The sequence below is a fragment of the Schistocerca gregaria genome, chromosome 2, assembly GCF_023897955.1.
Source record: "Schistocerca gregaria isolate iqSchGreg1 chromosome 2, iqSchGreg1.2, whole genome shotgun sequence".
Taxonomy (NCBI): domain Eukaryota; kingdom Metazoa; phylum Arthropoda; class Insecta; order Orthoptera; family Acrididae; genus Schistocerca; species Schistocerca gregaria.
The window spans coordinates 384,065,363-384,126,310 of NC_064921.1; the positions used below are offsets into that span (position 1 = coordinate 384,065,363).

Here is a 60,948-nt window from a genome sequence, read left to right on the forward strand (position 1 = left end):
CGTGTTTGTGATAAACCTTCACTGCATCTTTGCCTTGAAACAGCATAATGCAAGCTATAATATCAAACATATGCCAAAATAAGTCTCATCTGACGCATCTAAGTTAATCATGGTACCTGTATGGTGTAGTAGGCTCTGGCCCTAACTGGAAATGATACAGTTCTGCTGTTAATTTGTGCTAGGCTACTGCCTGTAAGTGCATCGTCCACTTTAGCCAGGGACGGTGTGCCCTTTCTTGCGTCGTTGATTCTCATTGAACTGCAACGCTGCTATAGTTGAGCCATCCTAAATTGATCCCTGACAGTTGCAGGGGCTGGGCCAGTAAATTATAACATATTGTCCTTCCCACCAGTACGAGTAGGTTATGTGACATCGCTTCCATTAGTCATCTTCCGGGCAAACGGAATTTGCTACAACTAGCGCTACTGGTGGCCAGAGCTAGATTTAATGGCCATACGAACAACGCGACTCAAGCCACCGAGTGAACACGTTGTTCATTTCCTTTAATACTGTGTATGAAGCACTGCAAGGAAAAGAAGCGACGTTTTCAAAACCATATGCGGTGAAGAGTCTGCCTTGTATAAAAATGTGGTTACTTTCTGTAGGTTTATCTTTATAAGCAATTCGGAATAATGTGTTTATGTTGGCTAGCCTGCCCAGTAAACAAAACTTTCGCTACCGTTTAGTTGATTTAAAAATATAGTGTCTTATCGTGAGACTTGATTTAAAGATGTACATCTGTTTTTAAATCTGAGGTTTCGATGTGATCATTCGACGCAGAGAAAAGTATTAGTGTGCCACGAGAAGCCGTGTTTCCTCTTCATCAAACCACATAACTCCAGCAGAAATAGCTAGCTACAATACGCCGCGATAATTTCCAGGTTACGCAGAATTCGAAGGTAAGTTCAACATCTTTACGATTCAGTTAGACTGTCTCGCGGTATGTGTGCTTTAATGTAGAGAGCATGAGCAACTTACGTGTTTAAGTTAGCATGCTGTCGTGTTGTTAAGTAAAAACGTGTTTCCGGTTGAACTGCTGCCTTTCTGTAGTGGAGCAAATTCACTATATACAGTACTGAATCACTGGCAGGCAGGGAGCAGGGAAGAAATATTCTCTGAGTCTTCCGAAACCTCGCCTTAAATCAGCAACCATACCATCGATTCTGCCTAGCTGTCTGAAGTGCATTTCGTCAGCTTCTTGTTCAAGGGAAAGTAGAGAAGAGAGACGGGGGCGTCTGGAAAACAGAAACTTAAGAGTAGCCATTGCAGCCCGTGTAGCAACTCATGCACAGTATTTTATCTTCAGTGTCACCACATGCTTAAATCTGCTACCCCAACCTAATACACTGTTTGTTTCAAACAAACCCAGAAGCTGAGCAGGCAGGTGGCAATTCTCTTTTGTATGGAAAACAGAAGTTCAGCTTCTTTGTGAATCACTAATAATTGATGAAATTCACCTGAAGCCTTGCTTGGACTTCACAGGAGGTAATATTGTGGGTGCCACATTCAATTCTAAAACTTTGGCAGCTAGTGCTCAGGCTTTTATGATACCAAGTTTGCTTTCCTTCCAGTGAGAGATATAAATGGTGAAGACCCCGTCACTCTTTTTAACGAAGTAGTTTCTGGACAACATGCAATAGATTTTAAGGTATCATGTTTTGTTAGTGACAATTCAATTAAAAGGTGATTAATGACATTCTTTGCTTCCCCTCCTCAACTGTCAATTATTTAAAAGCACTCTTACGATGACACTCAGACCACTTTTTATGTTTTAGATTTTGACCACAGTTTAAGATGTGTCAAAAACAACTAGATGAGTGAGAATGATTCTAATTGGACAATAAAGTATCACCAGTTTGAGACTGTTTCAGGAAGCACACAACTGCTTATGGTCAAGTTCTGTGCATTTTAAAAGCTACATGACATAGAGAGTATACAGATAATAACAATCCCCAACAAACTTAAAGTCTCTTTATCGAAGCAAACGGTAGCGAAAATTGTCACATTTGTGCTTAATACTTTTAGTGAGATGACTGTCCAAGGTTTGTTAGCTTTGGGGATCATCATCTTATTGAATTTTAAATATCTTTTGTCAGGAAAGGTTCAGGCAGATGCTCTAGAAGCTAGATTTGGAAAATACCGAACAACGGCAGGATCTCAACGTTTGGTATCTTTGGGACAAGTGTTCGAAATCCAAGCCAAGAATTCAGATCCTGCTAGCTTGAAAATTTCTTGTTATCAGAGAAGGTGGCATAGATTTAGATTCTTTTGAAACTAACTATGTAGATGATGTCGTGTTACAACCACCACCACCAAACTTCCATAGTGTAATGGATTTCAATGCGGAATAAATTCAGTACGTACAGGAATACTTGCCTGTTATCACATACTTGTTAGGATACTATGCCAGAGTTATTCTTAAGAAGCTGAGATGTGAGAATGCTCTATTTAGCGTTAAATAAAATATTATCAATAATAGAAAATGATGAAGGCCATGAACTTATACGAATGGTGGACAGAGGAGGATTGTATTTATCCTAAATGTGAGAATTTCTAAGGGACCAAACTGTTAATTTCTCCTAATAATGAGGTTATTAGTGCAGTTACTTTTACGTATTTAGTTGTTAAAAACTCGTTCCATCAAGACGGCAGCATTGCCCTTCGTCATCTGGTAGGACGACGGTGAGACGATCATTCCCGAGGCCACGGAGGCCACTGCGTTCAGCTCTAGTCATGTTTGAAGCTGGTGGTTTGGATTTTAAAAGAATACGGATCGTTTCTCTACGAATTTCCTCAGCCACATTACTTGGAAACGTACGAGCCGCTTGTTCAACACCACTCAATATGTCAGCGAAGGGGATGCTTCGTGGCGAAGGAGCGAAGTTAAGTACCTTCTTAAGCGCTGAGATGGCACCTGCGTCGATGTTTCTTGCTGCCATGTCGATCACAGCATGTTCCGTAACTTCATGTTCTGCTCCATGTTGTTGCAGAGAAAGCCTACTGACTTTCCCTTTCTGCTTCTCCGTTGCTCTCTGTCTCGATGATCTTTGCTGTGCAACTGTTACTGCGTCGTCGATCCAGTCCCAAGCCAAAGCTGAAAGTGACCTTGTCAGTTACAGGTGAACGGCCAAAAGCTCACGACCGTTTGTATCCAGCTGTTTTCTGGTGAAATGTAGCATCTCCCGCAGCAGGGCGAAGCTAGCAAGGCGAAAAATTCTTCTGGCTGCCGTGGTGTCGATGTGATATTTAACGATGGCAAAACGTGGAACCGTCTTCTCATCACAGCAACGTAGTAGGAAGGCGAGCGAGCTTACTTGTTAGTAAATTAGCCTTCTAAACGCGCAGCTATCCCAGGCCATTGATGTTGCACCTCGTTTCCTCCCCGTAGAGGTACGTTAAGTATGAATGCAGGCTTTCGCGACGATATCCGTCAGTAAAACATTCTCGCGTTTTAAGCCGCGTCAAGTGTCTTTTTTTGTTTTGTTTCTTCTTTTGTCAAGAGCAATGCACAGTTCAGTAACTGGTAAGCCATTACCCACTGTGATTATATCTTCTGCCTCCACAATGTTTTCAGAACTTAAGAAGGGTAGACGATTCATCGTGAGGCTATAGTTCAATTCTTTTATCTTGGCGGTTCGCGCATGCCCGCCCAGATGCGGGATATTGCTGCGTTGCCAGTTGCACGCGCCAAGAGAAGCAGCGTCATAGTATAGTTCGCAAACTTACATTTAGGGGGGAGCGCGTAGTTTATGAAGTGAAGCCGCTACGGCCGCATTAACCCTTTCGCTGCTACAGAGACGTGCTCCCCGCATTCCGTGCTGTGCGCGATTTTGTCATCACTGCACTGCTCGCCTGAGCAGACACATGGTGTTTCGACTGCTTTGACACACTTTATCATTCGATTTCACAAAAACTATTTGCCCCAAAAATTTGATTTTTACACATCTTCTTGACTGATACTTTCCAACCATAAATGACTTAATTTTGTTTCGATGTTCAACGCAGTTATTGTGCAGCATTAGATGTAGTAAACCATTGCACGAAATTTTGAAGAGTTTGCAGAGGTAAAAGTCTATAGCGTATACTTTCCGTATGGTCGATTTTAGTTGCCACTAGAAATTTCAAAAAATTACATTCAAACGAATAAAATTAATGAAGTAAGACACTTCGACATTGTTTTTAAATACAGAAAATGTTAAGCACTGAAGACGGTTTGAACTTAGAACCTTTCGCTTTTTTTTATGATTTTACAGCTATAATATGACGAAGAGGCAACCGGGACAACGTAACTCTCCCCGCGTGGTTTCTGTCCCGTGCCTCGCTGTAAACAAGCGTCGCGCGGTGGTGTATCTGTGATCCCTCGTGAGGAATTCGCAGCACTCTTACTCGGAGTTGTTTTCAGGTGACAAGGCTTAAAAGTTTAATACTCTACTAACTCGAGGAGTTTGGGAAATTAGTTTGCCTACCTTATTATTATCATCCCTTATTGATTTACTTATCCTATTAAGCCTCCTACCCCTATCAATTGAGATTTAGAAAAACACAAACGAAAATAAGATCATCTTCTAGGTTTCTGCGATTTCCGATTCCCAGCCAGTTACCTTAGCCGTTGCGCTATTTTTTTTTTATTATTAGACGCTACCCTTTTTTTTACCTATCTAGCCTAAAAACAAAAACAAAGATAGTGCCACCGCCAATTTCATCCTACAGTTAACTAGGACGGCTGTTCGCCACCACTTTAGATTTTGCCAACGAAACAAAAATTAAATATGCCTCTGAACTTTTAATATAAAAAAGTAATAAAAGGAGAAAAGAAAGGGTATAATACGTTATTCTATTTGATTTGTTGTTCATTTTGTTCTTAGTTTGTTCTTGTGTATTTATTTGGATTCTAAACGCAGGTCTCCTGCCCACTTTTTTTAATCTTTTTTTTATTTATATAGGTATCAATGTGAACAGTCATAGTTAATCAAGCCTGGAAAACTAAAACAGAATGAAGACACCATCGAAGATATTAAACGTAAATAACATGAAAAGAAAGCTACCACGTCGTAGTTAGGCTTCCCATTGACTGCGCCCACTGATAAAGATTGTTCAATATATGCTCGTTTGCAGTTTGTTCTGACCTCATCTGCCACTGCCTGGAACATTCCAGCTGCACGGGGGGCTGTGAAAGTCGCTCCATAGGTAGTTTGCGAAGCATTGTCGATATCTGGTATGCTCGGAAATAGCAAGATGTCTTTCTTGCAAATAGAGCCAGAAGTCAAGGAAATTCTTGTGTCCGTCACGACAGAGGTAATGGACCTCATGTCCACGTATCCAGGTGACGGAGTTGGTTCGAGTCTTGGGGTAAAATGTCTCATCCGGAAACAATAACGTGCGTACAGATATATGCTCCGGCCTAACTCGCAAGAGATAAGCCAGCATCTGCCGCACTAGGTGCCAAACCGGTTCCGCCTCTCCGCAGCTGAGGCGGTGCTCGTCAGAATCTACAGTGTTACAACCCACACAATTAGGAGATTCTGCCATGTGGATATTGTAGAGACGTTCTTGCGTCACCAGCTTCCCATTAACGACTACGTACCATTGGGAAACAACGTCGGAATCAAGCATGGCATCGTGTACAGTCTTCCACACCACGCGTCACCGTACGTCAGGATATTTTAGTTCGACCACATTTAGGGACCGGCGTTGCAGCATGTCGTGATATAGGCGTCGAGTCGTAGCCATTTGTGGTGTCGTGAACGCTACACTGCAATAACTTTGTTCTAAATAGAAACGTCCTATATAAAAGAGGGGTGCTGAGATGTCCTGTAGTGCTCTAAGTGAAGCAGGTCGTAGCGCCGTCAGAAGCAGACTCGTGAGGCTCGTAGGACAACGGCGCAGCAGACATAAATGTGAGCTAACATAGAGGGCAATGGCCCTATCATGGACGTTGACTAGGCCGAGACCACCTTTTTCCTTGGGGAGAGTAAGAGATACGTATCTGATCTTCAGTAACATACCAGCGGTGACGAAGTATCCCAGCGCTGCCATAATGCTACGAGCCAAGGGTTTCGGAATGGGTAGCGTTTGGGCGACATGCGGTATGCGGGACGAAAGGTATACATTGGCATAATACGCCCGCTGAACGATGTTGAGGGATCGCAGGCGCTGATTTGCAATTTCGGCCCTAATTTGGTGAAGAAGGCGTCGATAATTGAGCGTCGTCGCGCGTCGCATGTCGTTCATGAAATCTAATTCCAAGCAGCGGACAGTATCACTGAAGTGTAAGGGGGCAATGTGTTTCTGCGGTAGCCCAATCCCGATGCTCAAGGCGACAGATTTGTCAACGTTGATTTGGCTACCACAAGCTGTACCGTAGGTTGCAATCCAGTCCAACGTCGCGGCCATATCGTCAGCTCCTCGTATGACGATCATCAAATCATCCGCATATGCGGTGCAGCGATAGATGGAGCCGACGAACTGTATCCCAGTGAGCCTGTCTCGGAGACCACACAACAAGGGTTCTAAGGCCAACGCAAATAACAATGTTGATAATGGTCATCCCTGTCGTACTGATCGGCGGATCGGCATGGGTGCCGTCAGTCTTCCATTAACAAGAACTCGAGAAGTAGTCCGATGCAGAAGGCGTGTCAACACTGTGATAAAGGGGTCGGGATATTCCATGCGCCGTAGAACGGCAGTGAGGAAAGTGTGGCCCACACGGCCAAAAGCCTGGCTAAAGTCGATAGACGCCAGGGCTTCCGGCACACGTCTCACCCGTGCAAGGGAGATGAGATCTCTGTAACGACATAACGCAGTTCTGATGTTGTTGGGTCCCCCCAAGGACATCTGATCGCTTGACAGGACGTGCAATAGTGTGCCCCGAAGACGTTCTGATAGCAGCCTCCAAAAGATCTTGAAGTCGCTGTTCAATAACGTTAAGGGGCGATAATCGCGGACATGATTCCGTCCCTTCGGCTTTTGGATGGGGACAATCAGTCCTTCCAAGAACGGTGCAGACAGCGGTATACCCGGGGACATCAATTCCTGACAAATTTCAACCCAACACGGTACCAAAAGTTGTTTAAATGCTCGATAGAAGCATCCATCGATTCCTGGTGGTTTATGGGGAGCACCTTTACCAATGGCGTCGAGCACTTCCTCTTCTGTCACTTCTCCCAGTAAAGTCGGTACCATGTCTGGTGGAACTGTACCGTGGACAAGTGCTGAAACGGAGTCTACCGTCGCCATATCAGAGAGCACTGCTGAATAAAGTTGAGCGTAATGCCCATAGAAGGCTTCTGCTATATCTGCTTGTTCTGCCACGTGTCGTCCGTCGTCCGTTATCATGTCGGTTACCAGTGCCCTACGGCGCCTCCTGCGTTCTAGGAGCACGTGGTGCATAGATGGCCTTTCTGATTGTATCATGTCTGGAGCACGCGACCGTATAACAGCGCCTTCTAAATGATGGCGTGCTAAGGAGATGAGTTGCGCTTTCGCGCGATTGACTATGATCTGCCGGTCAGGTGAGGGCTCCATAGCAAGACATTCCCGTAGGACGGTGTAATAAAAGTTTTCCGTGCTCCTCCTCCATGCCGCCGCTTCTCGGCCGTAAGCCATGAAGGTGCGCCTAAGAGCAGGCTTCGCACATTCAATCCACCAACTGAGGGTCGATCGGTAACGACCACGACGCTGTAAGGACGCGTTCCACGACTCTTCGATAGCACGTTTACATGCCGGCTCGTCCAGATGGGCGACGTTCAGTTTCCAGGGGGGCCTACTGCGCCACATACGTGCAGCTGGGAGGGCAATGGTGCAAATATAGGCTGTGTGGTCGGTGAATGCAGTGGGCCAGAGCTCTGCTCCTCTCGTCGCCGTCGAAAGGGTGCTTGTGACGTAAATCCTGTCTAACCGACTTGATGAATAACTTGTATAGTGGGTGTATCCAGGAGCTGGGCCATGGATATGGCGCCACGTGTCAATCAGGTGGAGGTCACGCACTAGCATTTCCAATTCCGCACACGGGACGTGATGTGGCTGCTGATCAGACGGAGATAATGTACAGTGAAAATCTCCTCCGATCACCATATCGTCTATGCGGCCCATAAATAGACGCGTGATATCTTCTGAAAAGAAGCGGGCCCAATCTCTCCGTCTCCCTGATCCTGAAGGGGCATAGACATTGATGATTCGTACACCGTTGACAGTTACTGCCATGGCTCTTGCACTCGGTAAGTACAGTACGTCCGTAGCCTCCAAACCGTCCCGTAGCAGAACAGCCACACCACAATCGGTAGAAGAGACGTGGGAGATGTGGGCGGTATATCCGTAGAAGTCAGGGAAACTAGCGACACATACTTCCTGTAAGAGGGCCACGTCGACGTCCGCCGCATCAAGTATGCGTTGTAGCATTATCAGTTTGTGTGGTGCCCTTATCGCGTTGATATTGATTGTGGCTAGGCGAAAGGTGTGCTGCCTAGCCTCTTCACCTAGGGTAGATCCCATGGCAATCAAAGCTAACCGCAAGAGATGCCGGACCTACCAAATCCGTTACAAATTATGCGTCTTTTACGATAGGAGTGGCATCTCCAACGCCACCCCCTCCCCTGTCACCCGTGCCCTCTTTAGGAAGTTCCTCAACATCGTCCGACCACAGTGGCTGCAACACGATGCTGTGTAGCTGATCGGCACCTAAATCTCCCGCACGTACGTCGTCTTTGTTAGAGGTAGACTGAGCGCCATCCATCGACGCGACCTGCTGAATCCGTGGTGCAAGAAGTAACTTGGCACTCGTGGTATGGGCAAGTGAACCGTCTACACCACTTAGATTCTCAGCAGGCGCAGCATCCATGCCGTCTGAGGAGATGTCACCTTCTTGACCGGCCGTGTGTAGGAGGCAATCGTCAGAAGAGGTCCGTCGACGTCGCTTCCGTCGTTGAGGCGAACGTTGCTTTCGAACGTGGACATCCGTATCCGAATGTGGGAGGCAATCCTGCGGCGTATCACCTTCCGCTAGGAAAGCCGCGGTCGGGACAATGTTCGCGTCCACGTCCATCGCGTTCTGGATGTTACGTTGCGTCTGGAGTCCGTGGAACTGTTGCTGCTTTTGTTGCTGTGGAGGGGGCGACATATGGGTTGGCATCAGGGGTCCTTCCTCTTCCTCCCTTGGTACTCCTGGCGTCGATGGGTGAGTCTGATCGCCCGTTTCGTCCTCAACTATGGTGCGCATCGTCGTCTGAGCGTACGTGAGGGGCAGGATTGTCGTCCCCGTCGGGGAAACGGAGTCTCCCACTGGTATCTGCATAATTCGACGTTGTAAGCAGCTCGATCGAACATGGCCTTCCTGCCCACATCCAGAACAGGTACGCGGCTGACCGTCGTGCATGATGATTGCACGACAGCTACCGATGTTTAAATAGGACGGCACATGTTTCTTGAGCTCAATTTTAATTTGGCGCACACCATTGTAGACCTTATACGTCGAGAAAGTTTGCCACTTTTCTGCAACGTGGTTGATAACATTGCCGTACGGTCGGAAGGCGGCCTTGACAACTTCCTCTGGGACCTCGAAGGGGAGCTCAAAAACCCTTACAGTCCTTAGGCCCATGCCTGCATGATCCACCGTCACTGCACCGATATGCCCGTCAGAATGTTAGAATCTGAGAGAGTTCGAGTATTTAGACACCACTGTCGCGCAGACCTCTGCACTGGTCATTTTAACATAAACCACGCTCGCCGTTATAGAAAAATGTATTCCGACGACAGTCGCCGGATCTAAACGTAGATCGTCGCGTATGAACTGTTCTATTTCATAGGCTCGAGGACGCGCGTGATCTGGTTGGAAGGTAATTTTGATCGCATCATGGCGCCATGTGTGTGCCATAGTCGCACCGAACTTGAAACTAATACAACTCGCGCCGCGAGAAGGTAAACACAAGCAAGCGCTCACGGTCGCGCACGGCGGGGCGCAGCGGACGTCCTCGCCCCACCGCAGCTGAAAGCAGACTGCCGCTTAGCAGCTGAGCACTTTATCAATTACGCTAACGCAGTTCGTCCTTCATTACGACTCCCGGAGGACTTTAAAATATCATGCAGAACACCGACAAACACTGTTGGTATGACTATGAGTTACTCACGTTTCGTCTAAGTACAATAGGAAATAATCAATTACCAGTGTTCTATATTGCGAAAAAGCGGTTAGTGAGAATGATACAAACACATTTCCTTGGTATTGCCTGAATTAGGAGGCTTATTGCTTGTTTGGTTTCATTAATTAATAGAATATGAAGCAGTTGGTATAAAGGAAGCTTTTTCCAAACTTTCTATAAAAGAAAATTTGCTATCAAGACATTGCTTTTGTTCAATTACTTTATTTATGACTGAACGTTTCTAAAACTGAAGACACTCGTCCGTGCTCTGCACAGCAGTCGAGCTCTGGCAACGTCGTTCTCTGTTCATTGGCTCACTGTGTTTTGTGACGTCAGATGCGCAGAACAAACCTAAACTCGGCCGCCATCGTAAATGACGCGCACTTTAGTGAATAACGAAGTAAGGAATATTATAAAATGACGTGGTTTAGAAGTAAGGCAGGAAAGTAAAACAAGGTTATCTTTTTTCTGCCTGTTATGCTGACGTATCTCTACGGCAGGTTGCAAAAAGTCGAAAAGGCGTAACTACCACTGATATGACGTCTTTGTACTTCTGGTAAAAAGCGTCCGAGCTATGAAGTACGTTTCACTCTCGTTGATTGGATATGAATGTTATAAGAGACATTATACTATGTGCAAGTGGACGTCACATTTCCACTGCAAGCTAGAAACAGTCGAAAAGCAGTCACAAATAACAATGTTTTCCAGAATGAGATTTTCACTCTGCAGCAGAGTGTGCGCTGATAGGAAACTTCATGATCTTTGACTTTCTCAGGCAAGTGCTCTACCAACTGAGCTACCCAAGCATGACTCAGTTGGTAGAGCACTTGCCAGAGGAAGGTAAAGGACCCGATTTCGAGTCTCGGACCGGCACACTGTTTCAATCCGCCACGAAGTTTCCATAATGTTTTCATTGGCTCTTCGCAATGAGAAAAAAGCATTTCAGTTGTTGCATGCACAGTATCAGCATTAATAAACTAATTGCACAAATGAAAAAAATGGTCGGTATTATTACGAAAGTAGGATTAACCTAAATCAGTGTAGTGATTAGATATGTTAAATTTGTAGAAATATACTGCCGACAAAGGCAAATCTACTTTCATGAAAATGTTTTTCCAACTCCAGCTCACAAGACACGCATGGTTAGCTTCTGCATTCCTATCGCGCGCATTATCCTCCGCTGCTCACAATAAACTGACCATTGTGTTGTGCGATAGATAATTGTTTATTTTTCTCAGTAACAAATATTTTATTCGTGAACGCACATTGTCAGTTTGGCAAGCCATAGGTGAGAAATTAGCATCCAGCATGTACCTATCATTCCGCATGAAGGAACTGTCGTCATTATTTTTATACTGCTCAGATCAAGACAAGGAATAAAATCCTTTTGTAAGTTTCCATTCCAGTCGCTCAGTGTTAAAAATACGATGGGTTACGGGGTTTCAACAAAAATTCCAACAGAATTGGCAATTAATTTTTGTGTGATTTATTAACCTTTTCTCATTCAAAGAAGCATCACCATTTGTGAGTAACGGCCACATTTCCCTTGTTGACACGTTTAATTGTACTTTCTTTGCCAAAGCACAGTGTAATTTGCACAAACTCATCTCACAGCAGCTACTGCCACAGAATTCTGAAACAGAGTGCATCGGTAAACAAGTAATTGGCAATCACAAAGCTCTTCCTCATAATGTCGGTTTGCAGTGACAAAAGAGACGAAATTTCATGTTTATTTTCATACTAGGAAACTCTTGTTTCGCTAGCTGTCGATAACTCTTAAAAATTAGTCAGTGGAGCGAATAAAAAAGGGAAGTATTGATATATCGCCATAGAAAAGGATGTTCCCTGTGTTTACGAATCGACAAAACAACCTCCTCCTTGTGTCCTGTCATTCGCCAAACTTTCGTTTCGATGTCTCGAGCGGTTTAGGAGATATGAGAGATGTTGCATTTCATTCTCGCGGGCGTGAGATCGGAAGTGAGCGAGCTGCATAGAATCCATTTTCTCGTGATCGGAGGCAGGTAGAGACCTCCTCCCAAGTCTAAACAATAATTCAACATGTTAGCTAAATTTCAAATTTCTTGACAGTGTTTTACATATGTTCCTTTTCACGCCAATTCTGCGCCTCCTCATTCCTTATCACTCCAACTAATTTTCAATATGCTTCTGTGACATCACAACTCACATGCTTCGACTTTCTTCTGTTCCGGTTATGTTTGACTACCATACAATGCTGTGCCCCGAACGTACGTTATCAGAAGTTTATTCCTCAAATAAAGGTCCACGCTGCATTTACAGCCACGAACGATGGCGGTTGAATTTAGACTTGTTCTGCGCATCTACATCACGCGTTCTCCGACAACCAATGAGCGTTCATTAATGTTCTCAGTGATCTGCTGTGAATGTCAAAGGCAATTCGAGTATTAAGAGTGCTGGTGAGTTTTTCCTACATCTGTTGCGAGCTATCACGGCAGATGGTGGTGGTAAGCAACAGATTCTGCATAAGCAAGCGAGAGACACAATTTGCATTATACCCGCTTTCTTGAAGCACAGAGCACGTGTCCGTCCGTGTCTAGATCTGCGCGAATCGTTACTATTCTTGGATCTGACTAAAGTAGATATCTCTTGGTCAGGAATTCCCTTTATACCAGTGATAGTCTCCTTATTATGTCCTCTTTGCACCGTGGGTTATTTTGCTGTTTAGGTAACAGAAGTCCATAACTTCATCTACTTCGTCAACCCCAAAGCTGATGTTAAAATTCTCGCTCTTGTTACTTCTGCTACTTCTCATTACTTTTGTCTTTCTTCGGTTTACTTTCAATCCATATTCTGTATTATTAGACTCTCAATTCCATTCAACAGGTCCTGTAACACTTCTTCACTTTCACTGAGGATGGCAGTGTCACCGGAAAATCTTATCATTGATATCCTTTCATCTTGAATTTTAATCCCAGTTTTACAACTTTCTTTTATTTCCGTCATTGCTTCTTAGACGTGTACATCGAACAGTAGGGGCTGTAGGCTGCATCCCTGTCTTGCACTCATCTTAATCCGAGCACTTCGTTCTTCGTCTTCCAGTATTGTTCCGCCTAGGTACTTCTACACATTGTACATTACCTGTCTCTGCGTTTAACCCATATTTTTCTGAATTTCGGACGTGTTGCACCATTTTACATTGCCGAAAACTTGTCCATGTCCACACATCCTATGAACTTGCCTTGGTTCTTCTTCACTCATGTTTCCATCATCAAACGCAACGTCAGACATGCCTCTCTCGAGCCTTCGCCTTTCCTGAATCGAAACTGATCGTCATGTAACAGGTCTTCAATTTTCTTTTCCATTCTTCTGTACGTTACTCTTGTCAGCAAACTGAATGCACGACCTGTTACGCTGATTACGCCGTGATTCTTCCACTTGTCGGCTCATGCTGTCTTCTGAATTGTTTGGTTAATGTTTTCCCATATGTATTATGGTATATCGCCAGTCTCAGACATTCTACATACTAATGTGAATAGTCGTTTTGCTGCCGTTTTTCACAATGGTGCTGGGAAATATGATGGAATATTATCGGGCTCTTCCCAGTTATTTGATCATAAACTGTCCAAAGCTGTTTTAAATTCTGAGTGTAATAGTGGATCTCCTTTTGACTCCTGTTTCCTCTTCTGTCACGTCATCAGACAAGTCCTCCCCCATATAGAGAAATCCAAAACAAGTCTTTCCCCCTATCCGCTCTCTCCTTCGCATTTAACAATGGAATTATTAGTGCATCCTTAACGTTAAACTCGTTCTTTTAATTTCACTGTTAGGTTTTCTGACTATTCTGCATGCTGAGTCAGTCCTTCCGATCATCATTTCTTTTTTAATTTTTTCGCATTTTCTATACAGCCATTTCGCCATTCCTGAGTGACTTCTACTGTATTTATATATTCCTAGATTTCCTTAGATATTTTTCTACTTCTTCCTTTCATCGATCAACTGATGGTGCCTTCGCGGTTCCCTTCCTTTTCTCTATCCAATATCTCTGATTGCTCTTTTTATAGATGTCCACCACTCTTCAAGCGAACTGCCTGCTATTGTATTCCTTATCTCAGTATCCAAAACCTTAGCGAACATCCAAGTCATCTCACCATTCCTCGATACTTCAGTATCTCACGTCCTTCCACAATCAGTTTTCGGGGTGATACTCTTAAGCTTCAGTCTACACCTTATCATTATAAATTGTTATCTGAGTCTATATCTGCTTCCGGGTACGCTTTACGATCCAATATTTGATTTTGGAATCTATGCCTGACCATGACGTAATCTAAATGGAATATTCTTGTATCTCGTGGGCTTTTCGAAGTATATTTTCTCCTCTTGCCATACTTTAACATAGTATTCTCTAGTAACAGCTGAAACTTATTCCAGAAATCAGTTAGTCTTTCTCCTCTGCTATTCCTAGTGTCAAGCCCTTCTTCTGCTCCTTCCCCTACAAAAAGTTTCCAATTTCCCAAGACCATTAGATTTGGATCTCCCTTTACTTGCCGAATTACCCGATGAATGTCCTCATATACTTTCTCTGTCTCTTCATCTTCTACTTGCGACGTTGGCATGTATACCTGAACTTTTGCTGCTGGTATTGGTTTTGCTGTTGATTCTGATGAAAACAACGCTATCACTGGACTGTTCACAGTAATTCGCTCCCTGCTTTACCTTCCTGTTCTCCAGCTACACCATTTTCTGTTGCTGTTAATAATACCCTGTACTCGTCTGACCAGAAATCCTTGTTTTATTTCCATTTCATTTCACTGTTCGCCTCTGTATCTAGACTGGGCCTCAGCATTTCCCTTTTCGGATTTTCTAGGTTTCCTTAAAGTTCAAACTTCTGACGTTCCATGTACCGACACGTAGCAAGTTGCCGGTCTTTGGTTATTCTGTCTTTTGCTGATGCTCACCTCCCCTTGCCAGTCCCCTCCCAGATATCCGAATACGAAACTAATCAGGAACCCGTTGCCAGTGGAAAGATCATCATGACTCTTTTTCAGATACAAACCAAATGTCCTGTGGAACACATTATGTGTCTTTAATGTAGTACCTTCCAATGCCTTCCCCATCCTCATGCTGTTGACCATTACTCATTATTCCTCTTTTTGGGGACGATTTCCCACCTCAAGGACAAGAGCGTGCCCTGAATCTCTGTCTGCTACTACACCCCCTTTGACAATACAATTGGCAGAACAGTGGTGACTTATTATGCCGGGAGTCTTCGGCCGCCATTGCTAAAAATGTAAGCAGTAGCAAAGTTCGAACCCCTGACCCAGGGGTGCAGATCATAAATTCATGGAAGGTGGTGTGATTACATCTCACTACATCTCTTGACGCCTCTGCGACGGAGATAAGAATAGTGACGCCCTGCCTTGAAATCACGTTGATTTCTTAATTGGTTGCCGGCGAAAACCTTTCGGACACACCGCTGCTCAGAGTCGCTACGAAATTACTCCTTAGCAAAGTGTCAAGAAAAGGGGTCAGTCGTGGATAGGGGGAGGTGTGACGACTGTCCCATGGTAGCGTTGAGCAGCATTGTGATGAAATGTGATGCCACTGTGACATCATCAACCCACACTGTACCTTCCACGAACTGCTGTGCTATGGCCTCTTTTTCATTTTCGCACGGCAACACCTTCCTGCCAAATTTAGAGCCTTTGTGTCATAATTGGTGAAAATGACAGGGTTTAATAAAAATGAGTCCAATTCTGTTGCGCATGTTCTGTGATTTCATAGAATTGATGCTGAAACTTAAATGACCGTCATTTTCACACATACTTTTCTGTCATTTAATTTTCGCTTTCAGGTGAACATTAAGATAAAGGCTTAACACTTTCAGTGTTTCTACAGGAAATCAGTATAAGCATTTTATCGTCACCTTACCATAACAGGTCAGAAAATAGAAGATCGGTACCAACAGAAGTTAGTGAAAATGTTGTTTTAAGAGGAATTACAATAATTACTAATTCATTAAAATCCTCTTAAGAAATGTGTTAAAATATACACCTTCCTATTCCAAAACAAGAGGTTTTTCTACGTAGCGCATGTAAAGGAAAAAGGGAGTCTGGTTTCGCTTACAGCTTTCACCTACAGGCAAGGAGAAGTGCAGTTTCTCCTTTTAACCCATAACTGTTAATAGTCTCCATTACAATGTAGAATTTCCGGTGCATACACGCAACGTAATAACTATATTGTCTTCAGACATGCTATGGGCACCGAGTCAAAAGTTTTGCAGTTTTGAGAAGAGTCTTGTTAAAGAAACCGTGCTGAGACACTTTTTTCTCTCTCATAAAATGTTCAGGAAAATGTTGTCACTGTACTCTTTACACAATAAATAAACTATTTATTTTCAAAAACTCTCAGACATATTAGCCATATGCATGGAAAACCATGTCAAAAATGTAAGACAGAAAGACAGCTGTATTTAAGACGGAAGTAGGTTATGCCAAAAGTCCATGTACAGACCATACACGTTAGTTCCGCTGCTTAGAGGAGATGTTATCACCAGGTAGTTTTTGGACGATTCATCATACTCCTTCCACGTCTCTGTCAGAAGGGAGTCCAGTTGTGGCGTTGGATTGCTGAAACAATGAAAGCTATATCACTATTTAAATGACTTATTCCTTAGTAAAGCAACCTCAAAAGAATAACCAACAAATAGCTGAAACTTAGTCTTCGATGTTGTGATTCACATGTAGGCTATGGATGACGGAAACCAAGTTATTGGTGTTCAAAAGCCTCTAAGCACTATCGGACTTACCATCTGAGGTCGTCAGTCCCCTAGACTTTGAACTACTTAAACATAAGTAACCTACTTAAACATAACTAACCTAAGGACATCACACACATTCACGCCCGCGGCAGGATTCGAGCCTGCGACCGTTGCAGCAGCGCAGTTCCATACTGAAGCCTCTAGAACCGCTCGGCCACAGCGGCCGGCATTAATGGTGTAATGTGTGATCTGCGCTTCTTGCTCACATCAAACCAAATACAGCACTGAAACTTCGCTGCACACTAGTGTGTGCCGGAGTGAAACTGAACCTTGAACACTTGCGTTTAACAGTCGCCTTACTTAACGTATATGTGTGGTCGTGTGACTAGGGCCTCGCGTCGGGTAGACCGTTCGCCGGGTGCAAGTCTTTCGATTTAGCGTCACTTCTGCGACTTGCGCGTTAATGGGGCTGAAATGATGATGATTAGGACAATACAGCAACCAATCCCTCAGCAGAGAAAATCTCCGACCCAGCCGGGAATCGCACACGGGCCCTTAGGATTGAAATTCTGTCGCGCAGACCACTCAGCCACCGGGGACGGACGCCTAACTCAGTAAGGAGTCTAGGAAAAGTCTTAACCCACCATTAAGTTTTGCAACTGCGTACTCCGCACTGCACAATGAAAAGTTCATTCTGTCCACACAGAATTTTATGTTAAGGTTTACATTGAGAGTTTCCTACCGTGGGTGAACCTCCTGTGACTACTAATGCGCAGTCAGTATCTCAGAATGACAGTAACAGTAAAATGGTTGGAGAGGTTCGTGCTGGATGAATCAACCCAATATTCATATTATGTGATTTATGGAAACTTCAAAAATGGTGAAACAGTGTCGTTGTTCCTCTGGTTGTTCAATCCAATTTTTTACACTGAAACAACACTCTTAGTTTCGTATTTTACGCTCTTTCGTTTCTTCACCCTAGGGGAGGCATTTCGCATTCCATTGCGTCGCTGGTCATACTTTCAGTTACGTTTCTGCAGGTACTGACTGAGGTTTTCCGCCTTTTAATGTCAAAAACTGTTAATGCGAGTACAGTGAAAGACAGGGGAATAAAAAGGATTGAATAATTGAGGAAAAATCAGAATACACAGCAAGACATGTCCTAAAGTGCGTCCTGATACGTTTCATTGCTGGTCACAGGTTGTCGATGAACCCAAACAATATGGAAAATTAAGTTGTTTAAATAGTAAATGCTGTTTTGGTTTACATAAATATGAAGATTTTACAACACAGCTACATGAGAAATCCATAAAATAATTTGAGATAGAGCAAAAGCATGAACAGAATAAGAAAAGGGTAGCACCTCGTCTGTTAACTTTTCAAAGGAACAAATCCAGTATTTACCTTAAATTATTTAAGGAAATCAAGGAAAAAATGAATGTAGATAAAATTTCGAAAACGCACTTATCAAAGAAAGCCCAGTGGATTATCTACAGAATTATCTCACTCACAGCCAAACGGTGGTAATAATTGGGTAAATATGCTTGTTGTCCCAACCAACTCTCCCATTCCAAATACCTGGGACGTTAGAACAGGTAATAACTCTTGATAACGAAACCCGCAGTTCCAGTTTTTCTTTACGTTTTCATTTTTCAGGATTCATAGTTTCGCGGCTCTCCATCACAGTACGTCGAAGCAGGTTCTTATTTGCATTACATGATTATGTTACATGGACTCAGCAAAGAAAAGTCCCTTGGATGTGAAAAGAAATTAAAAATGTGAATTATATGTGAAAGGAATACTTTACATTAATGAAATATTATGAGACGTATCGGACACCTTGATTCAGTGATGTTACGACTTTTGAGTTATTGTAAATGGTCTTCTTGGTCTCAGTATTTTGATCTACCTTTCCAGAATGGTTTTGAGCAAATAAAGGACGAAGGGTGTTGAGAAGGAAATGTGTTGTGAAGCGCACCTTCAGGTTGTTCTGGGTAGAGGTATAACAAGAGATATAATGATAAGGAGCGGTTAAAAAGTTTCTGTTTGAGGGCGTCGCTGACGCGTATTTGCAACATGGCGTGACTTCGATGCACGTATATAAGAATCGACAAGAAAGAAAGTGATCAGCCTGGCATTTGTGACTCTCCGACGTATGTGCGGTAAAGGCAGAAATGTGAACAACGGCGATGTCATTAGGAAAAGCATCCAAACAGGACCAACGTGCTGTTATTCTCTTCGTGACTGCCGAAGGACAAACACCGATAGACGTCCATTGGGCAATGAAGAACGCGTAGGGGGCAGCATGTCTATCGAAAAATCACTCTTGTGGAATAGTGTTTCAAGTTTCATGCTGGTGACATTTCGACCAAGACGTCAGTCGACCTGGAAGGCCAGCCTCATCGCCAACTCAAGTGAGAGACCCTCGAGCCTTATAGTCCCGACTTCTCTACATACGGTTATCACACCTTCAGTCCCGTAATACAGGCTTTGAACGGTCGACGACTGCTTTGGGACGAGAATGTGCAGCAGGCAGTTATAAATTTCTTCACGCAGCAAGACGCGGCGTTTCACCAGAGGAGCATCTTCAATCTGGGCGTTGGCGGGGTGTTTGCCTCAACGCCAGGCTGATTCTTCCTGACTGGCATGCCGATTCTAGACGGTACGGATTTCGAACGGAAACTTTTGTTCGGCCATTGTGTATCGAGGATATTATTGTATTGAGTATGAAAAAAATCCTTTCACTTGAACAGAGATTTTATTTACTGCTCTTAGAGCACGATCAGCTTGAAAACACATATTGTCTTGTCCAAATGCACATCATTGTGTGTTTCTCGCAGGCAAACAAATTTGTTGAACACTCAAAGGTGAAGACTCAGCGGAGCAGCGCCTCTCAGGAAATTCAGCGCAGTCGTGGACGAAACGTAAGGAGCAGAAATGTTTTTGGACCACGACCTCACATCCCGGAAAGTATATCAACAGCTATCTGTTGAAAGGCCAGACAAACGTGTGGTTTCTGAAGTGGGGCAGCAGCCTTTTCGGTAGTTGCAAGGGTAACAGTTTGGATGATTGACTGATCTGGCCTTGTAACACTAACCAAAACGGCCTTGCTGTGCTGGTACTGCGAACGGCTGAAAGCAAGGGAAAACTACGGCCGTAATTTTTCCCGAGGGCATGCAGCTTTACTGTATGATTAAATGATGATGTCGTCCTCTTGGGTAAAATATTCCGGAGGTAAAATAGTCCCCCATTCGGATCTCCGGGAAGGGGCTTCTCAAGAGGATGTCGTTATCAGGAGAAAGAAAACTGGCGTCCTACGGATGGGAGCGTGGAATGTCAGATCCCTTAATCGGGCAGGTAGGTTAGAAAATTTAAAAAGGGAAATGGATAGATTAAAGTTAGATACAGTGGGAATTAATGAAGTTCGGTGGCAGGAGGAACAAGACTTTTGGTCACGTGAATACAGGGTTATAAATACAAAATCAAATAGGGGTAATGCAGAAGTAGGTTTAATATCGAATAAAAAATAGGAGTGCGGGTAAGCTACTACAAACAGCATAGTGAACGCATTATTATGGCCAACATAGACAGGAAGCCCACGCCTATTACAGTAGTACAAGTTTAGATGCCAACTTGCTCTTCAGATGATGAAGAAATAGAGGAAATTCATGACGAGATAAAAGAAATTATTCACGCAGTGAAGGGAGACGAAAATTTAATAGTCATTGGTGACTGGAATTCGTCAGCAGGAAAAGGGAGAGAAGGAAACATAGTAGGTGAATATGGATTGGGGGGAAGAAATGAAAGAGGAAGCCGCCTGGTAGAATTTTGCACAGAGCATAACTTAATCATAGCTAACACTTGGTTCAAGAATCATAAAAGAAGGTTGTATACATGGAAGAAGCCTGGAGATACTAAAAGGTATCAGATAGATTATATGATGGTAAGACAGAGATTTAGGAACCAGATTTTAAATTGTAAGACATTTCCAGGGGCAGATGTAGACACTGACCACAATCTATTGGTTATGACATGGAGATTATAACTCAAGAAACTGTAAAAAGGTGGGAATTTAAGGAGATGGGTCCTGGATAAACTGAAAGAGCCATAAGTTGTACAGAGTTTCAGGTAGAGCATTAGGGAACAATTGACAGGAATGGGGGAAAGAAATACAGTAGAAGAAGAATGGGTAGCTTTGAGGGATGAAGTAGTGAAGGCAGCAGAGTATCAAGTAGGTAACAAGACGAGGGCTAACAGAAATCCTTGGGTAACAGAAGATATATTGAATTTAATTTATGAAAGGAGAAAATATAAAAATGCAGTAAATGAAGCAGGCAAAAAGGAACAGAAACGTCTCAAAAATGAGATCGACAGGAAGTGCAAAATGGCTAAGCAGGGATGGATAGATGACAAATATAAGGATGTAGAGGCTTATCTCACTAGGGGTAAGATAGATACTGCCTACAGGAAAATTAAAGAAACCCCTGGAGATAAGAGAACCACTTATATGAACATCAAGAGCTCAGACGGAAACCCAGTTCTAAGTAAAGAAGGGAAAGCAGAAAGATGGAAGGAATATATAGAGGGTCTATTCAAGGGCGATGTACTTGAGGACAATATTATGGAAATGGAAAAGGATGTAGATGAAGAGGAAATGAGAGATAAGATACTGCGTGAAAGTTTGACAGAGCACTGAAAGACCTGAGCCGAAACAAGGCTCCCGGAGTAGACAACATTCCATTGAAACTACTGACGGCCTTGGGAGAGCCAGTCGTGACTAAACTCTACCATCTGGTGAGTAAGATGTATGAGACCAGGCGATATACCCTTAGACTTCAAGAAGAATATAATAATTCCAATCCCAAAGAAAGCAGGTGTTGACAGATGTGAAAATTACCGAACAATCAATTTAATAAACCACAGCTGCAAAATACTAACACGAATTCTTTACAGACGAATGGAAAAACTAGTAGAAGCCGAATTCGGGGAAGATCAGTTAGGATTCTGTGGAAATATTGGAACACGTGAGGCAATACTGACCTCACGACTTATCTTAGAAGAAAGATTAAGGAAAGGCAATCCTACGTTTCTAGAATTTGTAGACTTAGAGACAGTTTTGACAATGTCTACTGGAATACTCTCTTTCAAATTCTAAAGGTGACCGCTATAAAATACGGGGAGCGAAAGGCTATTTACAATTGTTACAGAAACCAGATGGCAGTTACAAGAGTCGAGGGACATGAAAGGGAAGTAGTGGTTGGGAAGGGAGTAAGACAGGGTTGTAGCCTCTCCCCGATGTTATTCAATCTGTATATTGAGCAAGCAGTAGATGAAACAAAAGAAAAATTCTGAGTAGGTATTAAAATCCATGGAGAAGAAATAAAATCTTTGAGGTTCGCCGATGACATTGTAATTCTGTCAGAGACAGCAAAGGACTTGGAAGAGCAGGTGAATGGAATGGACAGTGTCTTGAAAGGAGAATATAAGATGAACATCAACAAAAGCAGAACGAGGATGATGGAATGTAGTCGAATTAAGTCGGGTGATGCTGAGGGAATTAGATTAGGAAATGAGACACTTAAAGTAGTATAGGAGTTTTACTATTTGGGGAGCAAAATAACTGATGATGGTCGAAGTAGGTAGGATGTAAAATATAGACTGGCAATGACAAGGAAAGCCTTTCTGAAGAAGAGAAATTTGTTAACATCGAGTATAGATTTAAGTGTCAGGAAGTCATTTCTGAAAGTATTTGTATGGAGTGTAACCATGTATGGAAGTGAAACATGGACGATAAATAGTTTGGGCAAGAAGAGAACAGAAGCTTTCGAAATGTGGTGCTACAGAAGAATGCTGAAGATTAGATGGGTAGATCACATAACTAATAAGGAAGTACTGAATAGGGTTGGGGAGAAGAGACGTTTGTGGCACAACTTGAGCAGAAGAAGGGATAGGTCTGTAGGACATGTTCTGAGGCATCAAGGGATCACCAATTTAGTATTAGAGGACAGCGTGTAGGGTAAAAATCGCAGAGGGAGACCAATAGATGAATATACTAAGCATATTGAGAAGCATGTAGGTTGCAGTAGGTACTGGGAGATGAAGAAGCCTGCACAGGATAGAGTAGCATGGAGAGCTGCATCAAACCAGTCTCAGGTCTGAAGACCACACCAACAACATTAGTGTAAAACTGTGCAAATAACTGACTCACATCACGTGTACCATGATGTATCTCAGTCTGATTTTAAAAATCAGGTTGTAACTAAATGATACAAATGTAGAGGCTGCAAAACATTTCGATACACTGTCACGTGTCTGTGCTGTTAGAGACGCATTATTTAGCTGGTATAGAGACTCTGTTGCACTGTCTGTTTTCAAATTCACCAATTAATGAACCTATAGTTCCAAGACCTAACACTATACACTGAACTAAGGCCAGCGATAAATGACAACGCTTTCGCTTTTTCCAGCAACGATTTACGTCTGATGTGTCTCCCAAAAATACACAGCTAATCACAAATCCATGCCAGCATTCAGAATATATTCGTACGAAAACTACGAGACAAACAGGAAATGGATAGCAATCAGTGGTCAGAGATTCACCAAGTTTTTAAACTTCATGCTAAACTTACTGTGTGTGGATACCGTTTGTCATGTGTCAAACGTCAATACATACGTGAAATTCATTTAGGTCGCTGCTGTTCCTCACTCAGTTTGGAAATTAGTTCAGTTTTCTGCCTGTCTCTTAATACAAATTATTTCGATGTAACTATACATAGTAGATGGTCTGTCTACATATTGTCTCGTCTGCGTCCTATTGGTGCTCTCTACGCCACGACGGCCGCGGTGGTCTCGCGGTCCTAGGCGCGCAGTCCGGAACCGTGCGACTGCTACGGTCGCAGGTTCGAATGCTCCCTCGGGCATGGATGTGTGTGATGTCCTTAGGTTAGTTAGGTTTAAGTAGTTCTAGGTCCTAGGGGACTAATGACCACAGCAGTTCAGTCCCATAGTGCTCAGAGCCATTTGAACTCTACGCCACAATACATACTGCGAATCGAAAGTTAAAGAGATTCTGTCTCATGGTGTTTGTTTTGTGTGTCTTATAGTTTCCACACAATCATCTTCTGGAACCCCACATATACCAGTTGCTTATAATTAAAATGCAGCTATTTACGGAGGCCCAGTGTGGGCTGTAATTATCATATGAGAGCGGAAGCTGTTTACGCTGTAAAAAATTATTTCCAATTATGGACACCAGGTGCAAATGTGGCGCTGTCCAGCATGTCGTCGATGTCTCCAGTGCTTATGTTAACTAAATTGTGTAAGCAGCGGTTAATAATAAAGGCAACACTGCAGGTGTTGCTCCACACTAGAGCAGCCTCACAGTCCTGATCCGTCTCCACGCCATTATCAAGCCTTCGGTCCTTGAAAAAGGGCCTCGAAAGGTTGACCAGTGCCGTCAGACAAGGATGAGCAGCTTGCAATCACAGATTTCATTTCATTCTGACTTCCTCCTTTGTTCGACGTTTCATGCCCATGTTCTGTTCCTAATCTATTGCATATAGAAACATTTCCATCCGCCTTTCTTGCATTCACAGCGCCAGATTTATACCTCGTGGCTAAAGTTGGAAGATTTTCCATCGTATAAGGGGCGTTCAAAAAGAAACGAGTCCGAGGCATATCACAGAATCCATACCTGTATGTTAGAAGTATTAACCCTGGCTGTTGAGACACTTCTCCCACTTTGCCACTAAGCAGTGGATGGCTGTCATGAAATTCCTGGGGCTGCGATGTTAACCAGTTCCGCACATACAGCTGGACGTCGTCGTCCATACGTGTGCAGGAAAGGTTATTGAGACGTTCAGAGCATTAGTGAAGGAAGGGCCTTCCTTTAGATGCCGTTCATAGGAAGGAGGGTCCCTGATTTTCAGTTCTGTTGTATCTGAAGCAGGAAAACTGTTATTGAAAAATATAGTTCAGTTAATTTTTACCGCCCTGTTGACCTTCATTTAATCATCATGGTTTGGAATACTCGGCTTCAAAGTTGGGAGGTACGTACTTAATACAGTGTTATACCATAACATTCATCATAGACTCTGCGAAGTATATTATTTTTTCTGAAGTGTGTATATCTCTTATATGCTACGTAGATTACACCTTCATTCTTATCGAAATTGTAGTGAGATACGGGTTCCCGGGTTCGATTCCCGGCGGGGTCAGGGATTTTCTCTGCCTCGTGATGGGTGGGTGTTGTATGTTGCCCTTAGGTTAGTTAGGTTTAAGTAGTTCTAAGTTCTAGGGCACTGATGACCATAGATGTTAAGTCCCATAGTGCTCAGAGCCATTTTGTAATGAGATATAGTATTTCCCTATATCACGTTGTAGTTTCTAAACTGTTGCACTCATATTTATTATCTTATGAAATTTCGAAAATGAAGGTTTTTTCATTCATTCGAAATATGACCTAATACAGATTTATTCCCTCAGCATCACCCGATTTAATTTGACTACATTCCATTATCCTCGTTTTGCTTTTGTTGATGTTCATATTATATCCTCCTTTCAAGACACTGTCCATTCCGTTCAACTGCTCTTCCAAGTCCTTTGCCGTCTCTGACAGAATTACAATGTCATCGGTGAACCTCAACACTTAAAGTAGTAAAGGAGTTTTGCTATTTAGGAAGTAAAATAACTGATGATGGTCGAAGTAGAGAGGATATAAAATGTAATCTGGCAATGGCAAGGAAAGCGTTTCTGAAGAAGAGAAATTTGTTAACATCGAATATAGATTTATGTATGAGGAAGTCGTTTCTGAAAGTATTTGTTTGGAGTGTAGCCATGTATGGAAGTGAAACATGGACGATAACTAGTTTGGACAAGAAGAGAATAGAAGCTTTCGAAATGTGGTGCTACAGAAGAATGCTGAAGATAAGGTGAATAGATCACGTAACTAATGAGGTGGTATTGAATAGGATTGGGGAGAACAGAAGTTTGTGGCACAACTGGACTAGAAGAAGGGATCGGTTGGTAGGACATGTTTTGAGGCATCAAGGGATCACAAATTTAGCATTGCAGGACAGCGTGGAGGGTAAAAATCGTAGAGGTAGACCAAGAGATGGATACACTAAGCAGATTCAGAAGGATGTAGGTTGCAGTAGGTACTAGGAGATGAAGAAGTTTGCACAGGATAGAGTAGCATGGAGAGCTGCATCAAACCAGTCTCAGGACTGAAGACAACAACAACAACAACAACAGATTTATTTTATGATACTTTCGTAAGCTGTTTAGAAAAGTGGGGGTTTCCAGAACCTGTAATAACGGAAAGCAACTTTAGCATAATTAGTGGTGGTCGACCCCTCTCACCAGAAGACAGTGGCAAACTTCACTAGTTTCTAAAAAGACTTCTCAGAAATGTTACTGACACACATCAACGTGGATAAAACATGAGACCTATACGCAGCGATATGCATTTCAGAGCATACGTTGAGAGGTTTCATGCCTCTTTTGCATGTCTCCTCTCATTTTCATCAAGTTTATTAATGTTCTATGTCATTGCATGGTAGTAACAGACCGAATAAGGTTATTATAATGGGAGTATTTGTACTGAGAGCTCAAAAACACTTTTTTCACTTGATTCCCATGGATGTTGGTTTAGTTCCTTGTGTGGCTTGCGCGAGGCAAGCATCGGAGGACGCGGCACACTTCATTTCCGGCCGGGGCTGCACTTCCCTGAATTTCAGAGGGGTTCGTACAATAGGCTTAAGCGCCTGGCGGAACGACTGACGTCGGTGGAGTTTCGCCTATTGTATGCAGGGCGAAACGACCTGCGAGACGTCTGAGTATCGCCACAGTTTATGTGTTTACCGTTCCGGCGGGTCCGGAACGAAGATTCCTGGCACCAAGTGACGGCATTGTTCGCATGATTCTGAGAATATTTGTGGAATGTGCCCTGCTGGGTGCGACTGTCTGGCGCTCGATGGCCGGTGGTCTAGGCTGGTTGTTTTTGTAGCAGGTCAAACGGTAAGTTCAGTACCCTCAGCTGAATAGTAGAGGCATTATTGGTCAACTTAAACTGAGGCTAGTTGACGTCATAAAGCCCTGCTCGATATTGGAGGGAACGCTCGCTATTGGCGTGAATGATGCTCCGAGACCGTGTGGGGGAATTTTGGAATCAGCACTGAATGCTGATTCGCGGTTTTCGAGGAGCAATGCTGGCCTCGCTGCTTGCATCGCATCACAGAAGGAGATTCGGGATCTGATCTTCGTCGGAGTCAGACGGTCTTGCGACTTGGTTGCCCTTTTTCAGAAGAACTTAGAATTCTCGGACAGATTTCGAGGCTAGGGGTTGACACAGAGTTGCTGCACGGCTGAGGTCGGCGCCTACATCAACAGGATGCTGCCTACCGACGACGTGCTGGAGATTTCAGTACTGGTACAGTATTTTGCGTCTCCGGCATTGTAGGACCTTATCAATTTTATTCTGAAACCCTCAGCAGCACGCATGCTCGCTTTACTACAAGTCCTCCTTGCTTGTTTCTCCATGTGATCCCATTTGAGCTCTCACTACTAATTGTGATACTGCTCTATAGTCGGGAGATTAATATTTGATACATTAGGACCTCCAGTTATTATTGTCAATCTATTGCGTCAGAGAGTAGGAGCTCCTTGTTCTCGAGCCAACTCTTGTTCTCATAATAGTTCAGTATACCCTATCCTTCAATCTAGTGTGCGTGCCGACAATCATGTGCATTTAAGCTCTGATAGATAATAAATCTCATTGGTGATATTTAATCCGTATATCATTTCGTAGATATAGGCAGAACCCCATTTCCTGTTGTTTATTATGATAAAGTTATCTTTTTTCCTGAGTAGATTACGATTTTTATTAAATTATTGAGAGTGTGCACTCCTTTATTTTACGAACTAGTTAGGTCAACCATCATTTTCTTCCGTTACTGTTGCGCACATAATAAATTAGGTGGTATGTAAGGAGGGGGTCGAGTGCATGTTCAGTTCTCATGCAAAATTCGTCTGAATTAAAGAGGTACAAACTCTTCTCCACCCCGGCACCTCGCAACGTTGCATTCAGCACAGAGTACACTCCATCAACGTCGTCAGCAAAGTCTTCAGTCGAAGCTATCGACTCACAAAACACAGAAAGTTTAGATGCACATTTTAAACAAATTATTACACAGTAAATTCATAATGATTCGTTTGTTCTGAATTTAATATGAATCATCTCGATAATGACGGTGCGAGCCACTTCGATTGCATAGAAATTGTAGCACACTGAACAGCAATGTTGGAAGATCTATAACGGTAGGGGAAGAAAAAGGAAGAAAGAGTAAGATTTAACGTCCTGTCGACATCGAGGTCATATTATGCGGAGGAGAAGCTCGGAAAGTTTCAGGAATGGAGAAGGAAATCGGCCGTGACCTTTTAAATGAGCCAACCCGACATTTGCCTGGAAGGATTTAGGGAAAAACCTTAAACTATGATGACCGGCGAAGATTTTAACCATTGATCACCTGAAAACGACACCAGTATTCATACAATGTCAGTTGTACTCTCCATCAGTTCTCAGCTTGTTGTATACAGTGTGAAATAATTTACACTTGTTATCAGCACAGGGACGGCTGGAGTTCTCCTGGATATCATTTAACTTGGCTCCATAAGCAACTGGACGCTACTTACTACTTATTACCCATGAAAATTACCATTTTTAATAAATATATTACTTACTCATATTTGGCGAAATTGGCCCACATAGCTGTCATCTGCGCTCTGACGATTCCTCCATCAGAATTAGGGTCAAGTGACGATGACGCGAACAAGTAGTATACGTCATCCCCGTGAGTTGCGCCTGAAAGTACATAGCAGATTTGTGAGCCCCGATATAGCTTTAACATTTAATGTTCAGCATGCAGAAATGTGTAAATTTGTTATATTTCCATTGTGTACTCCACTGATTCTTTCGAAACAGCACATTTTATTGTGTACTGATTACTTCTGTTTTGAACTATGGATTCATGGATTCGTTTTTCCATTCGGTTTCAAAAGTTAAGTTGTTCCAGTTACTTTATTCTCATTGGCAACGGCATTGCCGCAGTGGATACACCGGTTCCCGTCAGATCACCGAAGTTAAGCGTTGTCGGGCATGGCTGGCACTTGGATGGGTGACCATCCGGGCCGCCACGCGCTGTTGCCATTTTTCGGGGTGCACTCAGCCTCGTGATGCCAATTGAGGAGTTACTCGACGGAATAGTAGCGGCCCCAGTCAAATAAAATCACCATAGCGACCGGGAGACCGGTGTGCTGACCACACGCCCCTCCTATCCGCATCCTCACCTGAGGATGGTCCCCGTAGGACTCATGTGGCCTGAAGACGGGGTGCTTTACTTTATTCCCATTGCAAGAAAACACTGCAATTGGCTAAGCATAGAGTTAAGAGCTAATTTGACACTCTTTCTGACGTAGCACCAACGCACGTTACATAAGAATATTTTCTCTTCGTGAGTTCAGTCAGGAATGAGTACAACGGTATACCTGGTGACAAAGAATGTTAACACGCCTTTAGACTTCAGAAACTGCATGAAATATCGTATAACGACAATACAAAGGCTCAAATTCCTATCACGTATCACCTGATATTTAATTGCTTGGACGTACATTTGTGCTTCGCGGCAGTACTAGACATAAAGATAACTCCGATTTTCGTCAAATTAGATTTTTCCTATCGCTAGTCCTGGCTGAGACTTTTCTCCATGTTTGCTATATGTACAAGAGAAGAAGCAAGTTTTTTTACACTGAGAATGTTGTGAACGGTCTTAAGTTGAAGGAAGGAACGAAGCAACAGTCGGATCATCAGCGTCTAAGAACGAATATTTCTAACAAAGTGTTGCTAAAATCGTTAACGTTAGTGTAGTGTTTATAGTAAAATCAACAGTTACACGAGACTTCTCTCTTGTTCGAAATGGAATAAGTTCTTTGTACAGTAGTTCCTGGAGTTTCCACAGATGCATAGAAGGGCGAAGAGAAAGCTGAGTACTCGTTCATGTAATGCTTTGTAATATACTCTCTTACTGAGCAGCCTCTTTATGTGTGTGTGCTGTAATTTTAGTGAGTTATAGAACTGACTTGTACATGGTGAGCTAATACTTCCATTTATGCATGTGTCTCAATAAATGTTACTGTACTCACCGGCGATTCCAGTGCTGATACCATGAGTTGTACACTGGCTTCTTTAGCTCTGAGGCGAAATGCTTCAGAGTTCTGTATTTTTTTACAGTCTCCCTTTTTTCTATCTTAAGCTTTTGGATCTGTTTCTGTTTCAAATCGTAGCTTCAGCACAACTGTGTATGTTCTGATGCCTTATAAACAAACCTATTGTAGTATGTAAAACAAAAATTGGTGATTTAAAGGAATGTAATACAGAACATAAGCTATATGTTGCTTGCGTAATCACTTTGAAGAAAAAAAGCAGAGTGTGTAACAATGTTCAGACCGATTTTCTAGAAATTCAGTAAGAAAATCTGAACATTTTGGGAACACTCATTTTGGCATGTTTCCTCAAGATTGAACAAGTTTTGTTCAGTATCAAATGTTTGTGAGGTATGAATGACTCGAGCTGTTGTCAGATGATTTACATTTTGACCTGATTTGATGTTATTCTTGTGTTTTGAATTTGAAACAAATGATATCAGACAACTCATTCTCTTTGAGCTGGACTGTTGTGCTCGAGATCCATGATTATTACATAGTGTTACGTATTTTACAATAAATAAATGTCGTTGTTACTGGTAAGTTTTAAAACTCGTCATATGGCGAAATGCTATTGTCCTTTTCTATCAAACAAGCATTTCTTTACCAGCGACAAAATTTAAAAGAGAACGGAGGCCGTTCAAGACACAAGCACTTGCGTTACACATAGAAGAACTACCTTAAATTACAGGTAAATGTGTGGCAATGATTGGCATGTAATGAAAATTTAATAATTGTGCTGCTTTCCTCACCTGGTCCGCCAGGGAAAACGCTGAGAGGGCCGACGAATGTGAACTGGTAATAGAACACCGGGTAAGAGGAATAGCGAGCCATTCTCTGTACAACTGCGTCCACGCCTTCCACGAAGCATTCATGCGTATCGAACTGTAAAATATAATAGAATGAGACACATGAAAATTATGAGGAAGAGCAAATTATGTAAATATAGTAGTATGTGTTACTTAGGGCTAAGGTGACACAGTCATGTGTGATAGAATAACACACCTTTTGTTATTATAACATTATTCTAACATGATTCCTAATAATCGCGTCTTTCCTCTAATGTGCTTGGATCTTCGAAAAATTTACTCTGTGTGATAAATGGACGTAATATAATGAGTATCTTCGATAATTATGCTGCACCGTGTGCTTCACGCAGGGCCTTACTAGGAGGTAAGGAATATGTGAAAGTGTTGACGGAGCACCCCGCCGACAGTGGGCGACTCGGTGGCTACGTAGCGTCGCAGAATGTAATGTTTCGACAGCCGACTACGTTACAGGAGCTTCGCTCCTGTCGCAGCACAAGGCTGCCAGTCAGTAGCAATACCCCTTCAGCATTATCTTTTGACCGGTCTCCACGCTAGTTATCGGTTGAATATTCGGGTAAGCTGCTACAGCTTCGTCGAGCAGCGTCGAATAGGTTATATTGCTGATCAAGGAGCTGTCAGCTAGCGTTGATTATTCCGGATCCAACGAGGTGAGGTTGCCCGGGGAGTGCCATTCCCTGACAGTGCAGTCAGTCTCCTAGGGTTCTGAGTTCCGCTTGGGACAAACTTGCTCTCTACCAGCCTCCACCGTTCACTGGAAACAGACACACGTCGTTGCCTTTGTGTGCCATGGAACTGGGACACTCCAGGGCCACAAAAGGTACCATCGCTGCCAGCTGCAGATCTGTTGCACAACAGTACACTCCCTCAGCATACTCAGCTCGCTGTCCAAACTCACGATCGGCACCTGGGTCACCACCACCGAAGTTGTGTATGGCAGGCAAGAAAGAATGAAGAACGTGCCTGTTGAGTGAGCATTCTTCGCACTGCTGCATTGGAGAATTCATTCCACAGCTTCCAGCTCATCTACGCTGTCCAGTCACACTAATGTGGCCTGAATGCCATCTTTTGCGGCGTGGACCACTCCAAAGCATGAAGGAAGAGAGTCAGTGGGGTATGGAAGGTACTGACAGCTATTTGTATCCATGCTAACTCCAGAGCCGTGGCAACTGTGCCATGTTTCTTGAATGAAGATCCATGGTGGGAATCCCAGGTCGAGGTCGTTCCATATATTCTCGACTGGATTTAAATTCGGGAATTTCGGTGGCCATGGGAGAACGGTAAAGACTTCCTGGTGCTCTTCGAAACACGCTCGCACACTGCGTGCTATGTGACATGTCATGTACTACTGCTGCATGATTTAAGTCGACTATATTCCATTACCACTGTCTCACTTTTGTTGATGTTTGTCCTGCACCCTTCTTTCAAGGCACTATCCATTCCGTCCAACTACCCTTCCAAAGTCCTTTGTTGTCCCTGATGGAATAACAATGTCACTGGGAAATCTTACAGTTTTAATTCCTTCTCTTGGATATTTCTCTTTCCAAATTCCTCCTTCGTTATCTTCTCAGTCTGCTCATTGTACAGAATGAATAATATCAGGGACTGGCTACCAGTCTAACTCCTTTATTAGTTATTATGTCCCTTTTATCAATTTAGACGTTGCAGTCAAGTTTCTGCATGGCTACTGCAACCGTAGCCGAGACGTCTGTTTCACCCCTTCAGTGAAAGTTATTTTACAGTATCGCTCAGCTCTTCATTCAGCAAACATTTATGCTAGGCATGTAACAATTTTTATCGGGGCTCATCATTAGTTCAAGAGAAATTTGGGAGGTTCGGTTTCCCTACGCCCACGAACGGTATGATGTGATGTGAGCAGCAGTAGATTCTCCAAGCAGTGGCTTCTACAGTATATCCCATTGCGGGGAGGTGTTTCTGGGCGTACTAGACTCGCATCAGAAAGAGTTGCCACAGCTCTTAGCCGTGTCATTTAGCTACTACGCTGCTTACAACTGCCAACCATTTACCACATTAACAATGAGTCGTCCGACATATGCCGCAAGGACTACGGTTTCCTTACTGGTTATGCGCATAAGGTACTCCCTGATACTGCCCCCTCGTCCCTTTGACGGAGGACGTCTCATGGTTCGACCACGGTAATAACGCTTAGAGGATGTTTTCCTGTATGAATAGACCAGCCCCTTCGATCCGCTGTTATGTTCCCCCATCATTATGAAGTTTCTACCAGTAACATCTTTCTACGTAGCTACATTGGGCTCGTCTATCCACCGTTACATTCACAAATAATCAATACGTTATCATTAATGGAATCCACCAGTGGAGCTACATTGTGGCCTTTTTGTCCACTGACATATTCTACTGTCACTATAACGTTGGCAAAGATGGCGCCCCCTGATGGAATTAAATTGTAGCCCATCTGTCCACTGTTACATTCAACTGGTGTGAACACACGTCGCCAACAATCTCATCTGCCGGTAGTTCTACGTTGTTGCCCATCTATCCGATTCGCTTGCCATCAACACGTTGCCATTAGCGGTATCGGCCAATGGAGCTACTCTGTGGTCTGTATGTCCCCTGATACATTCCCCTGTCACCAAAACGCATACGAGACTTAATAGGTCGAAAAGCCAGAGGTTGCAAGACCTTAGATGTAAAGTGTCTCATGCATGAGGCGACTACGATCTATTTGCGAGTATCCTACGCGCTAATGGCATACTGAAGATCAGTAAAAGTTCTAACGACATCTCAGTTACATTTGTCGTAGTGTTCCATTCACTGTGGCGCCAGGAATCCCCTCTCTCCAATAAAGACACTATCTTTGATGTAACTGCTCATAAATATGTCGTAGAAGTGATATATAACTATGCTTAGAAGCCTGTTGTTGTCACTATCTGTTAGGTGATATTATACTTTCACGAGTTAATTTGCACGAAATAGAACTATTCGCACAAAGTATAGACCACGGAAGGCCAATCGGTGAGGCGTCTTGGGTGGCTGGTACACTGTAGTTCAGCATTCGAGCAAGACACGTACGAGTTTTAGATGATGGTCGTTTTTATTGCCTTCACTCAGCTGATGCTCTGCACTGAGACGCTTTGACCGGAACCGCATAGAATACTTTGTGAAACAGATCTTTAAGATGACCTGGGGCAACACTGTATTATCATCGCTATCACGTAATTCAGTAATACATTATAGTGGCTCTAATATTAAGTTATAGCTTAAACTGATTTCCCTAGAAAAATCTTCCACTCTTGAATATTTTTGCTACTGGCTTACCTCCGTTTGTTTAGTTTCTCGGACTTACCAAAACAGTGGTATAGTTGTCCTTCAAAGTGATGTCGCTGCCATTGTAGTAAAATTCTTTGATGGAATGAGCGGCTTCCAGCTGTTCTTCCCTTGTCGGAAGTCGCAGATCGCAGCCCACAATCTCCTCAAAGTTATCATTAAAATTCTGTATTTGTTCTTCAGTCGATAATGCGCCACCTTCTGTTGTTAAAAATCGGAGAATACATAAGAATAAACGGAAAACTTACTTGAAAAAAAAAGTACTTTAAAAACCAACGATTGTAATATAATTACAGGTTATTGATTGGTGGTGTTACTATGTGTTGATTTCTCTGAATGAGACATGTTATTGTAGTTCCATCATTTCCTTTCATTACTTTCTACATCTACATCTACATCCATACTCCTCAAGCCACCTGACGGTGTGTAGCGGAGGGTACCCTGAGTACCTCTAGCGGTTCTCCCTTCTATTCCAGTCTCGTATTATTCGTGGAAAGAAGGATTGTCGATATGCTTCTGTGTGGGCTCTAATCTCTCTAATTTTATACTCATGGTCTCTTCGCGTGATATACGCAGGAGGGAGCAATATATTGCTTGACTCTTTGGTGAAGGTATGTTCTCGAAATTTTAACAAAAGCTCGTACCGAGCTACTGAGCGTCTTTCCTGCAGAGTCTTCCACTGGAGTTTATCTATCATCTCCATAACGCTTTCGAGATTACTAAATGATCCTGTGACGAAGCGCGCTGCTCTCCGTTGGATCTTCTCTATCTCTTCTATCAACCCTATCTGGTACGGATCCCACACTGCTGAGCAGTATTCAAGCATTGGGCGAACAAGCGTACTGTAACCAACTTCCTTTGTTTTCGGATTGCATTTCCTTCCGATGTCACCCACAAGGTCATTTATGTATATTATGAATAGCAACGGTCCTATGACACTCCCCTGCGGCACACCTGAAATCACTCTTACTTCGGAAGACTTCTCTCCATTGAGAATTACATGCTGCGTTCTGTTATCTAGGAACTCTTCAATCCAATCACAAAATTGGTCTGATAGTCCATATGCTCTTACTTTGTTCATTAAACAACTGAGGAGAACTGTATCAAACGCCTTGCGAAAGTCAAGAAACACGGCATCTACCTGTGAACCCGTGTCTAAGGCCCTCTGAGTCTCGTGGACGAATAGCGCGAGCGGGGTTTCACACGACCGTCTTTTTCGAAACCCATGCTGATTCCTACAGAGTAGATTTCTAGTCTCCATAAAAGTCATTATACTCGAACATAACACGTGTTCCAAAATTCTACAACTGATCGACGTTAGAGATATAGGTCTATAGTTCTGCACATCTGTTCGACGTCCCTCCTTGAAAACAGGGATGACCTGTGCCCTTTTCCAATCCCTTGGAACGCTACGCTCTTCTAGAGACCTACGGTACACCGCTGCAAGAAGGGGGGCAAGTTCCTTCGCGACTCTATGTAAAATCGAACTGGTATCCCATCAGGTCCAGCGGCCTTTCCTCTTTTGGGCGATTTTAATTGTTCCTGTATCCCTCTGTCGTCTATTTCGATATCTACCATTTTTTCGTCTGTACGACAATCTAGAGAAGGAACTAAAGTGCAGTCTTCCTCTGTGAAACAGCTCTGGAAAAAGACATGTAGTATTTCGGCCTTTAGTCTGTCATCCTCTGTTTCAGTACCATTTTGGTCACAGAGTGTCTGGACATTTTGTTCTGATCCACCTACTGTTTTGACATAAGACCAAAATTTCTTAGGAATTTCTGCCAAGTCAGTACATAGAACTTTACTTTTGAATTCATTAAACGCCTCTCGCATAGCCCTCCTCACACTACATTTTGCTTCGCGTAATTTTTGTTTGTCTGCAAGGCTTTGGCTATGTTTGCTGTGAAGTTCCCTTTGCTTCCGCAGCAGTTTTCTAACTCGGTTGTTGTACAACGGTGGCTCTTTTCCATCTCTTACGATCTTGCTTAGCACATACTCATCTAACGCATATTCTACGATGGTTTTGAACTTTTTCCACTGATCCTCAACACTATCTGCAATTGAGACAAAACTTTTGTGTTGAGCCGTCAGGTACTCTGTAATCTGCTTTTTGTCACTTTTGCTAAACAGAAAAATCGTCCTACATTTTTTAATATTTCTATTTACGGCTGAAATCATCGATGCCGTAACCGCTTTATGATCGCTAATTCCCTGTTCTCCGTTAATTGTTTCAAATAGTTCGGGTCTGTTTGTCACCAGAAGGTCTAATATGTTATCGCTACGAGTCGGTTCTCTGTCTAACTGCTCAAGATAGTTTTCAGATAAAGCACTTTAAAAAATTTCACAGGATTCTTTGTCCCTGCCACCCGTTATGAACATTTGAGTCTCCCAGTCTATATCCGGCGAATTAAAATCTCCACCCAGAAATATAACATGGTCTTGTCTTGTGGTGCAGTACTCTTAAGCAAAAAATCTTGTATGCTTTGTCCTCCACCGCTTGTAAGTACTTTTTGAGAGACATCTGTTAGTACGCCATAAGCTGCATGTGAAAATATTGAATTGGCAGACAGGTTTTTGGGCACAGAGCGCATCATCATTGGCATGTCATACAGAATATAAACAAATAAATGTATACATATCGATGTCTGTAATATAAGGTAACTTTGTATGCATTACAGTAGAAATATGAGATTCCTTACATATCGTGTACTCCTGTGTCAAATGGTGTGTTGAGATCGGAACCTTTATAATGTTAAAACTGGTATTGATCTAGTTAAAACTGAATGTAATCACGTGTATGTGATCACGATAGCATCTGTTATTTGTTTTATGTCTATGGTAAACACGTTGTGATGTCTACACATTATAGAAGTCTAACGGTCCACAGCCATACTTCATCGTCGTATTGGAGTCTACTGTCGTCCTGTGATCTGTCATACATGCTTTTAATGGGTGGTGGACCAAGATGTAGTATCCAAGAAAGAGAAAAAAATCACAAATTGCCACATCTGAAGTCGAATAACATCGAAGCAAGGAAGGAAGATTGTGGTTTAAGGTCCCGTCGACATCGAGGTTATAAGAGACGGAGCACGAAGTCGGATGGTTTCAAGGATGTTCTGGCTGCACTGTTACTACTACTTTCGAACTCACGAGCGATTCGTTACGGTAATTTTATACAATTTCGAACAGTAACCCCTCATAATGCTCGACGCTCACTTCACAATCACACCACCTACAGTCGACTAGCACGGTTTAGGAGGGTTGAAATGTTACTGATGGTTTTGTTACTCAGATGATATCCAGCTACTTGTCGAAGTTCGAAGTCAGTGACAAGTGAACGTTCCCAAGCGTCTATAACCGATTTTGGTGGAACGTGGAGGTGTGTTTGTAGTAGGGAAAACAGTGCAAGTGTATTTTGTTTGTGTCCAGTTTCACTTTTAAGTGGCAAAACACGCCTAGAAAGTAAGTGGGTTCAGAAGGAGTAGCTTCAAAATACTGACGTATGAGAAACTTTTTTCGTATAAAAGATGATATGTAATTAAAATTCTTCAAAACTGTATTTTCAAGTTCTCTAATAATCTGAAATTTGCAATATACCCCACTACCATTAACTAATTCTGAAAAATGAGAAGTTTTGTCACAACATATATTAAAGAAGCTTTCAATCCACTTACATTCCTGTGTAATAAAGTTAGTTTCTGCAATACTGTTTTTCGAAAATGGGATGTACACAATGTGCTGTCGGGGCATTTTCAACATACCTAATTAAAATGTCTAAACTTTCGTGACTATTCTAATTATTCATTTTACTTATGTTTGTTTTATGTTTTAAATAGTTATCTCACGTTCCACATTCATGAGCATTTTTGTTTTTTAGTTTACCGTTCCTTATATGTGTATTTTGTTAATTGAAAATGATAAGTTACTTATTATTATGATTTAAAAATTACGATAATGATAATCTGTGAAGAAGTGCTTAAGACATATTTTTTTACACCTTGTACATAAAGTGATCGAAATTTCTTCGCACAATATACACAGCGAAGAAACAATCAAATTGTTACAGGCCATCGTCTAAATAGTTTAATTTTTATGATGCACATGTCATTACATTGGTAAGAGTTGGCGAAGAGAATTGATTATGTAATAACGACTACAGTTTGATTATATTGATTCTCAAGTGTAGATTGACATCATAATCATTCAACAGAAGTAGACCTGAAAGTCTTCCCACAAAGTTCTTAGAGCATCGAAAGCTGTATACCTCCCATGTCTGTACCTGTGGCGTCGAGCCCTTTGGAATCAATACATGAAAAAGTCAGGTGGGACGCTCTAAATGGTTCTTTCACAGTGACCACCGCAAGAATCTAACAATTATAAGTACATTTCTCCTCACTGTAAAAGGAAACCTCTTTCTAAAACCTTTTGACGTGGTCAGACTTTTTTTTACCAGATTTGGATGCTGTCACAATGACACTTGGGGCTTCAAAAAGAGATTCTCGAATTATCAGTCGAAAGTCCTCCATTAGCTTCTTAAAAGGTGGGTGACAAGAAACATGTGGTGATCCCGAAAGGCTCGATGGCGTATAGCCATGGAATGGATATGGCTTTCGATGTTGGAAGAATTTTGTGAGAAGAATTTCAGATCTGCTTCTGGTGAGTGATTATGACGTTCATCTCCACTTGAGAAAAAACAAGATTCAAACTGCAATCACTAGTGCATAATCATTTCTCTTCGCCAAAACTTAACAATGTATGGAAATGCGCCTGAAACCAATCAGAGTATTTAGAGGATTTTCCATGTCAATCTGAAAACCTGTTGAATTTTGTTTTATGTTTCCTTCGCTATCGTGCATATTACGTGATGAAATTTCATTTATTTCATATGCATCGTGTAAAAAATATTATGTTTTAAGCATTTCCTTATTATCATTATTACAATGGTTATTACAATTATTTTCTATCACAATAACGAGTTATTTATTATTTTCAATTAACAAAATCGTTATATCTCATAAATAATTTAAGATTTAGAAACGATGCTTTCTGCAAATGATAGCACGCTATGAGGCACATATTTTTTATGATGAATGCTCGAAACGTTTTTATTCGCCGACACGTGGAAGAAACTCGTCCTCAGCACCAGAGGCTGACGGCTCAGGACGCATAGAGACGTCCGTAGCGCTGTAGTAAAACGAAAGTGGCACTCTTGTACATGTCCACTGCACCTGGGGAATAGTGTAGCAGGACGTGTATAAAAGTCCACACAGCGACATTGAAAACCGATGGTAATAATTTAGTCTGTTGCAGTTAGTATAAATATGTTGTTTTTTTACTTGGCAGATAATGAGGAAGTTACTAAGGAGGAAACAGAGTAGTTAAAATGAAGTTCCAAAAAACCACAGGCCAGCTACGTACTCTGTGTATGTCTAAGACGCTCCATGTCTGTGGCACCGGAGAGGAAAGGGACGTGGTTGTACCGCTCTTCCGTCATAATCACCCACGGCTCCTCAGTCAGAAACGCTCCTTCATGTTCTGGTTCAACACTCGGTGCCCAGACACAGCTGTACAGAGTCACGCTATCCTGAAACGGGCAACAGACAATGTTTACGTAAAGAATGTTCCCACACAGATTAGCCGAAAATGAAGCATGATTATCCTTAGGAAATGGTACCATACGAAAGACATTTTATTCTCATACGTATTAAGCAAATTATAAACTGGTCTTATTTATTATCTTATCAACCTTTTAAAGTAATGTCTTTACAACTGTTTCAGTATATTACATTGCCTCCTCTAACTAAATTTCATATTTGCAATCATGCACATAAATGAAAAGAATAGCCTGCAGTTCCCATCTTGCGCCATCGGACTTCAACATGTTCTTTGAATTGAGCGCTGCACTCCCGGGACGTCACTCCCAAAGCAGTGCTGAGATGGAGAAGGCTGTGTGACAGCTCCTTGCTTTGCAGGGCTCCGAGTTTTAGTAGAATGGTTTCTTCAAACATACTGTCTCAGTGCCCTTGGCGACTACGCCGAAAAATAATGCAGGGTGTATAAGTCGTGCGGCCATGGTGCATTTGTTTTTGGTATAGAGTTTCAATAGGAAACGAAGACGAAAATTATTTTCGGAACAGCCCTCATATATCGCCACAAAATTTCGTGATGACGAACTGTTTGACACCAATTTTCCTCACGATGCCGGCCAACTATTGGTGATGATAAGTTCTAAAACCACCAGGTTTCTAACCGGCTACGTGCTATCCGAGCACCATTGCACAAATGTGTGTTAGTGGTCTCGGCTACGGATGCGGGTTTCTGTCTGGCAATTGTGATGAATCACGAAAAGTTAATAGGAAGGTGTGGCATGTTGATAATTTGTTTTCGTTCTGCAACTACAGTTTATTTGACAAAATAATAAGGTTACACAGCGATACTTACCTCTTCCGATAAGGCAACATTTCTGTCCAAAACTAGCGTACTGGCATTCACAGTTTTCAGAAAATTCACAAGATCGGTGGTACTTCCTCCTGTGTATCCCCAGTGCTTGGCAAACCGGATTGCTCTGTCTGTTGCATTTCTAGAGAACGCCCAAGGGTTTAATGCTGATCCACTCATCGCTATGGCGTTCTTGTAGAGTCCTGACGATGAAAGAAATCTTAGAATTACAATGAGTAGTAAATTCACAATACGTTAGTGGAAATAGCGTCGCTGTGTTTTAGTGATATTGTATTATTCGTCTTTATAAACATAAAAGATTTAAAAAATTGCTTATATTTCAACAGCCATCTCAGAGTGGAAACAGATGTTGCCAAAGTCAAAAGGTTAAAATAACACACACATTACGAATTATTTTTAGAACAGATCTGGAGCTATATCTTCACGGCAAATTACTACCATGAGTTAACACCTTAATCAGAAACATTTTCTTTTTTTTACTGGTCTGCGATGCTTAAGATCCTTGGGACATTATGGTATTTTTTTCTTAGTCTGTCGATATCCCTCCGCCATCTCATTTTATAGTTTTTAATTCTGGTAAGTAATCTAATAGTAACATTTCCTGCACTATGCCCACTACAGTTTCTTCTGTTATCTTGAATTTTACTTTTTGATATGTCTGACGCCTCCTTCCTTCGCTGCTCTAAGATATCTACCTTGCGTGCCTCTGTAACGCACAACTGCTTCCTCATTATATTACTGCAACATCCATTCATTTATTACATTTGTTATTGGTACATATTTTATTTCTTAACTGCGTATCATGTTACATATAGTACTGAATTCCAACAGATTTTACCTCTGTCTTTGACATAAATGTCATATATAGCCTAGATGATTATAGTGAACATATCAGTGACTGCAGTTTTTAATGTGTTGAGTCTTTCATTAAAAAATTATGAGATATTTTTTCTGTTCCGTTTCTGTTTCTAATTTCTGCAAGTAATCTGATTTTCCTTAATTATATGTTATTTGTTGAGTAAACAATTAGCTTCTCTAATATTTCAATGAAAATTTATTTGCAATATGTAGAATGGAGTCGCTTAAGTCCATCTGTTATTTGCATTCGTCTTTGTTCTCAAATTTACACTTCAGAAACTATTATAAAATCTTGTGGATGAGTGCATTGTTTACAATAGGGTGATACGTGTTGCAATTCAGTTCAGGTAATACAGAAACAATGGCAGCCAATATGGATTACTTCTTATTACTCAGATGAATTGTTCACAACGTCTATGAATAGTTAATTAGTTATTTCTATCGCCTGTGGATCAAATTCGTGACAACACACCATCAGGTTCACAAATAAGTTACATCTTCTCAATGAAAACATGGCTAGATACAGTTGCTTGCATAATTCCATATTTACTTCAAACTCAATGTAAAATAAAAAAAGTACAGCCCAACCACATATAGATATTATTAATTCAGAAATTCGTTCGGGGAACGGTAGTAGTCAAACCAAAATTACTGAAATTTATTTTTAATACTTCCATTATCCTACGCCACCTTTAATTCGCAAGAGCTGCTGAAATATTTTTATAATTGCTTACTTCAGTCCTTTCATTGGAAGAGCAAGGTGCAGTTGTATATTGTGGTGACTGAGTGTGTTCCTGTCATTACATTTGTGAATGGTACTATATTTTGTACATTATGACTGATTTTTCTCACCAAATTTCATAAAATATTATCCTTTGAGCATATTTCTCTGCGAAATTTAGTTTTTGTCTGGATGTGGAATTAGCCCACGAAATTATTTCATATGATATTAATGAATGCATATAGGCAATGTAAGCCAACATTTTGATCTTTTCCTCATCAAAATCAGCCATTTCGGGTAGAAGAAACGTTGGTCAGTTCCAGCTTGCTAGGAGACCGATAGTATGTCATTTCCAGCGTAAGTCTTGATCAACATTTTCACTCTCACATTTTGAACCTTCAGTTTTCGTCTTCGTGCTCTATTGTTAATGGTAATGATATATCATATCTTGTATAGAATTGAATTTTTGTAAGTGGTAGGCCATCTACTGAGAATCAGTCAAAGATATTTCATTTATTTTTTCGTTACTGTAGCAGTATGTAAAGAACTAAAGAGTATTCGTGGTGTTTGTACTGAAAATAGATTCTCATTATTTGTGAAGCTGATATTCGGTATTTATTACGAATCCCTCTTAGAGTGTCTCGTAGATTTTACGTTTTATGCTAGTGTCTTCCATTAAGCCAACTGGTTTGCGGTCATTTTTACTACCTGTGTTTTGTACGCCCCATGTCATCTGTAAATCTAACATGATATGAATTACAAACATTTTTAAGCCATTATTGAAATATTATACAAGTCTTTTGCTCGTAATCTTTTCCATGAGTGAGCGATGAGGCTACTGACTACCTGAATTTAGCAAAGTATCTTCAGTTACACAGTAAGAATCAGTATTTTTGAATAGTTGTTTATCATAGTGCTTAAACTATGACTATACAGCGATCGAGAAAAATATATTCATTGACAGTTACTGGAGAAAGAAACAGAACGTGCAGGAGAATATCTGACGATTTCCTGCCAGCCACCACTTCGACTGCTCTACAGTACGAAATACATGGACAACAAAAATACTTGTATGAAAGCTTCCGTGTCGGACAACATGAAATTGTTCTCAGTTCTCTCTGAAATCCAGCTATGCACTCAGTATGAGCATGCTTATTTAATAGGCGACTGGAAGGTGGAGAGGGGGGGGGGGGTGCACTATGCATACACAGGTTTAAAGGCTGGAGGCATTAATACACCTAATTACTTTTATGTGACAGCAGCCTAATAGCGAAGAATCAGAAACAGCGGGATATTATGTTAGCGTGAATAATGTAATAGTTTTGATCTCATTTTTCCCAGGGCCACCACACATCAAGCTCCTCAAAACTGTTGAGTTGACGGGCATCTCAGTGAACTAGTATGTAGTACCCTGATTGACGTTCTGCATATGACGAAACTGTCTGCATTACGGGCACGTGTTTGTTGACTCAAGACACAAGCACCCTTAAAACCACATTTTAAAGCCATACGTGAAAAAGCTGAAAATCGACATAAATTCTGGTGTTGGTGGTCAGCTTTCCGACCGTAGCCCACTACTTCTCATTTAAGTAGTTTCGCGAATAGCTTCTCGAGGTAGAGTACGACCTGTTTCAGTTATTCCACCAAGGAAAATCCCTCGAAGTATCTGTAATGAAAACAGTATGCGACACATTGTCTTCAGGACTGTTTTTCGCACATCTGCGGAGGCTAACAGTTTTAATGAAGGAATAAGAAATCTGAAATATCCATAGACCAAGTACACTGACATCGATAGACATTACTTTGAGAATTAAATTCTGGAACCTGCAAAAATACAGATAAGTATGTTTTACTTCAACGTAACTACTAATGTACTTCTGTACTTGGCGTTTACGTCAGTACATACGAAAAACACGAATAAAGTTTTGTGTAATCGATGCATTCAGTATGTCACAAAATATGACGAAAAGACTGGAATAGTTCAGTAAACATCCCGATTCCAAAGAAGGGAATGTCTAATGAGTGTTCCAGTCTCCGAATAGTCCCACTTACGTCATACGCTAGGAAAGTCATGCTTGAAATCTTACAAAATAGAGTTCCCAAGCATATACTTAGAGAGCTACTGGCTGGAGAATCTGTTTTATTAATTCTGCTAAAGCCCTTCAACTGAGTCGACCACAATAAATTATGGGAGGTACACAAATGTATAGGAATACCTGATCACCTCATTTACGTCAGAGTGAATTTATACTCTGACCAAGAAACCACGATGAGAACCCAACATTGAACAACTTATGGTTATGAGCACTATGGGACTTAACTTCTGATGTCATCAGTCCCCCTAGAACTTAGAACTATTTAAACCTAACTCACCTAAGGACAGCGCACACATCCATTCCCGAGGCAGCATTGGAGCCTGCGACCGTAGCGGTCTCGCAGTTCCAGACTGTAGCGTCGAGAACCGCTCGGCCACTCTGGCCGGCTTGAACAACTAAGTGGGTCTAGATCGAGAAAGGAGTATGACAAGACTATATATTTTCACCTTATTTATTCAGTCTGTATGTACAATAAATTACGAGGTTGCCAGCTGAGATGAAGAAGAAACGAAAATCAAAAGAGCTGGGATAAATTTAAGTAACCTTAGACATGCAGATGATACCACACTGATGGCAGAAAATGAAGAACTTTAAGTATTCTCTTAGAGAAGGTGTAGAAGAAAGTGCAAAATTGGTCTAATGTAGAACGTCACGAAACGAATATTACGGTACCTGCATCAATCACTTCATGTCATATAGGAGAAGAAACAGTGGAGATAGTTTTCGTGTTCAGTTACCTCGGCTTCCTGGTTTCTACTGATGCTGCTGCAGTCACGAAATCAAAAGACGCTTCTTACGCTTTTGAAAGGCTATGTCCAATCTTCACAACGTGTCAGAGAGTACAGACGTAACTTTAACAACGAGGATCTGTATAGTAGGGTCTCTGATCTTCCCAGCTGTGATTTACTTAAATGAGGACAGGCTGAACGGCTTAGCAGTGACTCTTTTAAAATGTGTTCGACGAAACTCTTTAGAGTTCCATGGAGCGCAAAGAGAAATAACTGGTCAGTATTACAGAAAAGAATACCAGATTATTCCTTGGACGGTCTGATAGCGAAACAGTGGCCTACTTTTCTCACATAATGAGAAGGATGAGTCTCTAGAAAATTCCTTAATGCTGGGGAAGATCGAAGGCGAAAGGAGCAAAGGGAGGCAAAGAATGCGATGGATCGATGGCATCGGAGAAGTAAGGAATTTCAGTCTGGAAAACGGGAGGTCCGGTAGATAGTGTAAGACAGACGAAATCGGGGCTCTTTAGTTTATGGGATCGGGAAGACTCGTAATTGACTAAACGACTAGACAGAGAGTGAGAGAGAGAGAGAGAGAGAGAGAGAGAGAGAGAGAGTGTTTCTGAAGCCCATGTTGCTTGCCATCCAGTAGGGCATCTCACTCTTGATACGTAATCACATTCAGCAGAAAACATATTATAGTATCATTTATAAACCGAGGGGTCCTACAGAACTCCGGTATTCTATTAATCACACCTAATTCCTTGTTTTCAGATAAGTATGGCCCGCTCTTTCCAGCAGTCTCTGGGAACAGTTCTTTCTTAAAGGGATTATTCGTAAATCATATTTCTGAGTGGAGGTAGCTCAGCGTGAAGTTCGTACAAATACTGGTATGGAATCCATGTTGTCCAGAGGCCTCGTTGCGGTTTATCACTCTCAGCTGATGTTCGGCATCACTAAAAATGACCGCCTTATCTCTTAACAGTTCAATGATGCGAAAACTACATTAGAGTATTATTCCTTAATTTACATTTCTGAAGCAACATTTGAGAACAGGATTTGGCGTGTTATTTTCATGTTTGTTGACGCCCAATTTCAATCCTGTGTCATCGACTATAGTGCCTTCGCAATAACATTTATGCTTGCTGAGCGCCTTTGGATGTACCAAAAGTTTACTGGGGTCCTGTCTGCCCCCGGCAGCTGAGTGGCAGCCGACACGGTAGCTCAGTGTGTTCGGTCAGAGGACTAGCTGCCCTCTGTAATAAAAAAAACTGAGTTAATGGATCAACAACGAACTGAAACGACTGTCATTTGACCCCGAGCAGATACAACGAACGAAAACGAACAAAATGAGATTAAAAAAACAGTAATCAGTAAAAGTATTCAGCGCGACAGCCTGTCAATCCTACGGGCCCGGTTTGATTCCCGGCTGGGTCGGAGATTTTTCTCCGCTCAGGGACTATGTGTGGTGTTGTCCTAATCATTATCATTTCATCCCCATCGACGAGCAAGTCGCTGAAGTGGCGTCAAATCGAAAGACATGCACCAGACGAGCGGTCTACCCGACAAGAGGCCCTCGTCACACGACTGGGGTCCTGAGGTAGGTCCACCGTTAGGAATTTGTTATAGAAGTCTGTGATATTAGATTTTTGACGGTGAAGCGTCTTTCCAATATCAATTGTCTCTATGAGAAAAATTTTGTTTTAGTATTAAATTGTGTCGTCACACATGTAACTGAAATAACTTCCCCTTTAGGAGATATCCGTTTAAAAAGAAAGCGTAGCAAATTTCAAGAGAATATGAATATCACCCTTCAACGAAGATTAGAAATAACAGTTTAAATGTGAATACTTTATGAGCTTTAATAACTCAGGTCACGTTTTGATATGGATGGTAAACGAACACGTGTTCTTATTTTCTTTGTCTCTAATAGTAAAGTTACCGCTGAATGCATGTCATTTGACAAGAAACGCTAATTTCATCTCTATGACAATATTATCACTTCCTTGTGATGATAACATCCGTTACCGTATGTGACAGTTTGTATGAGACCTTAACGATTATTTCGTCAAGGTGGAATTTTAGAAATTAGAAAAAGTAGTTACCGGCTGTGGAACTGTCATCTCACAGGTACAGATTTTTAATAATTATATTAAACTACTGTTACATTAACAGCCGGTTAAACGATTAACTTACAATAATAACTAAAAACACCGCTTCACTACCTTTGCTTTGTGGAGACAGGAGGTGGTAATGAATGGATGCCCCTCCAGCACTTTGACCCAGGATGGTTACTTTCTCTGGATCACCACCAAACGCTGCTATATTCCTCTGCACCCAGCGGAGGGTCTCCAACTGATCCTTCAGACCCATGTTTCCGGGGACGACTTCATCGCTAGTGCTTAAGAACCCTACGAAAAAATTCGAGCGTTATATTTATGGCAACCCATGTAACAACCAAACTTCTTATGTTAGTCACAAATTTGATAAAGCATGCAGCAGTTCATCGTGCGGTTGAAGCTCTCTGTTTGTCCGTCTTTACTTTCCAATATATAATTACAGAAGTGTTCAAAAATGGCTCTGAGCACTATGGGACTTAACATCTGTGGTCATCAGTCCCCTAGAACTTAGAACTAATTAAACCTAACTAACCTACGGACATCACACACATCCATGCCCTATGCAGGATTCGAACCTGCGACCGTAGCAGTCGCGCGGTTCCGGACTGAGCGCCTAGAACCGCGAGACCACAGCGGCCGGCTACAGAAGTGTGGTTCTACTTTGAACATATACGCATTTTTCTTCTTGAACACCCAGACGTGTTGCAGACGAGTTTTACCATCTTCTGTGGATTCATTTTTTCTCTATCAAATAACACGTAATGAAATATTGCATGATACTGCACAGCATCTTTGAGGTTATGGTATTTACATTTATAATATTATTGTCAGAAAAAGTGTTGAGGTGACTCTCTGACATTTAGAGAGCATCTGCTAATTTGCTCCAATTTGTCATCTACAATTATTCACGATTTTTCAGTATTATGTTCAGTATGTTCAATGAAACTTTTGTACTAAAATGGAACTATTCGTTTTTTCCGCTTTGCTAATATTATATTAGGTTACATTCTGCTGTCAACAAAGTATTCCCATGCGATTTTTTAACTATCGTTTATTCTGTTGAGGTAGTAGTTTCTGGAATGTTGTCGGGATATGTTGATTACGAATGAACTCTATAAATTTACCAAAGGGGATCTGTGTGTGTAAAGTGACTGTACTTATTCTCGTTGACTCAGCAATTCATGTCGTTACAGGGCGTTTAATCTGTGCTTCCTAACATGCACTGTTCACTGTTCCGCATTGTTACGTGTTCTCGACCAGAATTTCGAATGTATGTAGATTTCTGCGCACTCATGGGTGTGAGATTCGAAAATATAGCGTGGATGCATGTAACGAGGGTTAATGCCAGCCGTTCATAACGTAGAGGTTGGAGTGATGAAACGCCTGAGAGGACCAAGGCAATGCCTGTCGGAAAAGGAGGGCAATATTTTTTTACATCCACGTACCTCGGACGGATATGTACCAGACTACTTGCTAATGTTATGTTTAAAAAAACACAACTTATTACCACAAAGAGATTAACAGTGTAGCTTTTCAAAAGTGGTTCGAAACATCGCTTGTGACGAATCTGACAAGTCCGGCGTGTCTTGTGTGTGTGTGTGTGTGTGTGTGTGTGTGTGTGTGTGTGTGTGTGTGTGTGTGTGTGTGTGTGTGCTGTAAACTTATAATCGTTGTCGTAATACGGAGCCATTTATCTTACGTACGAAAGGGCAAGATCATTGACTTTCGGACCAAGGCCGGAAGCATTTCGCAATCGACTAAGTTTGTAAACTGTTCGCGTGCCGTCGTTTTTTAAGTATACCGTGCATAGCAAAATGGCGCTATTCAAAACCCGCTCCGTGGCAGTTGTAGCGCACTAAGGGCTGAAGATGACAGAGCTCAACGACAGCTACATAGAAGCGTTCGGGTGAACGGATGTGCAACTATTGAGCAACTGACAGACCAGATGAATCAAGGGGTTACCAACACTGTCTGCTCGATAACGGAAGTTGCTGTGTACGAGGCTCCGCAGCAGATGCCCGGCTAATGCTCCCATGATGACTGCTGTTCATCGGCAGGGGAGTCTGGTATTTTCACGGCAGTATCGCAACCGAATGTCCAGTGAGTGGCGACAGGTGGCGTTTTCGGTTGAGTCTCGTCTTATGCTGCATAGGACAGATGTCCGCTGGCTTGTATGGCCATGCAACGATTGTCGTAAGGCTCGAGACAGGAGGAGCGAGTGTTAATGGTCTGGGGAATATTTTAGTGTCATTCCCTGGGCTATCTCGTCATTCTAGAAGGCACAGTAGATCAACACATGTATGCGTCTTTCAGTGGGGACCATGTTCACCCCTGCATGCTGTTTGTCTTTCTTCGACACGATGGCCTCTGCCAGCAGGACAAAGCGATGTGTGCATGTGTGACGCGAAGAAAACCATTATGAGTTTAGCGTACCCTCGTGGCCAGAGAACTCTATGGATTTCAAACCAATCGAGAGTCTACGGGATCGGGCTGCTTGCACCATGGATCGTCAACCGAGAAATTTGAGGCAGCTGATGGCGGCACTGGAGTCAGCATGGCTCCACATCCCTGTCGGTACCTTCCGTAACGTCACTGACTTTCTTCCTGTACGTCCGCGCCGTAAAATGTGGTTATTCAGGCTTTTGATAGATCGTCACATTTGTGGGACTAGGCAGTTTGTTCAGTGTATTAAAACTATTAAATTTTTCTTTGCATCTACGTGGTACTTCTTCTTATACTTAACTGTCTCTTTAACTTCTGATAAAAAATTTTCTGTCTGTAACAGGTGGATAATACTAATGCCACGACAAACGCTATTCAAGTAAGTTAACAAAATTTTCATGATCGTTTAATAATATTTGCTGTGAATAATTCCAGCAGAAGGTCCAACAATACGGTTGTATGAGTTTATGCGTAAAGAAGAAAAGCACAAGCGGACAAGACAAATGTCTCGTTCAACTTTGCTTCATAGTACCAATGAAAAGGAGAATTTTTCAAGAAATAGAAACTTTCAGATGTCAGTTTACAGTGAAAAAGAAACCTCGTTTTCCTTTATGCTGTGTATTATCCAGGATGAGATGACACTAAGAATTTTTACCGAGAATTCCCAGGCGATAATTTATGCTGACGAATATGACATCATTGTCCACGAAGTACTCCGGTATCCCGGACGTTCCAGCTCCTCCTGTGAAACATCCACCATGGATCCAGACAATAACAGCTTTCTGTGTTCCATTCTGCGATGGCGTCTGCCGAACATAAGGAACAGCACCATGAACACACTATTTTGTAAGAAACAGTAATGAACACTTGTTTGCTATAACTCTTTTCCCATTCTAACATTCAGAAATTAGTGTCTCATTCGATTAGTAATGTATCTACTACCTGCCATAGTGAACACGTACCCCTGGTCCGTAAACGTTAAGGTAGAGGCAGTCCTCCTCCCCGGACGTTTTTCCCTTGCTGTACTGAGGACAGTGGTCTCCCGTGTGCAGAGCATCTCTAACGCCGGACCACGCTGCTTTTCTCACTGGCGGCTGGACACACAGAAATGTTATCGTAATTTATATAAAATATAAATAAAGTAAAACTGTAGGCAAACATACTCTAAAACACCTCAAATGTTATCTGAGATCGTACTGCAATATACGAGGTATGTTCCCAACGTAAGTTCCGTTTCGTTAAATGAAATAAATGTGTGCAGATACAAAAAACTATTTATTGTACAAAAATCTACAATTGTTAAACTACTTTTGTACATAGCTTTTTAGGCACTTGTCATAGCGTGGCACAAGTTTTTTATGCCTTCTTCATAGAAGGTTGCCGCCTGTGTATTCAACCATGTGGTAATATCTACTTCGAGCTCGTCATCATCGTTGAAGTGTTGACCACCAAGGACAGATTTCAGGTGTAAGAAGAGATAAAAGTCGCTAGGAGCGAGGTCAGGGCTGTACGGAGGATGATCAAACGCGTCCCATTGAAATTCCCGTAAGAGATGTTTGGTCATATTCGCCGTCTGAGGTCGGGCACTATCGCGAAAATAAACAACACGTTTTGACAGTTCTGTATTGCGCGGCGCAATTCAATTTCTTAATAGTCTCGCAGTAACCAGCTGCATTGATTGTTTGGCTTCGAAGTAAGAAATCAATCAGCAAAATGCCTTTTCTGTCCCAAAAAAACGGTGCACATGACTTTTGAGGTGTCAAGATTTGCTTAGCCTTAACCTTCGTTGGGGATGAAGTCTGCCTCCATTCCATTCATTGACGTTTGCTTTCAGGTGTGTCGTACGACACCCAAGTTTCATCCCCCCTGACTATCCGAGAAAGAAAACCATCGCCTTCTCAATTCTAGCGTGTCCAAAACTGAAGTGCACTGCCCGTCCGCTGTTTTTTGTGTTGTTCAGTAAGAATTTTGGGTACGCAACGTGAGCAACGTTCTCGAAATTTCAGTTTTTCAGTAATAACTTTATGAGTTAATGATCGTGAGATTTGCGGAACTTCCATAGCAAGGGCACTAAGTGTAAACTTACGGTTGTGCTTATTCTTATCTTCAATTGTGTGAACCAGTTCATCAGTAACCACAGCCCGGTGTCCACTTCATTCTTCATCGTGCACTTGATCACGTCTTCTAACCATTGAATCACTCATAGCATTTTGTCCGTAAACCTCGCAGATATTCCAATGGATTTCCTTTTGTTTAACTTTCTTTGCATTTAGAAAACGAATCACAGATCTGATTTCACACGCGGCAGCGTTTTCTATTACGGCTGACATAACGAAGAAGCACTTCAAAACACTCGTAGGCAGCAGCGATCTGAAAATGGCGTACATATCTTCTCATTGAGTACGAGTAACTGCTGCGCATGCTCAGAACTGCGGTAGTAGCGCTGCCGCGGATAGAAATAGAAACGGAACTTACTTCCTGGACGACCCTCGTACCTGAGTGAAACTACATTGTTACCTTCAACAGAAAAGCAACTGACTATCAAAGAGGTGACGAACTTCCGCAGATGTGATTTGGCACTGTATGGAATTGTCCTCCAGAGTGCATCGGTGTATGATATTAACACATTTAGCCGTTGTTTGTTGCTAGAACCAGAAGAAGATTAAAGGGTAATTCAGTATGTAATCGAGACAATTAAAGTCAACCAGATATCATGAGATACAAGGCTCTGAGGGACACACTGGGCGATACTAATTGAAGGCAGTATAGTCGAGACTACTATGACAGCTTTGTAATGTGTATTCTTGGGTCCACTTTTATCCAAATTAGTTTCACCAGTATTTCGCGATAGATAGTATTTTTGTATTCAAAAATAGATGTTGTCCGCTGAAAGAATATTTATTTGAAATTTTGATTTGATTGATTAATGTTTATGCTCATCACAGTAATTTTACTTTTTATATTCCCTCCATACAACTTCGATAATTTATTTTTTTCTGTTCAAACAGGACGTCTTCTACTAAATAATGAAACTTACTTTTAACCAAAAATAACTCCTACATAGAGCAACAGTTCACACACACACACACATCCCTCGCCGGTAGTACATCTAGGATATGGTGAGAAGTAACATAGTAACTTCATCAGAATTTTCATATACAATATGCAGTCAAAAGTATCCGGACACCTGGCTGTAAATGACTTACAAGTTTGTGGCGCCCTCCATCGGTAATGCTGAAATTCAGTGTGGTGTTAGTCCATCCTTAGCCTTGATGACAGTTTCCACTCTTGCATGCATACGTTCAATCAGGTGCTGGAAGGTTTCTTGGGGAATGGCAGCCCATTCTTCACTGGGTCCTGGACTGAGGAGAGGTATCGATGTCGCTCGTTGTGGCCTGGCGCGACGTCGGCGTACCAAAACATCCCAAAAGTGTTCTATAGAATTCAGGTCAGGACTCTGTGCAGGCCGGTCCTCGCCTAACTGTCATAGTACTTGCAGCGGATCCTGATGCAGTTCGGAATTCCTGTGTGATAGTCTGGACAGATGTCTGCCTATTACTTATTACGACCTTCTTTAACTGTCGGCGGTCTCTGTCAATCAACAGACGAGATCGGCCTGTACGCTTTTGTGCTGTACGTGTCCCTTCACTTTTCCACTTCAGTATTACATCGGAAATGTGGAAATCTCGCGTACAGATGTATGACACAAGTGACACCTAATCACCTGACCACGTTCAAAGTCCGTAAATTCCGCCGAGAGCCCCATTCTGCTCTCTCGCGACGTCGAATGACGACTGAGGCCGCTGATATGGAGTACCTGGCAGTAGGTGGCAGCACAATGCACCTTACATGAAAAACGTATGCTTTTTGGGATCTAGATAATTTTGATCACATAGTGTTTCCTCGAAAATTCGTGATAAATTCCGTGATATTTCCGCAAATGTATGGAAGAGTAGAAAAGAACTGCTCTGGCTGCATATTTTCTTCCGCAAAGGGGCACTAGCAAAGGAAATACTGAATGGTTGTAATTAAACTGACGGTGTTCCGAGTGCTGCATTGTGAGATGTAGGCATCGTAGGACACTGACATTCGTTAATCTGGGTGCTCGCGGAGTACTCTGAGAAAAAAATAGTTCCACTTTCTGCCACCGGTTGAAAATATGGCGCTGAAGCAGCAAGAATTTGATGTGGGAGCATGGAAAGGGGAGGAACGATCAAGCACATCATAGTGGTGTTTCTGATACTTTTATTAGGATGTGGTCACAAGTTAAACATGTGTTCGATATGGCCTCCCGACTCAGCAACATGCTACATCCATAACATAGCACGGTAGACAGTTGCTCGCAGTATATCTGGAGCAATCAGGGTGGTACGTCATCGTATGCTATTCTTCAGATCAGGAAGAGTGGTGTAGACACAGACGCGATATAACAATTTGGAATCACGTAGAGATCCTTATAACGCGCAGATATGACTGTACACCTAACAGATGTGCGAGATGTCATGCAAGAAAAACGGACCGAGCATGAAGGATCGTGTCAAACCAAACCACACAGTCACATAAGATGAGTGTAGTGGATGTTGCTGCACAACATGTGACAGAACTCCATATGCGACAGTTCTTTGTATTAGCTGCACCTTGCAGAGTAGAATATGCCTCGTCCGTACAAAGAATATTCCCCGGCCACATTTCATCCATTTCCGTGCTGATCAAAAAACGAAAAGCCATGGGGTTGTAGCCCATTTTGAGGCATCATTTGGTGCACATTATGAATTATGGCCGAATACCAGTATAAAATCCGTCGCAAAGTCTTTTGTACTGTTGACCAGGAGAGAAATGATTCCCATGACAGAAGTTCAAACACTGACTGCTAAATATCTGAGGTATGTTCCGCGCGGTCCACCATAGCTACAGCAATTTCATCAACAACCGCCATGGGAATGGGCCGCCCCCTTCTCCCTGTTGCAGCACCTGGTTCACCTATTTCTTCAGATTTCTTTATCATTCTCCATAGCAAATTTATTGGCAGGTCTCCTCTACGTATCTATTATTGTCGGTGATATTACTGCAAGGCACTGCTGCTACTGCCGCCGTTCTGACAGAACAACTTTACCGGCAGCGCATGGGCTTCCTCTTCAATAGACATTTCTTTTCGTACAAAGAACTTGAACCTCCTGAACTCTTTACACCAGCAAACAGTTCAAAAATGAATCAACATATGTCGCCGAGTGACAAACACCATACTGATGTCAAACGAGGGAACATTTCACTTAAAGACTGCTTACAGCGCCATATTTTCACCAGCTGGCAGAAAGTGGAATTACTATTTTTTTCAATATAGTCCATGAGTTCATCGTTAATGAACATCTTACGATGTTTTAGCAGCCTGCAATGTATGCAGGAGGCAGTGCAGCATTAGGACCACCGACAGTTTAATTATAACTACCTTATACCTTCAACTAGGTTGGGCTATAGCTACAAGAAATTGGGTAAGATGATCTGAATACTATCAGTGTCATAAACTGCTTTCGAGGAAACACATACGTGCTTCACCTGTTATTTACCGTATCGGACGTCTCTCTTTTAATAATCATTTACCATAACATACTGTTTAGATTCGCGTAAGCAATATGTATCGGCTGATAGAATTAAGTTACGTAACCACCATTCTGGTTATTTCGAGCTCCTCTGAACCGATACCATATGAACTTTACATACAGGAGAAGTATCTCCCGAATCCAAAACGTTAGCTGTATCTATTAAACCTGAAATAAAAGAAAACTACCAGATTATTGGACATTTTGCAATTGGATAAAATTTATCGTTCCTCAATCATTTGATAATTTACGAATGTACTTCTACGAGACCCACTTGTATTAAGTGTCATTGTAAAGAATTTAATGATAACCTATTTCGGTAAACAGTTCGCTAGTGCTGCTGTTAGACAGACGCTGTTGTTAGACAGACGCTCATGTACTCATTACATACCACAGCATACTGAACTGTAATCATAACAATATGCGTTCTTAAAATTACCCACGTAAGTCTAAATTTTGAATAAGTTTTCCGGTTAAGGCTTTAACAGTGTGCTGTAGGATGTCTGTAAGAGTCGTACACCAATCCAGAATATGCATTGAATACCTATCCTCAACTACTTACCTGGAAACGGAGATCGTCAACTGGCGGTTCCGCATACGGAATACCTTCAAACTTAAACATGGATCTGTTCGTGTACGTTTGTGACATCTGTCCTCTGAGGGTACCTTCTTGTATGTCTACTGTTACATATTCTTGTGCCTGTAAGGAATGTATTGAAAATAATTAGGTGAACTAAAGAATTAAATATTTACTTAAACAACTTCGTAACAAATTCAAAAGTCTTTTTGCTACTCGTAGGTCATGTAACAAAATGTCGGCATCAACAGGATAAATAACGCGTATAAATTTGAAAACGTTTGCACCGCGGAACGGAGCTCAAAAGAGCAGATTCAAAATATAGCAATTGAAATAACGAAAAATTGTGATGCTTCCAGATTTTTGTTTACTTTATGTCTGGTATGAATCGTTTTAGGTAGACGCCATGATGGTGCCTTCTTTAAAGTCAGGGCCGATTCCTTCCCCTGCCCTTATCCAACTAACTTTGTTCTGGGTCGCTAATGACGTCCACATCGACGACGCTATCTTCCCATTTTTATCCATCGACGTAGAGTTCTACACTTATACGAAACAAGCAACACTTTGTTCAGTATTTAAACGGCACGCTTGCAAATATATTTATCACATACGAGCTCTTAAAGGGGAGGTTCCGGTGAAATTTCAGCCCAGTCGTAAAAAAATGGCAGGCGCTGATAATTTGCTTCGGAACGTTTCATGGCACGCTGAATTTAGTGGGTAAATCCAATTTTCTAAATAAAATTTTTTAACTGAAATTTAATTTTTGGGCTGTGAAGACATCACTATTTTTTCAGACCCATACGTGGAGTTAATAGTTATCACGAAATGTATTCACGAACAAAGTTGGAGCCAAGCATGTTAAAAATTGATGGAGGAGTAGCAGTTTTTATTAAGGCCATTTCGATTTTTTTTTCAAAACAGTTGTAGTTAGTTTTCTATCACTGGATAGATGTGTATAGTACAGAAATTTGATTGAGACATTAATTTTATATGAATATGTGTGTATATATACGTAAACTGCTCAGTTGTGAACTGGAAAGTAATTATTGGTAAAGGTTTCCGGTCCATAATTGGTGGCGGCGGGGTGTGAGGTTCGTATGTTGAGCAGATGCTCACCATTTGAACACAGTTTAATTACTTCACATAAGTTTATTCATACGACAGTACATATACACACTTAACTGATCAATGCCCCTGCAGTCTTCTAACTCTAATGTGACGCGGATGCCCGACGATTGATGAACTGACACGTCTAACGCCCACGAAAGTCCCACTTTTATTCCACGTGCCCAGCTATACACGCAGCCGACGACCGGCAATTGAGGACGCAGAGGAGAAGGGAATGTGTGATGTAATACGTAAAATGAAAATAAAGGATACAATTTTCAAACGTAGCAAGTCGTCTTTTATTTATTTTTCCTTCGTACTAGGCACAAATTGCATATTGACAGTAGACTACTGGTCATTAAAATTGCTACACCAAGAAGAGATGCAGATTATAAACGGGTATTCATTGGACAAATATATTATACTAGAACCGACATGTGATTACATTTTCACGCAATTTGCGTGCATAGATCCTCAGAAATCAGTTCCCAGAACAACCACCTCTGGCCGTAATAACAGCCTTGATACGCCTGGGCATCGAGTGTACAAGTACAGCTGCCCATGCAGCTTCAACACGATTCCACAGTTCATGAATAGTAGTGACTGGAATGTTGTGACGAGCCAGTTGCTCGGCCACCATTAAGACGTTTTCAATCGGTGACAGATCTGGAGAATGTGCTGGCCAGGGCAGCAGTCGAACATTTTCTGTATCCGTACAGGGCCTGCAACATGCGGTCGTGCATTATCCTGCTGAAATGTAGGGTTCTGCAGTGACTGAATGAAGGGTAGCGCCACGGGTCGTAAATCATCTGAAATCTTCCGTCCACTGTTCAAAGTGCCAACAATGCGAACAAGAGGTGACTGAGACGTGTAACCAATGGCGCCCCATTCCACCACGCCGGGTGATACGCCGGTATGGCGATGACGAATATACGCTTCTAATGTGCGTTCACCGCGATGTCGCCAAACACGGATGGGACAATCATGATGGTGTAAACAGAACCTGGATTCATCCGAAAAATGACGTTTTGCCATTCGTGCATCTAGGTTCGTCGTTGAGAATGCCATTGCAGGCGTTCCTGGCTGTGATGCAGCGTCAAGGTTAACCGTAGCCAACAATCTCAGAGCTGATAGTCCATGCTGCTGCAAACGTCGTCGAACTGTTCGTGCAGATGGTTGTTGTCTTGTAAACGTCACCATCTGTTAACTCAGGGATCGAGACGTGGCTGAGCTATCCGTTACAGCCATGCGAATAGGATGCCTGTCATCTCGACTGCTAGTGACAAAGAGGCCGTTGGGATCCAGTACGGCGTTCCGTATTACCCTCCTGAACGCACCGATTACGTATTCTGCTAACAGTCTTAGGATCTCGACCAACGCGAGCAGGAATGTCGCGATACGATAAACTGCAATCGAGATAGGCTGCAATCCGACCTTTATCAAAGTCGGAAATGTGATAGTAGGCATTTCTCCTCCTTACACGAGGCATCACACCAACATTTCAACAGACAACGCCGCTCAACTGCTGTTAGTGTATGAGAAATCGGTTGGAAGCTTTCCTCAAGTCAGCACGTTGTAGGTGTCGCCAACGGCGCCAACCTTGTGTGAATGTTCTGAAAAGCTAATCATTTGCATATCACAGCATCTTTTTCCTGTTGGTTAAATTTCGCGTCTGTAGCACGTCATCTTCATGGTGTAGCAATTTTAATGGCCAGGTGTAACTAATCTAAGCTTTTCCTATCTATATTGTTAAATAGGTGACCACAATTCAATTACTTTGAAAAAATCAAATTAGCCTCAAAGAAAAATTGCTACTAAAGAAAAATGGCTCTGAGCACTACGGGACTGAACTTCTGAGGCCATTAAGTCCCCTAGAACTTAGAACTACTTAAACCTAACTAACCTAAGGACATCACACACACCCATGCCCGAGGCAGGATTCGAACCTGCGACCGTAGCGGTCTTGCGGTTCCAGACTGTAGCGCCTAGAACCGCTCGGCCACTCCGGCCGGCAAATGCTACTCCTCTGTCAGTTTTAAAAATATTTGGCTCAATGACTTTTGTGATTATATTCAGTGATAACCAACAACTCCACACACAGATATGAAAAAATGGTCTTTTTTTCAAAACTCAAAAATTCGAAAGCAGTAAAATAAATTCTTTAGCATACTGGATTTACCCACTGAATTCAGTATTCCAAGATACGTTATGAAATAAACTTCTTTATAACTGAGATGAAATTTTACGATTTTAATCATACGAAGGATGAACTAAGGTTTTTTATTTCTTTGTTGTCTATTTACACCATAATTAAGTGGAAAAAATCACAATATTCGTTTACGGTAAATCAATACTTTTGCAAAGTATAGTAATGTGTAATTGGTCGTCCCCTGTGCTCACGTAATGAGCTAAATCTGTTTTCCAATGTTGATAAAATAGAAATCCTAAACCTAGATTCCTTTCATTTCATGATTCTTCTAGGCACCATACCAATCACTTTTTTATCATCGGGTAATGTAACTCGATTAAACAGACTATGTTGACAAGTGTGACAGTAAACAAAATGTCACGTCAGACAAAGTAAAGAACTTACAAGAATGACTACCGGTACCAAAGAGAGATGTAACACTGTTGCCATGTGAAGTGCAGTGAAGAAGCCCATGTTGACCAGAAACAGATCTCCTCAGACACTAACTGCTGTTGACAGAACAGAGTAAATGGGTGTCTGCTTTCACTGATATAGTCTCTTGTCGCAAAAAATATCTTTGTGGACACCTCCTTCTCCAGCTATAACGGTACCAATGTGTTTTATTTCTGATAACAGACTGATGAAAAGCTGTCATACCGTTTATCTGCGATAACTTTAGGAGAATTATCGTCTCTTCTCATTCCTGATGGCTCTCTCATAATTTTCAGGCACTCAGCTGACAAGCTATCGCAGTACTTTATCACATCCCACCATTTTCCTCTTAAGATATTTATCGAAAACTTGTGTAATCCACCATTATAAAAGAGTATCTTATCTGCGGTAAAAGTGATGGTATTATACAAGTAAACTGAAGTGGTTTAATTGCAAAAATAGCAACGTAGAAAGCCGGCCGGGATGGCAGAGCGGTTCTAGGCGCTACAGTCTGGAATCCTGCCTCGGGCACGGATGTGTGTGATGTCCTTAGGTCAGTTAGGTTTAATTAGTTCTAAGTTATAGGGGACTGATGACCACAGCAGTTAAGTCCCATAGTGCTCAGAGCCATAGCAACGAAGAAAGAAAAATTTACATGTGAAACTTCGTTTTCTCTGTGATTTCTCACTGTAATATCCCTTTTGTCCAAATTTTCTCTAACTATGTTGCAACAAGGAAGCAAACAAACTATTGAGTGTCTTGCTTGTTTAAAGGGATATATGCCTGAAAAGTGGTGACCGAAATACCGAACTTACTGAATAATGTGGTAGAGTGATTATCACAGTTTACATATACTATGGAACAGCTGGATTCCATCACCATCTGGACGTTCCGGTGCACATTAAACAATCAGTTTATCGTTTATTTTACAACATACGACTGATTTGCCTCTACGTTTTCCGGAGTTAGAGTTCCCACTTCATTTTTAACAAATACTAACACATGTGAACTTAAAACTTAGTATTTGTTTCACAGTTTCATTCCAGTTATTACTTTAACTAATTTGGCTAATTTGTTTTAGTTTGGTGAATAAGCAGCCACTGACATTTCAGTTTGGTATTTTTAGAACTTATCTGACCACCTGCGCCAAACAGTCATGTACTAAGTCAGTTACATGATAAGTGAATCACTTTGCTTGATATATCGTATTCACATGCAACGTGTCAGTTTACAGAATAGTAACGTAACAGGAGTTCAAATATTGCTGCATGCTGCCAGTCTCCAGATAAGTTCACATAGCAAAAACACTATATTTGGTTTACTAACATAAGTAAGAGTGTAACACTTGCAAGTCTAGGCTA

General features: G+C 42.0%; 1 protein-coding gene and 1 pseudogene across 1 annotated transcript; one reads left to right on the plus strand and one right to left on the minus strand.

The window, feature by feature from the left end:
- Positions 1–16,474: 16,474 nt before the first annotated feature.
- LOC126336159 (esterase FE4-like) lies at positions 16,475–59,678 on the minus strand. Its single transcript, XM_049999651.1, has 11 exons — positions 59,561–59,678; positions 55,846–55,983; positions 50,649–50,780; positions 50,342–50,492; positions 47,350–47,535; positions 40,704–40,903; positions 39,681–39,846; positions 34,282–34,463; positions 30,879–31,011; positions 28,609–28,729; positions 16,475–16,738 (listed from the first exon to the last, which is right to left on the minus strand). The coding sequence occupies exons 1-11, from the start codon at positions 59,627–59,629 to the stop codon at positions 16,582–16,584; spliced, it is 1,635 nt and encodes a 544-aa protein (XP_049855608.1). The 5' UTR covers positions 59,630–59,678; the 3' UTR covers positions 16,475–16,581.
- Positions 28,957–29,074, plus strand: LOC126337091 (5S ribosomal RNA; annotated as a pseudogene).
- Positions 59,679–60,948: the final 1,270 nt, after the last annotated feature.

What these genes read in the sequence shown, in the direction of transcription:
- LOC126336159 (XM_049999651.1), bottom strand. Translation starts at nt 59,629, where the DNA reads ATGGGCTTCTTCACTGCACTTCACATGGCAACAGTGTTACATCTCTCT. An exon ending in TTGACGATCTCCGTTTCCAG is followed by an intron (nt 50,781 to 55,845) that starts GTAAGTAGTTGA and finishes CTGTGTGTCCAG; the next exon opens with CCGCCAGTGAGAAAAGCAGC. An exon ending in GCCAATTTCGCCAAATATGA is followed by an intron (nt 16,739 to 28,608) that starts GTAAGTAATATA and finishes TCATTGTTTCAG; the next exon opens with CAATCCAACGCCACAACTGG.